Source organism: Hibiscus syriacus, unplaced genomic scaffold (genome assembly GCF_006381635.1).
Source record: "Hibiscus syriacus cultivar Baekdansim isolate YM2019G1 unplaced genomic scaffold, ASM638163v2 tig00004457_pilon, whole genome shotgun sequence".
NCBI lineage: Eukaryota > Viridiplantae > Streptophyta > Magnoliopsida > Malvales > Malvaceae > Hibiscus > Hibiscus syriacus.
Window position 1 is genome coordinate 180,327 of NW_024062017.1, and position 56,324 is coordinate 236,650.

A 56,324-nucleotide genomic window follows, 5' to 3' on the forward strand; every position below is an offset into this window, starting at 1 on the left:
TGTTTTAGGTATATTTTTCCACATTCTAATAATGTACAGACAATTTGCATTCTGCACCATTTCTGGACTAAAAGGCTGTTCTTTTTGTAGTGAAACATTAGCAGACACCAAATGTTCATTTGCTTTGTGTCTTTTTAGAAGTTTTCAACGTCTTATTAAAAAAGAATGCTTCTTCCTTTATTCAAATACAATTATGAGGAAACAAAAAAGAAATAAATCCAATGATCAATCAAGAAACTTTTCCCCCTCTTTTCAACCCTTTTGCCTCCTCAAAGCTCCAATCCCTCCTCATCCCCGAGCTCCTCGCCAACCTCGGCTCGCTCTTGACGTTAGCTTCGAACCCCATCGCGCCATAAGTTGTATTATTGAATGTATGAAACCGGCGAGGACCCTTCTTTATCTTCTTCGGAGGAATCCCGGTGTTTCTCATCATCGTTCCAATTTGCTCATAAACTGGGGGACTCAGGTTCCCCGACAAACTCCTACTTATCTGAACACAACAAAACTTACTAATGCAATTTTCCTTACCGAAATCGATGTCGGCGTTCGAATTCGTTCTTTGCAAGATAGGGCAAGTCCAGCAATCGAGACTCATGGCCTTTTTGTCACTTCAAAAGAAGCTTGTTTTTGAGGAGGGGATTGAAAAAGAAAAGGAAAACTAAAGGAAGAAGAAGAGATGTTTAGCGGATTGGTGTTTGCACATAAAGAAGCTTCTGGTTTGGGATTTATGTTTATGTTCCCGCAAGCACAGGCACACCAATCCTATGTTTGGTAATAGAAAAAACACATTTTGAGTCCACAAACAAGTCATTGATGTCCCAAAAATCAAGTTTTGTAATCACTAATATGACCATTCCCTGTCATTTAGGCAAAGCCAGTACGATAAATTTAGCATTCAGTTTTATACCTGTCATTACATTGATTTCGGACAACAGCTTGGATGAACCTGAACTTGAACTCGATCCCAAACGCGAACTCTTCTTATAACTTGCATCTGCCAAAAGCATGATGTATGGCTTGTTAGCAGAAGCATCAAGCACGTGTTTTCGATTCTTGCATATTCGAGCTCATGCAAAGAAATTGCATTTTATTATACGTATAGATTTTAATGATTTTTTATTCATTTTCTTTTTTATATTATCTATTTTCTGCTATATAACTATCCTTTTTCAGTTAATTATATAAAAATAGTTTGACCTATTGGAATTAGTCTTTTTAACATAATTTGATTAATATTTAGTCTAGTTATTTTTAAAGGATGATGGCCCAGTTGGCTAGCACGTAGGTCTCATAGCTTTGTTGAGTGACCTTGGTCCTTCAGGTCGAGACTTATTAATTTAATTTTTTCTCTTTGTATATAAGTCTAATTATAGTTTTAATCCTTCAAATGTGATGAAATTTAGTTTTTAATCTTTTTGGCTTTCATTACTTGTATAAAATATATTATCAAGAGAAAGAAAATAGTAAGAAGGGGAGGTGGCGCAGTTGGCTAGTGCGTTGGTCCCATAGCTTGGTTGAGTTATCCCAAGGTTGAGGGAACGAGCCTCTCTCACCTTATGCCTTTTGGTCTAATTGTAGTTTTATTCCTTCAATTTATGTGAAATTTAGGATTTAATCTTTTCGGCTTCCATTACTCATAGGTTAGTATACAAATTATTAACATAGCTTGGTTGAGTAGAGCATAGGTCTCATAGCTTGGTTGAGTTATCCTAAGGTCGAGAGTTCAAGCCTCTCCGACTCCATGTTTGTTGATTTGATTGTAGTTTTACTCTTTCAACTATTGTGAAATTTAGGATTTATCTTCAAGGGGTGGTGGCGCAGTTGGCTAGTGCGTAGGTCTCATAGCTTGATGGTGTTATCCTGAGGTTAAGAGTTCAAGCCTCTTTCACCCCATTTTTTTGGGGTCTAATTGTAATTTTAGTCCTTCAACTATTGTGAAATTTAAGATTTAATATTTTCAACTTCCATTGGTTATAGGTTGGTATAGAAATTATTAACAGAAATAAATAGACACAAGGGCGAGTATCAACCGAGAAATTTTAACAAAACCAGTAACTGCATCAACGACAGATCTGGTTACTGTGTCTGCTGCAATGGCGGTTGAGAAGGTCGGTCGTCGATTAAAAAAACGGCATCAAAATCATCGAAAAAGGGAATAGTGACAGCATCAATAACGTCTTTCGGATCGGAAAACATGCAACGAAAACTATGAGCAAACTGGAGATGATTTAGATCGGAGTGGAAGGTTAAAAACGAGTTCCGTTTGGTAGGAGTCAACATTAGCTCAAGCTGTAGCCTAAGTTTCTTTGAGGGATAAGTTACAGAGCATGATGAGTTCGAGTCTCATAAATGTAAAACATAATAGAGATAGAATAATTTTATCCTCTGTTTAAGATTTTGGTTGTATTTAATTTTAGATATAATCGAGTTTATGTGATTATCGAATGTAAAATGACACTGCACCGCTCTCTTTACCACAATATCACTCAAACCTTAATCTTGTTTCTCATTTTTCTTATTCATTTCATGCCATTCAATTTGGCAAACTTTTAGATGTTAAAGAAATATTTGCACACTTTTAGCTGTCTTTGATTTTTAAAGATGTTGGACGTCTATGCCCTAGTCGAAGCTCTAGATCAAGCTCTTCAATGGATGTTTCCTCGCAGTTGTTGCTTCTGCTAATGTAATTCTTTTCTCGATTTACACTATTGTCAGCCGATATCTTTGTTGAAGGCGAAGGACTATTAGCTGTTGGAGGCGGTGCCGGAATGTTTATTGATGTTACCATCGAGTTGAAAGAGGTATATGGTGAAATGGACCATGCATTCATAGGTGGAGAAGAAATGAACACCCCATTAGGGTTATGGAATTGTTGCCATTCGTGGCGAATTCTTGAGTCGGTATAAACAGAGTAGACGAGGAATTAATTGTGGTAGATGATGAGTTCGGGCCACCAGGCTGTATAGATTGTACAGTCTGCTGGAGTCGAGCTTTGTCACGGCGTGAACATTCATGTGACCGCCAAGGGCTTGAGCCGAACGAAATTCCCTTCGGCAAAAACTGCAGGTATAAGACCTTGGTGGCCAAGTAGTCCCCATGGCATTACCCGTGTCCTCGGCAAAGGCCTCAACTTCCCAGGAATCATCGTCCGGTTCATGTGGTCGCGCCTTAGGGTACCACATCCACAAGCCGGTGGTTGAGTTCATGTCGGCCTGGTGGTGATGTTGGTTCTGGTTTTGTTGAGATTGGACTAACTTTTGAAGTTGGGTCAACGAGAGAAGGCTGAGCTCTGCAGCCATGGTTGTAGAAGCATGTAAGATAATGGGAGACAAGGAGAATGAAATATTGGTGGGGAAAATGGTGTTAAATATAGGGGGAAAATGGGGGATGAGGTTTGGGAATGTAGAGACAAAATGAAACCCTTAATTAAAAAACAATATGAGTTTCAGTTTTGTACCGTCCACTTGGATGTATCTTGTTGCATTAGAACAATTTAAGTCAATTTCACCATGGAAGCTTATCTTTATAACCATTAATTAAAAAACAATATGAGTTTCAGTCTTGTTTCCCCTTGCGGCAGAAAGCTGTCTAAAAACAAATTGAAGAACATAGATATTAAAGACAGAAACAGTCCCCTTTCACAGATAGCTGTTGTCGTCAATATCGACTTGAACAAGAATCACTCGAATATCTTACATTATTTTTTATTTCCCCAACCATTGTTTGCATCGTCTTGTTTCCTCATTGCCATCAGATACCATGTACATAGCTGATTTTTTATTTTATGAATATTACAGTTATCACGTCCACGTTACTATAATCATAATGAATTAGTGTAATGTATAAATGAAATTACAACTTATAATTGTAATCGATATATATATATATATATATAAGATTATAATCAATCACAATAATTTACAAACAAATGAATTAATACTTGAAATGTTTTCTGATAGAATATACATATAATGAGATCAGAACCTGAACTGAAAATAAGTTAATTTTTAGGGTTTGTCTGTTTCATGCCAAATGTTCTATTAAAAATATTTGTTTCAGTGTTTGACAAGAAACATGAATTAAAATTAATTACAAGTCAAAAGAAAAATCACGTATGTTGCTCAACCCCTTATACGTGTGTGTGTTGGGGGGGATTGTAGTCTCTAAACAAAACAGGGATCAAGGGATCAGGTGGTGAATCAAAAACAGTAAAGATGGTATCTTGCTCAACAGTGAGTTTTGCCATAAGATCCGCAGCTGAATTTGCCTCACGTCGGATAAGTTGGAAATCAACACTCCATGCCCTGTTGCAGAGGATAGCAATAGATCTGACCAGGTTGTGAGGACTTGCTGGAGAAGGAGGAGAGACCATCTTGTAAACGTCGGCATTATCCATTTGCACAACAACTCTCTCGAAGCCATTAGACCAAGCCAAATTCAAACCTTCCAAGACACCCCAAAGCTCCGCTTGAAGGATAGATGAATGTCCCAGCTGTTTATTTAAAGCCGAGAGAAAATTTGCCTCATAATCACGAAGAAGCCCCCCCGCCGAACCTGCATTTGTTAAGAGAAAAACGGCTCCATCCGTATTGATTCAAATTTCTCCACGGGCTGGGGGAGACCATTTGACAAACTCCTCTGTTGAGTTAGGGTTATTTCCAGAGGTGTCAATAGGAGCTGCATAGAATTTAGCCCAGGTTTTGCTGATATGAAACAAGGACGGGAAATCCATGCTAGCACCTTGGAATAGCAAAACAATACGTCTTTTCCAATTTTGCCAGACAATTGAAGCGAGAAAGATGTTCCAGGGACAATCGACGCTAGCAATATACTTCGATGATTTTAAGTTAGCTTTGAACCAAGCCACATGAGGGAGGTCAAAAAAGTCATTGCAGGGGAGAAGATGGGTGAGCGAGGACCACAAGTCACGTACCAGATTGCAATCTCGGAGTATATGAAGAGTGGTTTCAGTCGAGGTGCCGCAGGCAGAACAAACAGGGTTCTGGTTCAAACCACGACAGCATCTATTATGGTTCGTGAGAATCCCATCTTTCACAGCGAGCCACAGGAAGCCACGCTCTCTCTCCGGGACAGCCAGTCTCCAAATGAGTTTCCAACGCTGATCATTATCATCCCAAAGGGGAGAAGAGAGGAGTTGATAAGCACTTCTAGTTGAGAAACTTCTCTTGGCGCCATCTATCCAATAGCAGCAATCACACCCAAGCGATCTGTTATTGTTAATAATAGAGATGTGTAAATTCGTGTCCAATACAAGATAATTGGGCAAGGCAAGATCAACAATAATATTTTATAGATGTTTCTAAGTATTTAGAGATAGAACAAGAGTCGCGCGGATCGTGGTCAATTTTGATTTGAAGGCGAGAACTTGATCAAGGTATATACCATTAAATGACAAAGTAGTGCACAAACTTAGGCTCCATGTTACCATTTACTTTGAATATTCATATGAGAATTTTAGATTAAAGCTTGGAGTACTTGACTTTATTGTATTTAATTGTATGTATATATATATGCACTGAATATAACATTAATAAATTATATTAGATGACCCTTTTTCTTATATGTAATGGGATAAGAGGGAGGTAGGATAGTAGACTGTCCCCAACGTCAGGTTGAGAGCAACTTCTATGGGAGACCTCCAAATTATGAATTGCCTTCCGTGGGACTCAATCCCACGACCACAAGATTAAAAGTCTTGTGCTCTACCAACTGAGCTAGATGGTATATCATATGTATTACATTGCTGTCAAAAAATAATAATGAATATTGTTGTTACATGTTATTATTATCAAGTTCAGTCAAATAGATTCTAATAAAAACAAATACATTGAATTTTCTATAACATAGTTAAGTAAATTCCTTTTTTAAAAAAGTCACATAAATTGAATAAATATAATGATGATTGATGAAGTTGAAGCCCATAATTTTCGGGAAGGTTGCGGCATTCTTAATATACAATTAAAAAAGACGTTATCAGTTTTATTATTATTTAAATAATAAAATCGGTAAAAAGTTATCTAAAACATTATTGTTTTACGTAAAACATCAATGTTTTTTTAATATTTTTAGTAAAGTGCCCAACAATAACAAAATCGGTAGAAAAAATAACAAAACGATAGAAGTATTAATGTTTATGATAGATTTTTACCGATTTTTTTATTTAAATAATAATAAAACCGATAACACATTTTTTTAGCCGTATATTAAAGTTATCACATGTGATCATTTCCCACAATTTTCGGCTTCGGCAGGTAAGAAAGTTTCCAATGGATGAAATCTGTAAATTATGATTAGATAACAACTCAATAATAAAAAAGATTAAAATTACATATATAATTACAAAATGAAAATGAAGTTAGAAAGTCGACACGGTAATGCGAAAGAAATACAATCTAATATAAGGTTAAAAAAATACGTTATTAAAATTATTAATATTTTTTATAGAACATAATCTAAAATGTTATTCTTTCTACCAGAAATATTAATATCGAACGTTGCCTAAGATGTTAATATAAAAAATATTTATTTTAAATAATAAAATTAACATTTCTGTTAAAAAAATAATATTTTATCAAAAATATTAAAAAATATTAACATTTTTAGTTACGTTATTAATCTTATATTAAACTTACTATCCTAATGATACGACCTTCCACAAGAAAGACAAGTACAAAAGACTGTGGCTTTGGACACCACACGTTTTCATACTTAACTCACTGAGTCGGCAAGTGGCAGAACCCCTGCCTCAAATTCAACTCATTTGAATCTATACCTTTGAATGGAGTAAGGTCAATCTTGGTGTCCTAATTACATCCTCACAACTGATATTCATCCATTCCCATTACTGTTTAATCTTATAATTAAGGCAATTATCATCAAATCAACAAGCAATTAAGATGGGCGATAAAATTAGAAGGTTTCCACCATTGGTTTATTGTTTCAAAATTTTTAAATAAGACTTCAATTTTTTAGATTTATTTAAATATATATATATATCAAATATTTTAACTTTACTTACATTCTCTTTATTCAAATAAAACTATACGAGTTATAAAAATTATCATACATATCCAACTGAGCTGGACGGGACACGTGTGATATTAAAATAAGAAAGACAAACGTTATTATTAGTCTCAACTTAATTTTTAATCAAAATTAATATTGTAATAAATCCAATTAGTACTTGTTCAGACAACCATTAGAATTGGATATAGTTAGCAATTGATTAGGCTTTCATTTTTCAAGGCTGGCATAGGCATGAACAGTTGCACCTAAGAGGCGAAGACAAAGTTTAATAATATTTAATGATTGAATTAATCAATTATTAGCATGATTATAATGTATATTAAACCCAAATCAACAAGTCGTATTAGATTTCAGGTCATATTGAATGGATAAACTGATCTCAATAATTATGAGGTTGTTGTTATCTCTTAAAATTTCGAATCAAACACGATATCTATAAAAATATATGAACGTTTATCATCAAATAATTATAAATATTTCGTGCATATATTGCCTTGTGCGTATGAAAGGAATAAAAAAAGATTTAGGGTCATCTTTTCTTCATTCATTATTAATGACTCTTAGTATAAATAGAGAAGTCTAACCAATCGCCGCATTTATTTTGTCCTCATATAGGACAAATCTAATAATTAATCTTAGTTAAGAATAGATTCAGCTTTTAATATTAATATTTTTTTCTTGAATTAATTATTTTTAATTAAATTTAATCATCGAGACTTTTAGTTAAATTATAATGATTTTAACAGAAATGATTATCAAACCGTTTAATTTACCTAAAATAAACATTTTTAAAGTATATGTACCATAGTGAATGATTTGCTAAAGATTAGGGGTCATTTGTGGAGTTGTCTCTTTTATTTGTAAAGAGGGTTAGGTACAGTCAATAGTGCAGGCAACTTCATGAAATAAATAGTAATATAAAATCCAAATTTCTCCAAGTCAATCCAAAGCAAAGGAGCAGTGACGGCTAAGGAGGGCCATCCAAAGTGGGCCGTGTGGGGAGGAGGAGGCTACAAGAATGGGTCCCACGCGCCGCTCCACTTGTGCCACTTGCCCCAATGAAATTTCCTCTATTTCCTCCATGAATTATGACATCACTCTCTACTTAAACAGAACATTTTATTTAACAATCATGAATTAAGTAATCTCATCGTTTTAAGAGCGTAATTGATCATTTTAAAGATCTCGAGTACAAATACGTCATTTATAATAGTGATTAAATGTTTATTATTAAATAATGAATAGTTTTACAAATATATATTATCTTCTAATTAGTAATTACATACACTAATAAAAAGTATTTCATTTAATAAACTATTATTAATCTATTTAAAATTATTATAAATGAAATAATAAAAGAATATTATTAATTACCATTTGCTCAAGAAAACGACAAGCCTTGGCTCCCACTTGCTGGCTTGCTGCCACCTTGCCTACAACCATCCCATGAAAGGACAAAATTTATTTATTAAATATTTATATTCCGTATATTAATATAGGGTAAACTATACTTTTACTATCCCAAATATCACTTTTATTCTATTTTGATCACTCAATTATATTTTTTAAATCATATATAATATTACGTTTTTGTTTCATTTTAGTCACTCATCATTAAGAAGTTAACATAACTATTGACATGACATTTTAAAAAAAAATCAATGATGTCGTAATATTATCTTATAGTGACACACTTATAATGACACGTTAGCATCACTATTAATTTTTTAATGGGAGGCCAAAATGAAACCAAAACATAGCATTAGGTATATTTTTAAAATAAAAATAATTAAATAACCAAAACAGACTAAAAATTATAATTGAAGTACTAAACTTGTAATTTACTCATTAATATATTATCAGTAGATTATATAACAACATATCATTTAAAATATTATAATCATTTATATATAAAAAAAGGATATAATGTTAAAATTAACCTTCAATATTCATTGAATAGTTATTTTATCCCTCGTTATGTGTTTTAAGCATATTAAATCTTAATGCTTTAATTTTTTTATTAAAATTATCCATGTTAGATGAAAATTATTAATTAATTAGTAGTAAATGAAAGTTATTGATGTGATATTTAGCATAATATGTGTTACATCATCAAATGTGATTATATAGCATGTTGAGACAAAAATAAGATTTTATGTTAAGAAACGAACTTATAAAACTTTATGAGAAGAAATATATATTATCAATAGGAATATAAAGAAAAATATTTAATTTAAAATTTTCCAGGGAGCAACCGCCTCCATCTTCCCAATAGTCCATCCCTAATAAAACGTGTCACATCACCTAAGATTATAACATAACACATGACATATCAACAATTAAGCACATGTAAAAAATGATACATCAATAACATCTATTGATAGTTAATCCACTAGCAAATTTCATCTAACAGTGATAATTTAGATCAAAACTTAAAACATTAAAATTAAAATGATCATTTAAATAAACATTAAGAGTTAATTTTAATATTTTATCAACAAAAATAACATTCTTTACTTAAATCCTTATTAACCTCAAATATTTATTCAAATCCAAATAATTTTGTTAGTTTGTTTCCTATTAGAAAATCCGAATTGGTGTATGAAATAAATGATTTAGGTGTTAAAGAAATTGTTATTGTCTTTTGAGACTTCAAGTTTAAATACTATGAATATTAGAGGCGTGAATGTTCAATATTAAATAATTGAAAATTACCTTTAAACATATATTATATCTTGGTTGTACTTAAACCAAAGTATTATAATAAAATCACAAATCCGAACCGAACCAAACCAAACACGCTCCAAAGGAAGAGAGTGGGATTGGCATCCACCACCTTTCTCTTCTGCAAAATATATTAAAAAAAAATTATCGTTCAACTAGTTGCACCTTGTTCATATTATTTAAACCTTTAGGGAGTAAAATGATTGAGCTTTTTTAGACTTTGTCCCCTCTTCGCCCCTTGTTTCTTTCCCATTTCGTTGCAGATCAATCGTTCTCCTCCTCCTCTTCTTCTTCGTCTTTGTTTTTAATTTCTTTCAATAAATAAAACTCATTTTCTCCTTGATATTATATATTCAAACGCCATTTTAACTCTTTTCCCCCCTTTTTTTACTGTTAATTCCCTTGGATGCTCGCATGGCCGGTCCCGATTTCGGCACAGCTTCTCGCTACGTTCCACACCATCTTCAAAGACCGGATATTCATCACAATCACCAACTCGAACACGAAGACCACGATGTTTCAAACAACCGCGGTGGCGGTGCTGACGGTGGTTCAGGCCAAGCCCAGGACTTTGTCAACGGTGCTCACTCGGATGACCTTGTTCTAGCCCGTAGGCCGAGGGGTCGTCCACCGGGTTCCAAGAACAAGCCGAAGCCGCCGGTTATCGTCACTCGGGAGAGTGCAAACACGCTCCGAGCTCACATTCTGGAAGTTTCGAGTGGATGCGATATTTTGGACTGCGTTGCGAGCTACGCTCGGAGGAGGCAAAGAGGGATATGTATATTGAGTGGGACAGGTACGGTGACCAACGTGAGCATCAGGCAACCGGCTGCGGCTGGTGCTGTTGTTACCCTTAATGGAAGTTTCGAGATTTTATCGCTTTCGGGTTCGTTTTTGCCGCCGCCGGCTCCTCCGGGAGCCACCAGTTTGACGATCTTTCTGGCCGGCGGACAAGGGCAGGTTGTTGGGGGAAGCGTGGTTGGGGAACTGATGGCGGCTGGACCGGTTATGCTCATAGCATCATCGTTTACGAATGTGACCTATGAGAGACTACCTTTGGAAGAGGATGATATGAAAGACGGCGGTGACGTAGATGACGGTGGGAATAACATGTTTTCCGGGGCCGGAGCCGGTCCGGGTGGGTTGCCTTTCTTCAATATGCCTCCTAATGCCCATTTACCCATTGAAGCATGGCAAGGAAACTAGGTGGTACATTGACCAATGCTTTGTTTTAGGTTTTTTCTCTTTTAATTTCTTCTTTGTTTTTCGGATTTTTAAAACTTATTCTCCATAAGAAATGTTCTGATGAAGCATGAAATAATATTTGTCTAATCTCCTAATTTTTATTTTCCGTTATTTTATTATACATATAAATATTTATTTACCCAATCATTAAATTTATCAATATATATTCATATTTTATTATTATATTTAGATCAATACATATACAATTCATGTTTCTCGTTTACAACGTTTCCTCTCATTGAATAAACAAAAGCAAAAATTATTGAGATTATTTCATTTTTTTTAATGTCTTATCATTCTTTATTATTAATTTCATTTGTTTATTTTGACTCATTTAACAATTTTAAAATGATATAAAATTAAAAAAATTTAGGTAATGTGAATAGATTCTATCTTTTATATATAAAAGGGTCAATTCTTACCTTAGATAAATATTTCATTTGTTTAATTTCGCCGAGGGTTAAACCTTGTTGGGAAGAAGGTCTTTGTTTCATGATTTCTTCTTGTTCTTCCTTAAATAAAGATTATAAAAAGTCATGAGTTCTTCCATGGTTGATTTTTTTTAAAAGCAAAATTGGTAAAAATTCCATTTTACCTTTGCCTTCTGCAACATCCGGGGATGATCATGGAGAAAAATGGTAGCCCATGCAGCGGCTCGACCTGAACTTTCACGACCCGCGATAAAGAACAAAAGTAGTATAATAGCAACACGTTCATCATCCAATTCTTCACCATTTGGATCATCGACTTCCCTAATAAAATCAATCAGTCCTCGTTTCGAGTTCGGGTCATCATGTTTCCTCTCTTTAAGCATACCTCGAATCTCTTTCATCTGCATCTCCCTTGCCTTGACCGCTCTATTATATGCAAAACCGGGGATGTTGATCGGCATGCAAAACAATCCACTGAATACGTCTGTATAATACTTCTCCATCGTCGCGATAATAGTGTTGTCGGTATCAGAACCGGGAAAGATGGCCATCATGACTTTGAATGTGATCCTGTTCACCTCAGGAAAGAAAAGGATCGGCTTGTTCATCTTACTCCATTCTTCCAATGCACCGATTACAATCTCTTCGATGCTTCCTATGTACGATGACAGTGATTCTTGTTGATTAAGACCCACTGTTGTTGTTAGCCTGCGGAACCACTTGTTAACCGAGCTCGAAATGCAGTCTAACGATGTTACATTGAGACTAGATTTGAAAGAGGGTAACCCAATTGGAATTTCTAGTCGTCTGTCAACACTTTCCTGCATAGCTCTGGACTTCAAACTATGATGCTTGGTTTCCATAAGAAATTGGTCTTGTAAATGCCTGTTTCACCGTACCTGGGTTGGTTTCAAAATGTTAAACAAACATTTATAAATTATGTAGCTGTGATCTAAACAAGTATTATAGATGATAATCACCTTTGTTTGAGATTGTTGATGAAGGATTCTGGGTTTTGGGATTGGAAAGCTCTTAGGAAAGACCACATGTTCATCAATGGCCATCCCATATCGCCTGGAGGGAGAGAGCTCAGCTTCTGCTGCTGCTGCTTCAGATTTCCAAATGAGAAAACACATAAAGCTCTAATGATGATTGCGAGAATCAACCATGGCAAATCCAAATCCATTTCTTCAATTCTCTACGTATGGTTTCAGTAATTTGAGCTCAAATTACTAGTGGGAAACTGCCCTCAATCATCTTCAAAACTCTTCTTAAATGCAGTTGTTAGGCCGATTTTTTATTAATTAATTTTTTTTGTCTTAAACTTATCTGATTTATTAATTAATTTTTTAAGATAATCTTTCTAGCCCAATTTACTATTCACAACATCAATATTTAAACTCTTAATTTTCCTGAAGGGATAAAATGGGCAAAACTTTCGAGATAATGTTATGAAAGAAATTAATTCACGAGATAATGTACTTCCCAGATTAATTGCTCAAATATGGTGAAATTCACAGTGTATACGTGGCCAGCTTCCCGGCGAACTCACAGAGAGAATGAACGTGTTGCATGGCACATGCACGTCCCAATACATAGGTCGCCATGCTCTTCGGGCGACCTTGTAGGTCGCCATGCTCTCCGGGCGACCTACTCTTGCTCGCTCGCTCGGCTGCCCTCGCATAGTTCGCTCGGCTGCCCTCGCATAGCTCGGTCGGATGGCCTCGGATGCTCTCGTATATCTCGGTCGGATGGCCTCGGATGCTCTCGTATATCTTGACCGGATGGCCTCGGATGCCTAGCGTGTTGGGACGTGCATGGCACATGCAATCTCTCGTAGCTCGCCAAGAAGACATGGCGACCTAGTAGGTCGCCCGGAAGGCATGGCGACCTACGGCCAACACTGTAGATTTCACCCTATTTGAGCAATTAATCTTGGGAGTGCATTATCTCGTGAATTAATTTCTTCCAGAACATTATCTCGAAAGTTTTGCCGATAAAATGTTTCCTTCCACTAAATCAATTGATTGTTGCTTTAAATGGATTTTTTATCAATAAAAATAATTTAAATTTAAATTTTATTAAATACTAAAATATAATTAAAACTTATTATTAATTTAAGGAGGATTATATTATATCTAAGGAAAATAGAGATCTTACGTTCGAGTATATCAGTTCTGAGACATGTTCTACTTCCTTCTTCAAATGACACAAAATCCCATACTTTATGATTTAAATTTCTAACAACATTTAAAATTAGATTTTAATAAGCTAACGACAGAGGATAATGTTACAGTTGTTACTTTATGATTTTACTCGCATTTCATCTTCAAGGAAGGAATTATTTAAAGTAGGGGCAATAACGGATTAAGAAACTAAAAAAAAATAAGAATTTAAAATTTTAATACTATTTCTTAAAAAAAATAATAAGAATTATATAGTATATATAATTATGTTGTTTGATAGTAATAAATCTTAATTTTTGTTGAACATTTTGTATTAGTTAAAACTGAGTACCATTACCAAACATACTTAAATCAAAATTTAGGTGTTGTGCTGGATTTATGTTTTGTCTTCTCAAGTTGGCGAGCTTGGCTTTAGGGTGGGGGATTCAATTAACTTCACCTTTAAATGTAGCCACATTTAGACTTTTCCAGCTTCATATTTATTACGGTAAGAATTTAGGTTTCTGGATTTAGGGTGTGGTCTAAAATGTCATATTGTTCCGATTTAGTACCGAGGATGATGGATTTATGATTTTATATTAGGAATGAACTTATAAAATTTTAGAAAATGAATTTATAAAATTTAAAAAGATGAAAAAAATTATTAATAAAAATTAAATTATATAAAAATTTAAAATTTTCAGAAAAAATAATCTGTTTTAGCTCGGCTCATACCATGCCTTACCCCGATGTCTACCTTCTCCTATGTGTCGCTGCTTCCTCTTACCTTGTTCTTAAAATAACCCAAAAAAAAAAACTATATAATAGTTTTACCTACTTTCATTACTAAAAAATTTAAGGATAAAGTATACAAATAGTCCATCGGCTATAGAACAATGATTTGTTAAGTCTCAACTATTAAAAGTTACAAAATAGTCCGTCGATTATAATGTATTGCAAAATGGCCACCTGGCTATTTATATGTTTCAAACTTGTATTTTTTCCGTTAAAAAATTTGATGACAGCCTGAGATATACGTTAACATGTTGATTGAGATAAGATAGTCGTTTAAGATTTTGGGATCATATTTTATCATATCACAATCAACAGATTATCGTCAGTTCAAAATGTCATTAATTTTCTAACAAAGAAGGACGGGTTTAGAATATATTAATAATCGGGTGATCATTTTATAACTTTTAATAGTTGAAGACTTAAAATTAATGGACCATTTCGTATCTTTTTAATAGTCGGCTATGTCAAAAACTCTAAACTAGAAAATTCACTATAATATCAAAATTGCAAGAGAAGTTGTAATGACACCTAAGGTTTAATGAATAATTTTAATCTCATTTATTTATTTATAAGCAGGCCCGACTCAATGCATGTTACAGATGGATCTTAATCGACAGCATGTTTGAGGGAGCTCTCACCCTGGTCCCCACCAAATTGATCCAGCTCAGCCATCATTGTTTTCATTGTTTTTTTACGCTCTCAAGGATACGACAGTGATCTGGTCGCGGTCCCATGCTCCCGGCCATGCTTCCAATCCCATCCGCTTGATTCCGACCCTCCGCTTTGGATAAGCGGGTGCGGCTCATTCTGGAGATCCACGTAAGCAATTCTTTACCCATCATTTATTTTTGTCCCCTTAAAACAATAAAAGGGTGAAGTACATATATGGTCCCTCGACTATAATATTTTACTTTTTTTGAGTCCATTAACTATTAAAAATTTCAGAATGATTCCCTAACTATAGAGTGTTATTTTGTTGAGTCTCCTTACTATTAACAGTGACAAAATGATCATCTGACTATTTATATATTCTAAACTCGTCATGTTTTTGTTAAAATTTTAACAATTGTCTATGTTGGACGTTAACTTATTGACTGAGATATGATAAAATCATTTTTAATGATATCTACTAACATCATCACTGCTTTTAAACCTAGCTCGACAATATAATATTTCATGCGCCATTTTATCTCAAATAAGAGAAGCTTTAATAAGATTAGCCGGAATTAGTGATGATGGAAAAGTGTGTCGAAATGTTGAATCACTAGTAAATGTTGAACTTTCTAGTTTTAAATTTATTTTAAGTTTAGTTATATGACATGAAATTTTGTTTAGAATTAATTTGGTTAGTAAGAAATTACAATCCAAAGATATGCTTCTTGATGTTGAGGTTAAAACCTTAGAGGGGTTAATTAATTACTTTGAAGAATATAGGAAATTGGGTTTGACAATTCTATTAATGAAGCTAAAGAAATAGCATATAATATTAGGGTTGAACCTCAATTTCCTAAAAAATGTATTTATCATAGAAAAAACAATTTGATGAAATTTCAAATACCGAAAGAGAACAACAATCTTATCAAAAGCATTTCGAAAGTATTACTTTATTATTCTTGTAGATATGACTCTTGTTCAATTGAAAAGTAGATTTGAACAAATACAACATTTCGAGTCTATATTTGGTTTTTTGTTTGATGGTTCAAAGTTAATTTCATCACTTGATGACTAACTAAAAAAATGTTGTTTAAATCTCGAGTCCAATTTGACAAATGGTGAAGAATTTGATATTGATGGAAAATATTTATTTATGGAGTTATAAATTTTGCAGAAAATGTTGCCGGATGAAGCACACAAAGGTGAAAGTCCATGGACATCTATTCAAATAATGGAGTTTGCAAGAAGAATAGATATGTTCCCTAATGTGTTGATAGCATATAAAATTTTGTTGACGGTATCGGTTACGGTTGCTTCCGCTGAAAGAAGTTTTTCAAAATTGAAGCTCTTGAAATCCTATCTTCGAAACACGATGACTCAAGATAGATTAAACGGATTAGCAATTCTAAGCATCGAAAGTCAATTTTTACAAAGTCTTGATTATCGTAAAATAATAGAGGTTTTGCTTCAAAAATGCACGAAGACATCATTTTAGGTGATATTTGTAGTCTTGTAGGTTTTGGTTTGTATTAGTATTGATATTGTTTGACTATGATTTCTATTACATTTTTGTTTTAAAAAAATTGTTTATGTTTTGTCTATTATACGGTATAAGTATAGGGACATAAATTATTATCTCGCCCAGGACATTAAAATTCATTGGACCGACCCTGTTTATAAGTCTAATTACTTAATGGGAAGACAATAGTAGATTACAAAAAGTTTTCTTCAATATGAATCCTTACTTTCAATAATAATAATAATAAACAAAAAAAACTAATATGATTTTGGGTCACAAATTTTAAATAACTTTAGCTTAACACGAATCTTAAAATTTCAATCTAAAAAAAATAGATTTTCCACATCTTCCATAAAATCCTTTAAAAAAAAAACAATTCGATTCGTAAATTAGAGTTGTCGTTCCTTTCATTTCCGGTTTCAACCATCAGATTCAGGGATTCAAATTACGGTCGCGGTCGCGTTTTCAGTCATGTCATATTTACCGCAATTGCGGCCATAACGGGTATACCAGAAGGCAGCGCTACCGCTATTGCGGTCGCAGACCGCTATTTAAAACCCTGATCAGATGAATGAGTTGAGTAACATTGAATATAAAGCATTTGATGCAGATTTTATGGGATTTGTCCATCCGGTTTCATAATATAGACTCTGGTTAAGATGACACATAACATCTGCATCGGTTTAAATTGGATGGACAATCTCATAAGATCAATTTGAAAAAGAATCTGCATCCATTGCTTCGTATTTAATATTTTTCCGGTTAATTCTTTGATGTGATGGTTGAAACTGAAAATGAAAGGAACGACAACTCTAAATTACTCATCAAATTTATTTTCTCACCATCTCGTTTGTTCAAACAGATAAAGTTTACATTTCTTTCAACTCTTGAAAACAATCACTCAATTCCCCAAGTCACCATGACCGGGAGTTTGAGGGTAATAAACCCGATAACTAGGCGGAAGCGTGACGCCCATAGTAGCACAAAACCTTTTAACTCGGTTGCCAAACTCAGGTGTGAACCTTCCATGATTAAACATCCAATTCTTGCACTTGTAATCCAGGCCCCGAATCGCTTCGCAGCACTGGAACCCCATATTTATCTTCTTATTAACCACAGAAGCATAAAGATCATGCACGCATCCATCTGCTTTGTTGAATATTTCACCCCAACACACCATTGGGTCCGGCAAGTATCTCTCTTCCCATCCCATAACCGAGAAAACAGGGCTGATGGCTATGGCCAATGACATTGCCATGAAGACCAAAAGGTGCTGTTGAAAATAACCCATTGCTTAGGAACAAGATCTGCTTGTTTTCTTCGGAATATCTTGCTGGGAATTTATACGACTTCTTGAATGATAAAAACAGCTTTCGATAACGGCGGTATGTTACAAAATTTGTCAGTAAATGAGTTTCCGGTAAGGTGAAAGCCTAACGGAATTTCGTATTGATAGAAGTTCTCACTTTTTAAAGTTGATTTATTAAGCGTTTCCGAATAATGTTTTAATTGAATTGATAAAGTAATAATAATGTTGCGTCTATAGGGTGCATGTGCACTGTCAATAGTTAAAAAAAAATATAAATAAATATTCCTATATATTAAAACAGATATAATTTAATGTTATCTAAGTTCGAGATAAAATGTTCTTAATATATGTATATCAAATTATGAACACATACATAATCATACAATTATCATGTGAATATCTTAAATACAACCATATTTAGACGTTCCCAACTTCATATTTATTCCTTCGTGGGCTGCTTCCTCTTACCTTATTGTACTTAATAGAAGAAAAAAACCCACATAATTACTTGAGAATACAATGCAAATTACTGTGCTTTCAATGATGTTCGGCTTCCCTTCACCACCAAATATGGCAAAAAATAAATTTATATATATATATGAACCTTTTATTAGTTTTTTGGGTAATCTATATCAAATACCACTCATCTTTAAGTTCGGGTTCGAAAATGCCATCGACTTTCAATTTTGCAATTTTAGCACAGACGTTTATGTTTCACTGCAATTTTGCCACTCCGCCGTTAATCCGTTAACGGGATAGTAAGTTCTTAAGAGAGGACAATGAGGAAGATAATGAGGGTGACGGTGGTAGTGATGAACATTTATAATAGTTTTATTAAGGTTATACCAAGTTCTTAAGTTAGTTTGGTGGTTGGGTATTTAGATTTGGATTATAAAGGTCTACGGTTCGAATATCATGAAAAACATATTTTTCATGAACAAAACGACGTCATTTTGATGAGGGTGCCATGCATCGTCGTCACGGAAAAAAGATGCAATGTCATCGTCCCGTTAACAGATTAACGGCGGAGTGGCAAAATTGCAGTGAAACATAAACGCCCGTGCAAAAATTGACAAAATTAAAACGTCGATGGCATTTTCGAGCCCGAGCTTAAAGATGAGTGATTTTTGACATAGATTACTTTAGTTTTTTTTTTTATGAATGAAGATAGTGTAGATTGATAGTATTTAGATTTGGATATTCTTATTAATACATTGCAAATTGAATGTGAATTAGAATATTAACACTTTGGTCTGAATTTACTTTAATAGGAACAACGAATTTGAATATTTAATGAATTTAGATATTTATCGAATAATTTATGTAATATGATATTGATGTGTAATGACTATCCCGATGAACTCTGTCATGTTGGGTTTATCCAAGAAGTAATAGTTTTGATGTCCAATTGATAATGTTATAAGATAAACGACAAGTAAATGATCGAAAAATAGATAAGAAATAAATATAAAAAATATATATTTATGCCAAGAAAATTTTCTATTTATAGACTTAATTACTTGATGAAAAGAAAATTTTATATTACAAAGAGTCTCCTTCGCTATAAATCCATACTTTCAATCAAAAACTAATACAAGAAAGATAATCACGCCAAAATAAAATCCAAGTAATACTCCACCTTAGACTTAGTCGTCATATCGACATCATTATATAAGGGACAATGCTTATTGTTAAACATTTTTCTAAAATGTAGAGTCAATTTCTGTTCTAAAGGGTGTCAAAATATTTATGAAAGGGGTGTCATTTTTTCCCTTTTATATTATATATGTATATAATTTATATGGGAAAAATGGTTTTTTTTTTAACTTTTGGGGTGTCAATTGGCATCCCTCATCACACACTGACTCCGCCAGTGAACCTATTCAATGATCAAAACAATAAAATGAGGGTGGAGTTTACCAAAACATTTCATCAATTCACCAAACCGAATATATTATTATTCATGTTGAAGTTAAATTTATTTTATTCCTCTTCGCCTCCTACAAATGAACTCATCTTGTTTGTTCAAACAGATAAAGTTCACATTTTTCGACTCTGTTTCAATCCCTCAAGTCACCGTGACCTGGAGTTTGAGGGTAATAAATCCGATAACTAGGCGGAAGCGTAACACCCAAAGTAGCACAAAACTTTTTAACTCGGTTACCAAACTCAGGTGTGAATCTTCCATGATTAAAAATCCAATTCTTGCACTTGTAATCCAGACCCTGAATCGCTTCGCAGCACTCGGACCCCATATTTATCTTCTTATTAACCACAGACGCATAAAGATCATGCTCGCATCCATCTGCCTTGTTGATTTCACCCCAACACACCCTCGGGTCCGGCAAGTATCTTTCTTCCCATCCCAGCACCGAGAAAGCAGGTTTGATGGCTATGGCGAATGCCATGGCCATGAAGACCAAAAGGTGCTGTTGAAAACAACCCATTGCAGAGGAACAAGAACTGGTTGGTTTCTTTGGAATGGATTGATGGCGGCTTCTTAAATGTTAAAAAAGAGGTTTCAGTAACGGTGTTATGTAACAAATTCTGTCAGGTTCGAGTAAATGAGTTTAAGGTAAGGGTGAGAGGAGTTTCGTATTGATGGAAAATTTTCATTTTTAGAGTTAATTTATTAAGCGTTTTCAAACTATGAATGATGTTGTCTTTTTATTAATTTTGTAACATACCACCATTACTGAAAGCTTTTTTTAACATTCAAGAACTCGTATAAATTCCCAGCAAGACATTCCGAAGAAACCAAGCAGATCTTGTTCCTTAGCAATGGGTTATTTTCAACAGCACCTTTTGGTCTTCATGGCAATGTCATTCGCCATAGCCATCAGCCCTGTTTTCTCGGTTCTGGGATGGGAAGAGAGATACTTGCCGGACCCGAAGGTGTGTTGGGGTGAAATATTCAACAAAGCAGATGGATGCGTGCATGATCTTTACGCTTCTGTGGTTAATAAGAAGATAAATATGAGATTCAGTGCTGCGAAGCGATTCAGGGATTGGATTACAAGTGCAAGAATTGGATGTTTAATCACGGAAGATTCACACCTGAGTTTGGAAACCGAGTTCAAAGGTTTTGTGCTACTTTGGGCGTCGCGCTTCCGCCTAGTTATCGGATTTATTACCCTCAAAATCCCGGTCATGGTGACTTGGGGGATTGAGTGATTGTTTTCGAGAGTTGAAAAAAATGTAGACTTTTCTGTTTGAACAAACAAGATGACTTCATTTGTAGGAGCCAAAGAGGAATAAATTAAATTTAACTTTAAACATGAATAATAATATATTAGGTTTGCCGAATTGATGAAATGTTTTGGTAAACACCACCATCAACTTATTGTTTTTCTATTATTTTGATCATTTTTTTTATAAAAATGTCACTTTTCATCAGTAATTCATATGTCATTTTTTAAATTTTAGGCGATTGTTTAGAGAGTTTGGGGGCAATTAACCCAAGTAGGTAGTTTTTTTTTCACTTAATTATAAAAGTCTCTTTTTTTCATCTAATTAATCAATTTTCCCTGGGCTGAAAATGGACATTTGGTACTCAAAAGTTGAACAACTCTAAAGCCCGAGTGGACTCAGGCCGGTACTGGGCTCTATCTCTTTTGACAGCACAACTGATTGGAAGTACAAATTTTTGTTTCCTTCGGCTTATCAGCGAGTTTTCTGATTTGTTGAAGAAAATGGCAACAAGAGGAAGAGGAGGCCGAGCTGGGACAAATAGCAGAGAAGGAACAGCAAAATCAACAGTGACTGAACAGATTTCGTAGGCCGTACAATCCACCTCTAATCTCCTCCATCTCATGCAACAGTCTTCTCCTTCTCGGGTACTACCATAGCTTATCAAAGAAAACATTTTTATTCTGTTTCTGATTGTAAATTTTAAGAGCCCAATCAAATTATCTTTGCCCAATGACACACACACACACAAGAAGAAGAAAAAAAGAAACTTTTGGTTTTGGACACACAAGAAGAAGAAAAAAAGAAACTTTTGGTTTTGGTTTCATGGTTTGAGTTGTGAGCTTAGGGATGACTCTTAGTTGTAGATGGAACATGAAAGTTCTTATTTTTGGGTTGGGTTTTGTTAGATTGATGCTTTACGAATTATGATTTTGATGTATTATGTTTGCAGACAAAATCTGATCTTGATTTGTTAGTTGTTTATATATGTGTGTGTGTGTGTGAGGGCGCGCGCAAAAATGTTGCAAACTCAGTTAAGAACTCTTGAAACGGTTGCTTAAATGTGATTGTTGATGTGCCTGTGCCGATGGATTATATCTTTCGACTTTGTTTGCATTGTAATATGTTTGATTACTTTTTTTCTACAGACACAATTGATGAAGCTTCCCAAAAATCTTTTGGCCAAAGCTCCTACAATAAAAAATACAGGGCAGGTGTGCGATTCCTCCATATCGGAGTAAAGATATATAGTTGTATGCATAATATCGATTGAAAATTTTGTTATTTGATCTCGATCTTCCCTGTTTCGTCGAATGCAGATGTTAGAGCTGATGCCTAGGGCTATTTCATCACTTAATGCCCATATTGACAACGGATTACAAAGGTTGAAATCATGTGCATCAAGGCTATTTAAAGTTATTCCATTTTAGCACGGCATATATGGTATAGTGTATCATTAACGTAGACAATATAACATATAAGAAGGTTGTTTAAGATGTGTTGCAGTTGTAGATTTCAGGTCCCGGAATTGATCACGTTTATAGAAGTTCTGTAGTTTGATTTAGAAGTGACAAACTTTCAGAAAAATGTATAGATGTTTCACAAAACAGTATCTAAATCCTAATTATTGAAGTAGACATTTGTTAATGCTGCTTGACGAAGAAGCCATTTATTTAGTTTGGTAGGTAGGGCCATATATCTAAACCAATTATACCGTAAATTCATTCTAGTTTTCGCATTTTGCAGTGTTCCACATCTGAAAACGGTAATACAGTTACTTGAAAATATGGAAAGCTACCAGCTGAATTCTCTGTCTCGAGCACAAGGGGTATGGCCTCTCTCTCTCTCATGCATACTGGTATATAACATGTTTTTCTCTCTTGAATCCAATTTTTTCCCCAGGAACCTCAGCAGCAGGCAAATCAACAGCCCGAGAATGGTTCACCACCCTAAGTTCATAGCTGAGAAAGATTCTAATCTGTAACTTCTCTCAACCAAGTTAGAGCAGTATACAATTATTCCGGAGAACATGTTCTGTGTACATCAAATGTCGTAATATTTATCAATTTGCTGTCCGTGTACATTGAATGATAGAAAATAGTTCTTATATCTGTTTTGGTCTTTCTCCCAAAGATTGGAAACACATTTCTTTCCGGTTATATGAGGTGCTTCGTCATTTTTTCCGGTTATTTTGACCATTTTTTCTCTTTTGAAACTGGGTTTTCTTGATGGCTGCATAAACAAGTTATGATACTCTCTCGTTCTTGTTTTCGATCTTGGCTTTGTTAAATAAAATATGCTGAATTTTCTTTAAAAAAATTTCATATGAAAAATGTAACTCATAAACAAAGGCATGCACATTATGGCACAACAATAACTGCTGCCTATTAAGAAAAAGAGCCTCAAGCAGAGCCATCAAGATGTTTGTTTTCTTGGTAACTCTTTGATTCTTAAGGTTGATTACCCGGTTTACGCTAAAGCTCCAAGTCTCCATTTTCATCAAAGAAAATCTCAGGATGGACGGAAGCTGTTCTAGCATTGAGAGCCCTTTGCAACTTCCGATGTCCAAGACTTCAACTTCGACTAAAAACATTGAACTGACTGGTCGATGATCCGAGAGTCTTATTTCTGCCCGTCGGTAGCAAAGTAGTTTGATGCCTATTCCAGACCAGAGTATACGATCACACCTACCAAGGTATGAGTACACATGAACTTTCTGAGTTATCAGTTAACACATTGCCAAGTATATATGGTTTTCAGAAACATTCTTCTGAAACTTGTAAATTAGGTCTCGTCCTAAGTTACAGTATTGGCTTGCGAATGCTGGACACCGGTATGTGTCCAACACGAGGATGTTCTGTGTTTCACTTTTTTCTAGGCTTTGTCATGCATGTGAAGGGTTCTTGGAGTGTTATATCTCCATACCCATGTTCAGATATATGTCAGTTGGCAGGGATACCTTAAGAAACTTGTGCTTACCATGCTGGAGATCTCTTCTTCTCCCCTTCTTTAGGGATCACACCGACATATCTATCAGAATCTATTTCATTCTTGTAGGTAGGAGGAAAATCGATGAGCCCTTCTTTCCATCCATCGAAAACGTGCCCACTACGCAGTTCTTTATGAAGCTGTGGCACAGAGTAGTTCTTCCCATCGCTTTTGAGCAACTAGCTTTCTCACCTTAGCATCCGGCATGTTGAGACGATAGTTCAAATCCCCAAACCAAAATATCTGACTGTTTACAGAGGTTGCCATCGACGTACATTCATGGTTCAGGTTGAATATATTGATTATATAATGATAAGAAAAATCATTGACGTTTTACTTATGAGATGGGGTTGTTTGTGATTCATCTGTATCGGCGACAGTTGAGAAACTGGTTCGTCGTATGATTTCGTACACATTGGAGTTGCGTCTCTGTTCAGCTCCATCTTTGTGACCAGATGTCAAATGCGAACACACAGAGCACAGCCTGGATTGGAAAAGATTCATGCTAACAGAAACAGATCCCTGCAAAAGCAAGTACATAAGGCATTCACTGATAATGAAGCCAACTTCATATTGCAACAGATCAAAATATAGAGGCATAGCTTTCAGGATGGTGGAACCGGGCGACCGTTTAACCGATTCAACTTTCGGTACTTTTGGTTCAGTTTTTTCAACCATGGGTACCAATGACATCCGAAAAGCATAATCCACAGAACAGGGGAAAAGTGATTACCTTGTTTCCCCAGAAACAGATCCCTGCAAAAGCAAGTACATAAGGCATTCACTGATAATGAAGCCAACTTCATATTGCAACAGATCAAAATATAGAGGCATAGCTTTCAGGATGGTGGAACCGGGCGACCGTTTAACCGATTCAACTTTCGGTACTTTTGGTTCAGTTTTTTCAACCATGGGTACCAATGACATCCGAAAAGCATAATCCACAGAACAGGGGAAAAGTGATTACCTTGTTTCCCAAGTAGCCCATAAGACCAACACCAACAGGAGAAACTTTCAAATTGCTAACATGTTTCCTCAGCCTCTTTCGCACCCACACAGACATGTAGATTCCAACCATCTGCTTGTTCACTATCCACACGTACTTCGACATCGACATCGCCCTATCGTTGCCTTCTTCCTCTACTGCTGCTTCCATGAAACTATCATCAGATATCTCAGAGAAAAATGAACTTGTTGGTTTTCATCTTCAGAGAAAAAACGAACTTGTTGATTTTCATCTTCAGGCCACACTATCCCGGTTTCACAATCAAAACCATATATTCTCTTCTGCTGTAAATTTTTGCCAACTTCATTAGCAGTCTCCAAATACTCCAATGGCAGGCCAGGTATCTCATCTACAGATACATCTGTTACCGAACAAGGAGAAGGTGGGGCACTATAGCATCTATGCTTTCTTACAGGCTCTGAAGCTTTGTTCAGAGTTCTTCGAATGATTGCCTCCCATTTAGGAATCGGCCTGTTATCCTCGGCTCCCAGTATATTTCCGGCATTCAAAGTCCTCGGCTCTCAGTACATTTCCGGCATTCAAAGGGACTACCTCCTGGAAGCTGCGGATATAAGATTAGAGTCAGATATAAATGTGTTATACACAGGTATAAGATCAGTCAGGGAACGGAAACACCGACCCAATAATGTAAATATCTGCTGGCTCTTCGGTGCAAAGCCAGTCATTGATCTGAAGATCATCACATGGAAGTCTTCCAGCAACATTCCAAGTGCCTATTGTCACCCTATCGGCAACCATGATATGTTTCAATAAGAAATTAGAAACAGCTGCACCTCAGAAGGCTTGCACTTTTTATGCATAAGCATAAGCATATTGCAGGCAAACCTCACATCCTTTGTTTTCATGTACTGTACGTGCAGAGTTTCTGATTTCCCCTCCGGTGTCTTAACCGATGACCCGTAAACAGTGAATCTGAATGACAAATCATCGAAATCAGATAACAAACACAAACTTAAATTAAACCACAGATGAAGACAGCAAATATACCAGAAATTTGGCTGCTGCAATCTTGGTTTGCAAAGGGCTATGGTTCTGTTCCTCATCACCATGCAATATTGAATCTTTAATGGTGAAAGCTAGTGGAAATTGCAGAAAAAGGAAAAGAGTGTAAGGAAACAAGTGTTGTTGAATATGATATGATCATTTGTTTTATATATACCTCATCTTCACTCTCAGTTTCGGTTTCAACCTCGTCTTCGCTAAAATCGTACACCTTCGGCTTTATGTTCAACCATTTCTTCATCACGATGGATGACCAAAAGGCCTGAAATTCGAAAACAAATTGACCAAGTTTAGCATTAAAGCATGGCAGTTTAGATACAATCAAGAGAGGAAACAAAACTTGCCTCAGAATGCTTTCCCCTCCTAGTCTTCATAGTCTCTTGTATCAAAACCTGGGAAATAAGGCTTTAACAACTTGGAAAGTGTCACAAACACTGATGTCGACAGGAAACTGTAAGTGTCACAAAGAAAACGACAAAGCACAAAGGAAAATGGTTTATGAAATATATATATATAATACATTTTAGCTGTGGTATAACATGCTAAAATGTATCATAAAAAGGAAAGCAATTGATTATGCTTGAAAATATATAATATTAGATATATGAATATTGAACTGTAAACCTAAGGGGACCACTACGCACTATGTGTGAAGGAACTTTTCGATAATAGCCATGCAAAAATAAGAACAATAATTAAACAGGAAAGAAAGGACAAAGAGACTAATATTGTTGTTTCTTTATTTTATTTTATTCTTAATTTATTTCACATTTTGATGAAAAAAGACGTGAAACATTAATATGTTAATTACATAAATAATTTAAAAGGAGTTATGATTAAAGGTTTCAGTGTTAAGTGATTCCATTAAATCTTATTGCTGGAAAAATGTTAAGCCAGCTCAACTTCTGATCAAATGCTGTATTCCAAGGTAATTAAATGTTAATATAAACTTTAGAATCTTCGAAATCTCGAGTTATAAATGTCAAATTAAAATCACGAACAACTAAATTCGAGTCCAAGTAAACAAGAATATTATTGTTGTACAAAGATGCCACTGCCAACTTCAAAGTATCAAGGCTTTCTTTCTCCTCCATTGCTTTCTTTCTCCTTTCCATGGTGAAAATCACAAGATCATAAGCAGATGGAACATACATATATTCATATTAGCTTGCAAGCATATGAACTGCACTTATATATACCTCATTAAAATCTACCATTCCTAAGCATCCCATCACTCGCAAAGCATATCGATGACTCGTTCGATACTTATCTTGCAATATATATATATATATTGAGAACATGGCTCGGGATTCAACTCATTGACAGAACTTGAATATATCAGTCAAATTTTACACAAAATGGTTATGCATTTTAAAACGTGTTCTATAAAGAAATCAATGAGTGGGGAACACATAAATTAAGACTGTCATCTGAAAAATCACTCGACCGATGATGCAATAGCGCCATCGGAAGACAAACCAACTGGATGATTATCACATAATGGCGCAACGGCTGCTTTCTTCTGCTGGCTGAGGGGCTGCCTGCTGGTACCTGTTTGAATCCAAAGGGTTGTATGTGAACTCGGCCGTATCCAGCCCGTACTGATATACATCCAGTGAAAAACAATGTTAGAGAAACAAATTAGGAACAAGCTTAAGAGAAAAATGATGAGACAAAGGGATATAATAAGGAGAACAAAATGCAGGAATTGAATAGAACGGAAGGTGGTGTTCGGGTATCTATCATATCAGAGTGCACTACTACAGACAATACAATCGATGTTTAATGGATTACTTGATTCAATGTCTAGATTTGAACCTCGGAAAATCAAGGTAAGATGTAAGAATTGGTCTAATAAAAGATTTACCACAAGATAGCATATGTTTATATCAAAGAAAAGGAATTTCTGGAAAAGAAATCACCTTTTCCCTCATACGTGCACTCCAAGCATCATTTCTGCCGGGCCGTTGATCAAGACCGCCAGCAACAGGTACACCTGTAACCAGAACAGGTTGCCTGTTCATCAAAGGCTGTCTGATTTGTTGCCTTGGTGCAATGAACTCACCATCACTGTCATAATCAGCGGGTACATTGGCGGTCCTAACCATAAGGGCTAACAAGAAAATAAGAACCTGCAAGTTGAAGTTGATTGCGACCACAAATCAGATAAAGCCCAGAGAAACTATACTAGTCCAGATGTTATGCTAACAGAGAAATCAGTGTCGGTTTTTAGTTGATTCAAGGCCTTATTTAAATGCACAAGTAGTACCAACCAGGGCCGGCTCTGAGCCCAGGCGGAAAGTACGACCGCCTAGGGCCCAAGTATGGAGGAGGTCCATTTTTAAAAATAATAATTTTTAAATTTTAATAATTAAAAAAATATTTGTATATAATTTATCGAATAATTATATAAGTAATATAATAATAAAAATGGATAAACCATTATTCTTATTTTATTCAATTACTCATATCTCCACCATTCTTATAATCCCACTCAAACGGTTATCTAAACCACTAAAATTAAAAAATAAAAATAAATATATCATCTTTGAACCATATCTCTGAACCTTTTTAATTTTTAAACAAAAGCAATCTTTACCCAATACCATCCCTTTGACCAACCAATCATCTCCCTCTTTTATTTTACCTAAGCCCCACGCCTATATCTTAAAGCCAACTAAATTTATTCTGAAAACTCAATTTCTCATTCCACTTTAACCTTTTATTTAATTAAACCCCTATATTTCCTCTTTTCCTAAACCGTGTGTCCAATTAAAAAACCAATACCTTGTTTTTTTTCGCCAACCAGTCGACACTTCTATCTTTCTCATCTTTTTGTTTGTTCCAAACCCACAGTTGTTTCCTTAAACTTCCCTCATTGCTCGATTCTTCAGTCACACCAAGATTATACCATTCGTCGCATACTGTCATTGTCGAACCTCATCATAAACGCTCATATTCAAAAAATATCAGATTGCCAGACTTTAAGGTTACATATTATTCTTCTTCTTTTTATTTTGTTCGAATATATGTATTTTTTTCTGATCGGTTACAAATATACTTTTTGATGTTTTTATTTTGGTGTTCATCTTATAACTATTAATATTTATGTCAACAGTGTCAATTATTAAATTGGGAATTGGTGATTTTATCTTACTCCAATGGGTTACAATTCTAATTGAAGAATCCAAGTGCAATTGTTCTTTTCTTATACTTGTTTATTAGAATTTAGAATTGGTTTGCGTTTGACTCTTTTAATTTTGATGAGATGTTGCCTAAAGAAAATTTGTCTGGAAGTGAAAAAAGAAAAAAAAAAGAAACGAGAGAAGGAGTTAAAGAAGTCACAAAAAGGTTCTCTAGATAAATTTGTGTTTAAAAAGGATGATTCTCATGAAACTTTGAATCAATCAACTGAAAATTTGCATATTAAAAATCCTGTAAATTCTGAAAATGTGAATGATGAAGTGAATGATCCAATTGACTTTAATGATGTGTCAATTGATGAAAATGTTAAAAATTTAGGCATTGGTGAAGAAACACTGCCTTATTTGAATCTATATGATCCTATAAATTGGAAGAATCTTGACAATAATGCGAGAGATATATTAGTTGAAAAAGGGCCCATAAGAGAAATGGATCTTGAATTTTCTGTTGATAAATATTATAGACATTTCTCATATGAATGTTATTCTAGAAAGTTAAGCAATAGTGAGACTAGTGATAGAAAATGGTTAGTTTATTCCAAAAATGTTGACAAAGTATATTGTTTTTGTTGCAAGTTGTTCAAATCGATTAGTAATGTAAGTTTGTTAGCAAATGATGGCTTAAGTGATTGGAAACATATTAGCCAAAGGCTTAAACAACATGAAAATAGTGTTGAACATATGACTAGTCTGAATACTTGGAATGAATTGGGAGTAAGATTGGATAAAAATCAAACAATCGATAAAAATTTGCAAAAAGAGATTAGGAAAGAGAAAGAGCGTTGGAGACAAGTGTTACAAAGAATATTCTCAGTTGTGAAATGTCTTGCTAAACATAATATTGCATTTCGAGGATCCAATGAAAAACTATATGAAGATAACAATGGTAATTTTTTAGGATTGATTGAAATGATTGCAGAGTTTGATGTGATTATGCAAGATCATGTTAGACGTATTCAGGATCGTGAAATTCATTATCATTATCTTGGACATAAAATTCAAAATGAGTTCATTTACCTTTTGTCTCAAAGTGTGAGAAATTCTATCATTAATATCATTAAAGAGGCTAAATACTTTTCCATAATTCTTGATTGTACGCTTGATGTGAGCTATCAAGAACAAATGACCCTCATAGTTCGATGTGTTAATATATTAAATAACAAAGTTAAAATTGAGGAGTTCTTTTTGGAGTTTCTAAAAGTGGATGATACATCTGGATTATGACTCTTTAATGAACTACAAAATGTTTTGAAGTCTCTTGATCTTAATGTTGATGATGTGAGGGGACAAGGTTATGATAACGGTTCTAATATGAAAGGACAAAACCAAGGTGTTCAAAAAAGATTTCTTGAAATTAATCCAAAAGCATTATACATGCCTTGTGCTTGTCATAGTCTAAATCTCACTCTTGGTGATATGGCACATTCTTGTGTTAAGGCTATTTCTTTTTTTTGGAGTTGTTCAACGCATATATGCATTGTTTTCGGGTTCTACAAAGAGATAGAAAATTTTACTTGATAATGTTCCTGGATTAACTGTGAAATATTTATCAAATACTTGATGAGAGAGTCGAATTAAAAGTGTCAAAGCTATTAGATTTCAATATCCCCAAATAAGATTGACTTTGTGTGAATTATATGAATCTTGTGAAAATGACGCAAAGTCAAAAAGTGAAGCTGAAAGTTTGGTGAATGCACTCTCAAGTTTTGAGTTTTTGTTTGGTGTTGTGATTTGGTATGACATTTTATTTGTTGTTAATATGGTAAGCAAGAAATTACAATCTAAGTCTATGTGCATTGATACTACCATAAGGCAATTAGAAGGTGTGATGTCCTCCTTTGAAAAATATAGATATGAAGGCTTTACAACTAGTATGAATGTAGCTAAAAGTCTTGGCACTTGAAATGGATGTGGAACCTATCTTTCCCACAAAGCGTCGTGTGATTAAGAAGAAATTTTTTGGAGAGAATAATGAGGATAACAAAGTTGAATCGCCTGAAGAGTCATTTAGAGTCAATTATTTTTTGGTTGTGGTAGATATGGCTATTACGTCTTTGAAGAATAGATTTGAGCAATTGAAGACATTTGAAAGTATTTTTGGATTTTTATATGATTCAAATAAGTTAAAGTTATTAGATGATAATGAGTTGAAAGAATGTTGTGCTCATTTTCATTCTACCTTTTCTCATGGCAATTCATCGGATGTTGACTTAGATGATCTTTTCTCTGAATTGAAAGTCTTACAAATGACTTTGCCGATAGAATTGTTATCCGCCACTGAAATTCTTAAGTTTGTCAAATCTGCAGATTGTTATCCAAATGTTTCAATTGCTTATAGGATTTTATTAACTGTGCCTGTGACCGTAGCTTCAGCCGAAAGAAGTTTCTCAAAGCTTAAATTAATAAAAACGTACTTGAGGTCATCAATGTCACAATAAAAGTTGAATGGTTTAGCAACATTAGCTATTGAGAAGGAGATGATAGGAAACATTGATGTTGATGTTATTATCAATGACTTTGCATCTCAAAATGCTAGAAGAAACTGTTTCTTATGAGAATTTGTGTACGTAATAGAATCTGCTCGTATAATTTTTAATGAAAAATTTTGTTTGACGTTTACCGAAATTTATTCTTGAATTTTAAGTTATTTTTTAAGGGCCTTTATTTCTTATTTTGTCTAGGGCCCTTAAATGTCAAGACCGGCCATGATACCAACAAAAGTCACTTTAGTTCATTTTAATGCAATAAATATCAGAAACCATCCATTGATGTCTGTATCATTATCATCCAACAGAAAAACAAAGTCACGAAACACATCATCATCCTTTTTCATGATCTAAATTCTAAACTACTATGTGAAGCAATTTGTCAACTAACTTTTACCTCAGTCAACCATAACCCAACAGTTTTCTACATATGGAAGTCTCCTAAAAGTTATCTAGAACTAAAAACGATGTCATATGCAATCATCTTAACCGTAATCCATACTGAAGATAAACGAACATCCTACATTCCCAAATAATGATAGTTGAAGAAGACTCACTTCCCTTTAGTACGGTTAATTTAATGGTTTTCAACTTTAAGCCTTGATTATGGAATTTAAATAAGATTATCTCTTTTTCCGTACGCTGGATTTATTTGCAGTAGATAGAAATCCAAGGCTAAATCTTATCAAAGCCCTGGACTACTATGTGCATTGTTATCACAAACAACCATATGTCCGAAAGGTAAATGACGCTACAAAAAAAATACAAAATTACAAGGGCTGAGAATAAAGAATACAATACTAAATGATTAGGATTCGAAGGGGAAATCCTTGTCTTAGAAAGCAGCTTCATTTGTTTAAACTCTATCAGTCTATCAGATTGTTTCTCGGTTTTTGCATATGGACGAACATAATAGTTCATGAATGTGCCGTAATATTTAAGTCCTCAGGATTAGGATCACAATCACGTTAAGCTTACCTCTAAGATAATAATACCAAGAGCTACCCATCTGGCGATACTCCAGTTTTCTTTCAGAAAATGATATATCATATCAAAGTATCCTGTTTTATCAGCAGGGAGTTCCTAAAGAAATTAGCACTAGTTAGATAGCCAATCACACTAACTTCAATTAAATAGACGGGGAAAGGACCAAAAAAGTACGCAAAAGTTACATGTTTCCAGCTTTTGTCGAAGACTGAAAGCTGCACATCCCAGCTCCACCAAGATCAACAGAAACACCAACTGAATACTAGGTTGCCTTAAGTAAACCAATCATTGTGACAGAGAAGAAAAATGACTTGGATAAAAAAAAATTATGAACTACTTGATTACAATATTGTTTGGATGTTACATGATATCTATGTCCTAATTACCACTGTCGATAACATCAAACAGATAATTAGGATACACAGTACAAACAGCATAAATTCCGCGTTGCAGCTCCAATACAACCGCAACAAGATATAACAAAGAGAACCACACCTACTCCAATAAATAAGTATATAAACCTACAAAACAGAAATTGGAAAGTTAAAACACAGAAGAACATGCAGAAACTTCATATAGACTTGTAAGTGGAATGGAAATTGGACATTTAAACTCAAATATGCATTTTAATTCCTATTGAAATTCATATGTTCACTAACAAGTAAAATGTACGTGAAAACATGATACGTGAAAACATTTTTAATTCAACTAATGTAAGCATCACTAAACTAATAAAGAAATAAGTAACAACACCAACATTCAAACCACAATAAATTGACAAAAACTAATACCATTCTTTTGGAAGATGATGAAAAATATCAGATGACACCGAAACAGCCATGAGCATGGGCCGACCAAGTTCTATCGAATTCTGATCACTGCCCACAGGCGACAAAAGCGAGGCAACATCAGCAGCTCTTTTGAACTCAACAAACAAATAAATCCCATATCCAACCATCTACCATCTCAGGGTTTCAAGACCGTGAGAATCAGCTTGGAGGAAAGGTTGCAGTTCGTCGGGGGGGCTCTTCCAGAAGATGCAATCCCTCCTCTTTTCGAGCGCCATTTTTGCCAGACGGTCAACACACCGGTTACCTTCTCTCAAGGTATGCCTTATCTCCGTAACCCAACCTTCCTTCATTTCTACGCAATCCTTAACGATAACTGTCATCTGACTGTTATCAATTTCATCTTTATTCAACGCGTCAATGATCCATTTTGCGTCGGCCTCGATAATGAGTTTTGCCACCTCCAAGCTTTTTGCTAGAAACATTCCCTGCCGTATTCCCCATATTTCAGCCATCGCACACGTGGTTTTGCCGATGATCATAAAGAAACCACGGATCCATTTTTCGTCCCTAATCAAACCGCCAGCCGTCGCCATTCCCGAGTTCGCTTTGCAAGTTGAGTATCCAGCTTCCTCTTGGTGATCGTCTCCACTTCACCCATCTGGGTCCCTGGTAATTCTCGTTATCTTTCTGTTTCTGGCTTTACCGCTTTAGAAATATCATTCGATAAATTATTGATGTAATGTATGATCTGCCTTGGGTTTGTGTTGCTATTCCTGAAGACTATGTCGTTCCTTTCTTTCCAGAGACTCCATATAGTTGAGGAGAAGCAAGCTCCCCAACTTAACCCTTCTTCGTCCATAATCCCTGATTTACGGTTCCAATTTAGCCAATCTTTACTCTCTTATGGTTAATCTAGCACCGTATAATTTCGCTTTCAATTCATTCATCCCAAACCTTTTTTGTTGTACCGCAATTTCTCAGAATGTGTTCTATAGATTCAGGCGTTTCCTGACAGGTTTTACAACTTGGGTCTCGAGTCATATTCTTCCTGTAACGGATCTCATTCGTATTCAGCTTGTTTAACATAACCAGATAAAGTTTCTGATTTGTCTGTTGTATTCACTTTCCAGATTTTTTGTTCTGAGCATAAACTGTGCTTTTGTTAGCTATAGCTCTGAAGGTTGATTTTACTGAAAATTCGCCATCTTTAGAAAGACCCCAGTGTACCCTATCATCTCCACATTCAGAATCTCTTAGGGATAGAGGTATAGCTTTGATCAGATTTATGGTGCCGCTGGAGACAACTTTTTGAAGTTCTTGGATGTTCCTCGAGCGATCTTCCTCAATGAAGTTTGCAACTTTATCCTCATTGTTGATGATTCTCTCAGGATATTTTTCCTAACATCATCCACCCACCAATCGTCCCAGAATTTTGTCTGCTCTCCCGAACAAATATGGTGTTTGCATCCTTTCTTGATTATATCTCTAGTGTGAAGAATCCCCTCCAAGTCGAAGAACAATTGCCTTGGCTGCCTACTTCCATGAAATTTGCATGTTTGAGATATTTCTCTTTGAAAAGTCTACACTAAAGGGCATCCCAATTCTTTAGCATTCTCCAACCGTTTTTTGCCATCAACGCAAGATTCATATCTTTTGTTTTTCTTAATCCGAGACCTCCTGCTGATTTCGGTTTTCAAACTGTATCCCAACTTACTAGATGGTTATGCGCGTAATCTGTCCCGCCTCCCCAATGGAAGTTTCTGTTCAAACTGTCTAGTCTGTTACACATCGAGATGGGAAGCATAGTAATTTGTCAAGTTGAAGTATCAAATTGAGATAGAAAATTTTAGGTACAAATTTAAGAAAAGTTGATAAATTTAGGTACCAATTTGTATCATAAACCTAAAAACCAGGATTAATTGCACAAAAAGCTCCTAAAGCTTAGGTGAAATTTTAAATTGGGTCTTTACATTTGAAACATTTTGATCTAATCCTCACATTAAAATATTATTTAAATCAAGTCCTACGTTTAAAGCCTAGGAAAATGGTATTTTTGTAGGGTTGTAGGGTTTCAGCCATGGTTTTGGTAGTAAATGCAGATGTTAATGCAAGCCTTAGTGGTAATTGCGCATCAGTGAAACTTGCTGTCCTCTGGTCACTGATCCCTTTCTGCTAAGTTTGCAGGAACAAGAGTTCCCGGTTAAAGGCCTCTAATTAACTTGAAGCAAAGTATAGTTCGATTCCAAAAAGCCCATTAAGGTTTGCCTAAATAACTTGTATTATTAATGCTGATGGGATTAATTCATTGATCGAGAGAGAGGATGAGGACGATCGTTTTTTAAAATTAATTTTATTTTATATTTTAGATATTTCTTTTATTCTTTATTTATAGTTAATTTTTGTCTCTTGAAATTTTATATGTTTATCACTTTTTAAAATGTTATAAATACGTCTTTTAACATAAAATTACATGTCTATTCTTTGATTATTCTTTCTTGATTAGTAAATATTGTGAGCCTCCTTGTGTTGCCTGTACTTAGAGATAGATGTAGAATTTTATATCAAAAAGAATAATATATTTAAAATTTTATAAGATGTAAAATTAATTTATTAATAATATATATATATATATATAATAATTTAAAAAATTTACGTGGTGTTACTTATTGCGGGTGATTAGATTAATTTTCCCCAATTGTCTACAGAATTCTCAGGAGCACGTAATGCAGCAAATTAATTCCTTTGGAGGGATGCCTAAGTATGGTTATTGGGTGAGTCGATCACAAGTAGATTAACATTCGATTCATTGTTCGTTAAGAAAATATATTATTTGACTCGACTCATTACTCGTTAAATTCATCAGAATTTTATTTTTAAATTATATGTAAAATCTAATAAATTAATATTTTATTATTGTTTATTGAAAATTAATAAATTTATATTAAGTAATAATTTATAATTTAACATCTTTTTTATTATCTATTAGTAAATTAATAAATAATTTTTTAAAATGCAATAATTTTTTAATGTAATTATTAAAAAAAAATAAGAAAATTTTCATGAATTTATCGAATCGAGTAGGATCTTACTCGACTCAATTTTTAAGGTCTTGAGTTCAAATCGAGTCATCTCAAATTAAATTTTAATCGAATCAAATTTAAACAACTCAAAAACTGTCCGGCCATATTGCTGTGTCACCTTAAACAACAACATGCAGGTATTTTGGGAACACACGTGGGACTAAACGGTTGCTCCACGTGTAAAGCATCTGTCTGGATTGCCTTGTGGGTTGAGCTAGGAATGGAACCAGATCTTTTACAGCCGCCATAAGTCATTTGCTATTATCCACGTGTCGACACGTAAAGCAGCCAACAAACCCAATATTTTCCATCACGTGTCGCTCTATCGCTGCTGCGTTAATTGTTTTTTAGTAACTCCGAAAATATCTACTGAATAAGAAGAGGAAAGTAGAATATAGTTGGCAACAAAACGAGAAAGAATCAAATTCGAAAGACAATAATTTCACGAGAATTAGGTTAGCCCACTGCTTCCAATCAACTAAATCTAAAGATTCAAGGAATCAAAGAACAATATGTAACAAAATTTCTGTGATGGGAATAAAAACTGGTTATTTTGACGGGCGAATAACATAAATAAATTTAAAAGTGTAAGATGCTCTTTTGTTTTTCTTTTTTCTCTTTAATATATTTTGATGGATCAAAATGCAAAAATGAATCAATATCAATTTCAGACCTCAAATCGAATATTATTACGTGCCTATAAACTAAAAAAAAAATCTTAAAAAATCATGAGATGAACATGAATAATATTACCTTAATTCCATAAAGAATTAAAAGAAAAACTTTAATATTTTAAATGTAAAAAAGGAGCATTGCAGCACTAAGCTGACAAAAATATGAAATATTCTTTTGAATTTTTTATTTAATTTTTTAATATGAATCGGCTACTATACTTGCAAAATGTGGAATGAACCGGCCTAATCAATGTTGCAAAAAGTTATTACAGTGTCATTAAGATGTAATTAATTAAATACTTGTGATTAGAATTTTTTTTTTTGAAAAGGGTTTACTTTGTATTAAGGGTCGAAATATACAAAGTATGTCATTATCAAAGGTCTCGTTAAAAAACCTCCTTAAACCTACTTGAAGGAAAAAGAATACGCTTTGGAGTGAACAAGGTCAAAAACATGAATCGTCAACAATAACAGAATCTTACAACCGACCATGGGGGAAAAAATAACAAATGTACAATACACAAAGAAAACCCCTACAGCAACAACCGGACACCACTGCAACTTCCACTCAACCAGATTGGCCAAAAATGAGCCTCAGAATACCATCGCTTACAACTAAATTGACCAGCAACAGAAATTGCAAATTCATAGCAGAAAATTCCCCACCCACGCATCCACCCGAAAGCTACATGCTCACACAGAACAATCCCCAACGCAAGAAAGCCAGCACCCATCAATACATCACCTAAACTATAACATAATAAAACCTCCTCTAGCATCTCACAGACGAGAGTTAAAAACAAAGGCAGAAACACCATGTTAAAAAAAAAACCCTGATGCAAAAACACCCTCAGCCTCATAGCCAGCTATCTAATTTAGTGAAAGATGACACCTAAACTAGAGTCTGCATAGAAACGAGATGGATTTTACATACGCCATGGAGGAGGGATGTTAACGCAAAACTGAATTCCATACAAATTTTCTATCACAGAGTGCAGTTGTGGTGCCTCAACATTCACACCATTGATACCAGTAACGCCATTTTGGACCATCTCTTCACAGCCATTAAACGAATATAAAGGACCCTGGGCATCGAACAAAATCCTGGACGTAAGGAAACTTCACTGGCCACAGATGATGAATCCAAATTCCTATCTGCAACAGAACGGCATGATATATCTGATCTACTGCGAAAGATTTGCCCTCAAATCTAGATTTGTTACTACTAAGCTATATGTTCCAAATCAACCCAAAGAACCCGATTCGCCATAAAAACATATTTTTCCTTCTAACATTCTGAGTAAACCAGATTTGAATAAGTTCATTAATATTTATAGGAAACGCAATTTTGACTTCCCATACCTTGCACCATCTTTGCCATACATGCCACGAAACATCGTAATGAAACAACAAATGACTTTGATCTTCTATAAAGCAATTACAAAAAATGCAAAGGTGGTTAGCATTGCAGTCAATACCTCGCTTAACCAACTCAGAAACTACTGGTATTCTTTGATGCATAGCTTTCCACACGAAAGCAGAAACTTTAAGTGGAGCATACTTACACCATACTCGATTCCAACCAAGATCTACCACTTTACCATCTGAATTCAATCTAGAGCAATAAACCTTCGTATTATAAATACCATCGGACGTTCCTGACCACTTTAATCTGTCCGACCCTGGACTAGAACCAACAGCTATTTCCAATACTAACAAGAACTCTCTCCAAACCGCCAATCCCCAAACAAATAAATTTCTTGTGATTAGAATCTAATCTTTTTCCACTTTATGATTCATGATTCGTCCCATGTGAGGCCCTTTGTTTCATCAATAATTCAGGACAAATATTTAAATTTAATTTTGATAGATATTAAAAAATTATATATCATTTAAAATGGGTGGGTCCTGAATGCAATCTCAGCCGACAATTCGATGAAACAAAACAAGATCGTGTCGTAGGAGATAGCTGCTCATGGCACCCTTAAAATTGAAATAATATTGAAAGATTTTTGTCGTGTTATGAGGTGCCACGTGAAAGGATGTGGTGCGGTGGTGAGAAGCACTGAGATACACGTGTAGAGTAGAGAAAGCACAGGCAGGTAAGGCCAGTGGTGGGATGACCTAGATTTTCGGGGCGGCGGCAACAGCTCTGGTTGGGGAAACAATAACCTCGGAAAAAGCTCCGAGGTTTTAAAGTAATAACCACGTCACGCATTCATCCATACCCCTTCTACTTCTCTTCTTTAATAATATTTTATTATTTTCAAATATATGAGTAATATTCTGGTTAAAGTACACAAATGGCCCCTCCACTATAGTACACTATTTTATTGAGTCTTCAAATAATTAAAATTTATAAAATGGTCACTCAATTATAATACACTATTTTGTTAAGTAATCTAACTATTAAAAGTAATAAAACAATCACTTGATTATTTATATGTTTCAAATTCGTATTTTTCTATTAAAAAATTGACGACCATCTGAGTTAGACGTTAACCTATTGATTTGGTATGATAAAATTCGATCCAAGAATCCTTGGACTATATTTTGTAGATCGACTCTCCATTTACAATATATTATAGAGCTAGTGTTTGAAACATTATGCCATCAAGTAAGTTATTGAAAGCAACAACAACACTAATAATCATCGTTAAAATATTTAATCTTGTTGATAGGAACAAGTTAGCTATCGATCATTGACGATTCATTTCTTTTAATCTAATTAGAGAATAGTAATCGAGGAAAGAATAATCTTTAATCAATGTTTGAAAGAAAGAGAAAGTATATTATCATAATGAAAAAAAAAGAGAATTAATCGATTATAGGCCATCCATCCATATTTCTAGGCTCAAATAAGGTTTTTATAATGAATTTTAATGTGTGTCGGTAAATTTATAAGGTGACCTCAATATTTTAAAGAGATTATTTTTTTAAGATTCATGAATTCGTACAATTATATTTATATATAAACACGTTATTTATGATTAATTTTTTTAAATATATATTATTTTATAAATACTATTAAAAAATACGTGTGTAAGTCGTAGGATTATGAAAATGGAGCATGAGATGGCATCATCAATGATTAGAAACAACAGAAAGAGTGGTCTCAGTCGATGGTTTAGGGAGGAGGTGGGGCCCCGGTTTAAGTTAAAGAGCAAGGAAAACGACAAAAGAATAATAAGAGACCAAAACAATGAGCAAAGCCAAGGCGAGTGACGTAAAGTGAAACGCCAAAGGAGCAATCTTAACCGTTCGATTTCCCCTCCTTTTTTATTGAAAAAAAAAACAAAGGGTTCAAATACCAAATAGAGTTTGGAAGGGTTCTTTCGGGAGGGGAGTTTCTGATGAGTCGTACTTGCATTTTTGGCGCGTGGGTTATACATCCTACTGTAATGGTTTTATTTTTATAAAGGGAAAGAAAAATAATGATTAAATAGTACCTTTTGGAAATTAAAGACATTTTTTTCGGACTTTGCAGAAAGTGGAGCAAGACGATTTTTTTTGATTTTTTTGAAGGAATTTTTTTATTGACTTTAATAATTATATTCAAACGATATATATATTTATACTAATTTAATGATAATAATAATTACATTTATGCAAGTTAATTCATAGATTTGGTGTACTATAATTAATACTAAATAATGTTTCTTCTATCTCAATTAAAATGTTCTAAATTCTTTTTTATTGAAATTTATAAACTTTTAATTTAAAATATTTACATATTAACTAACAATATTTTATTAAAACTATCACATTGAGATATTCTATAATAAAGTGTTTGAATTTTGTTTATAATGATTTAAAAAATTAGAATTTACAAAATAAAAAAATGAAACAGTAGTTATTAACTGCTAAATGTTTTAATTATAAATTTAAAAATGGTAATTGCTCATTTTTAGTACAACTACTAGTACGGGTTTTTGGAGAGACCTACTAAAATATACGATGGTTGTTTTATGTTAACGCGCTAATTCACGAGCGTGGGATTTTCCCTCTGTTGTTAAACTTTAGAATATGACACTGGAATTTGTGGGGCTTTGTTGTTTTTTTAATGATTTATTATTATTAGTCCCCGAAAACGAGACTTGTGCTTTCCTTCTTTTTCCGCCCCACTTCTTTGCCATAATCTCGAAATTGCCATTGACTTCCAAATATTTCACCATTTAATAAATAGAAGAAAAAAATTGAAAATTTTAATACATTACTTTTAAAAGTTAGAATCACAATCACATTTAAAAAAAACTTATTTGACTAGACGGTAATATTTGTATAAAATTAAAATAATTTTATATTATATAACAAGATCCTATCTCAATTAAATAATTAAACTTAATTTAATATGTATCAAAACTATTTTTTAAAGCAATAAACTAAATACCCCAAACCAACTTGATTTTTAGAAAAATATGAAATCCGAATAAAGGGCAAAGATGTCAATGAAGAACGATAAATTATTTGGGATTACACAGATGTAGGTATTTCGAGCCAATAGATTAAATAGCACTGATTCTTTAAAACCTGCAGTTATTTTTTTATTTAAGAGTTAATTGCTCAAGATATACCCAAACTATGATTCTTATTTTAAATCGATTCCTATACTTTTGAGTATTTTGATTTCATCTATAAATTATGATCATCATTTTAAATTAATCTCCAAATTTTTTAATATTTCAAATATATCCTTAAAATATGACCTTTATTCTAAATTAATTTCTAAACTTTTGAACACTCTAATAATATCCCCATAATCATTTAAAAGTTTAAGGATGAAATTTGAATATAATATTCAAAAGTTTAAGAATTAGCATAGAATCGAGACTAGTCTAGAATAAGAGATAATTTGGGAATGAAATCTGAATATTAAATATATATGAATATGTTTAAAATGAAGGTCATAGTTTAGGGACTATGAGTGCAATTAAATCTTAATTTAATTGTTTATTTTTCTCAAACATAGAACAAAGCTTTGAGCTTTCCCCCACTAGGCCACTATAAAATCAAACCCCCACCCCATTTTTCTTCACCCGCTCATCTTCCTCGTCTTTCCCTCTCTCTTTCCCTTTAAAGAACCCTAAAAAATCATACCTTTTTTCCCCAGGAAAAAATTCAGAAAAATGGACTCATCTGGTCGTTCAAGGAGACGTTGTTTCATCGAAGAAGATCAAGGCTTGGCTTCTCTTGCAGTAATGGAGGCTCGGTATTCAGGCACCCATTACCAAACCCATAACCAACACGGGTTTCTTCAAAGACTTCTTTGTTACTCAAGGAGAACTAGTTTCAGGAATCTATCAACATATTCTTCTTCATGTTCATCTCCAAGGCCTGCTAGGTTTGAAGATTACAATCAACCCCATTTCTTGGATGCTTGTTTTCTTTGCAAGAAGCCACTTGGGGGTAACAAAGACATCTTCATGTACAGGTTAATATTTATATTTTAAAAAAGAGTAATTTTCTCGAAAGATATGATGAATCTTTCATTAGTTTGGAACCAAATATTGGGTTTTTGGGGTTTAAAATTGTTGTTGATTTGTGTTATTTTTTTGTTGCAGAGGGGATATGCCCTTTTGCAGTGAAGAGTGTAGACAAGAACAGATAGACATTGATGAAGCTAAGGAGAAAAGCAATAACCTTTCATCCTCAATGAAAGCTTTGAGGAAGAAGGATCAAAGGAAAGCTACAACTTCTCCGACAAAAGCTCAGAACTACCCGTTCCGACCGGGAACTGTTGCAGCTGCCTAAATAATCATCTCACAAAGGAAATAAAAAAGAGCAGGAAAAAAAACATATATCTACCCTCGTATAAACTCTTGAAAAGAAAACGCAAAAGAACGAAGGACATGGAGATCCATGAAGGAACAAAGCCAAGGAGAGAGAGGAAGAACAAGAAAGCTTGTTTGGGGTTTCTTTTTTTTTCCTGGGGTTTTTTGAATCACAAACATACATGATGATGCTGAGATTTAACTGTGATTGTGAGATAGTCTTTTAGATCTACCCCATGATATGGCTCTCCTTTTTTGGTGTAATTTGATTTTTGTTTAATCCCCTTATTGTTAAACAAATGCCAATGAATCAGTTTGAAGAAAGTTCTTATGGCCTCTTCATGGGCTATTTTTGTACTAATTTTCTTTTGTTGAAAGAGGAATGAACATGAATGGAACTTCCTGGAAAAGCTGTGTTCTTTTGTTGTTGTTTTCCCCACAATTAAAGCTTTATTTTGTTATTTCAACTTTCTTAGTCAATTCATTTAGGCTTTAGGTTTCTTTGTCAAGTCCAGAGAAAGGTAAAGTCGGAATTTTAGGTGGAAAAAGGTAGGTTTTTTCTTCTCCATGGTGATAAAAGGCAGGCGATTGTGGCTCGTACAGGGTCCTTGCCAGTGCGACAAGTAGGCCAGCTCCCACTAGGGAAACAATGGCTATTTTGCAAGTTTAAGTCTTTCATCATAATCATCATCATCATCATCAATTCTCCATTGTTTGGTATAAGCACTTTTAATATATATTTTATATTTTGAAGAAAAAAATCGTTTTATCTCGCCATCTACTACAAAATTACAGTATTTAGTTCTCTTAAATGCAAATTCAATTTGGTGAACCATTAGGTTTAGGTTTAGGTTTAGGCTTAGGCTTATCCTTTTGTGAGGTCCAAAGCTTGTGGAAGGCACAGATAGGGAGAATATTTAGGACTATGAATGTAGTCCAAATGCTATGTCTGGATTCCCATGGATTTGAATTAGGGGCCCAAAACATAATGGAAATCTATTGTGCCTATTGAAACAAGGGCAAATGAAGCGATGAACTCTTTCATCAACATGATTCTCACCTGAGCATGGAAGTTGTTCACCCCAAGGATTAGTTCAGAAAGTAAAGATGGCAACAATGACTGCCGAAGTAGAACTTGCCAGAGAAATGCTCTGGAGAGGCATGATGCTGATATGCACAGGTTTTGGCAACAAGTAGATTAGATTCTGGCAATGGATTGAGTGCATTTACAAATTTAAGAATGAACAAAAGGTTGTTTGAAGGCGATAACCGGCATCATTTTGTTGAGTTTGTGAAAAACATGTCCGAAGGAGGTCGGAAAATTTCGGAGTCTGATTCCCAAGGGACAAACATTTATATTGGGTTTATCAGAGATGAGAATGTGGAGAAAAGAAGAGACTGCTCTAGTACACACAGTCCACATACAACAGTAAATAATTTAGTCCATATGCACAACAATTGCTTTGTTAGAAATTGTCACCCATAGTAGAAAGGTTTGATAAAATGAACCAAATATATCAAAACATTACAAAAATTGTCTAGAGAGAACCCACAAGACATGAAATACAGTCGGAGAGGTCTCCGAGGAGCATTCTGAACCCCGTTTCTGATATACCTCCTTAAAGTTGTGCCAAGTCCCAAGCCTTGAGAAAAGTTGTTCAGTCACAGCTCCTTGGCCCCGAGGATTCAATATAGCTGAATTTGCCATAATCCAGAACAAAGTTTGTTGTTAAGAAAATCATCTAGATATTCGGTTTAAATCGATGCATCCAAATTAAAAAGTAATGCCACTAACAACTCTTGGAGTTCAACTTCACTATCAAAGACATCCAGCAATTGCTAGATAAAAGATGCAGTAAGTTGGAGATTCAACTGAGACAGGAGCAGGACAGCAAATTTCAAAGTTAAAGAAGCCAATCAAACCACCTTATGCACATTGTTGCAAAAAGGAAATGAAACCAGAAGTTCCCCATTAACATTTAATAGCTAGAACAAAGTACCAAAGTGCTAAAGGACTATTTTAAGCAGTTAATATATAAAAGTAATAATATATGCGTCATAATCCGGAACTGAAAGATGTAGTTGGTTTTTTACATATATTCTCCAACTCTTCGCTTTTTTTAAGTAACAGATCCACTTTCAGACATCAGTAAGAAGATATGACTCTCTGAAAACATGGAAAAGCACACAGATAAAATTGGACCGATATCGGACACATACCCGAGTCCAAGTAACATCTGTTTTAATAGAAGCAGAAGTTATAATAGCTCCTACCTTCATGGCATTTCCCTTCAATCTTAGACATAACGCCATAAACTGGGGAAAAACTGGCCAGTTTACTCAAAACTCGATTCTCTCTCGATTTTGCTAAATAGGTCATCCCGACTTTTCCTAGGTACTAACCTAACCCTTCTTAATAGGGTGCCTTCGTAATTCTTAGCATTGGGACCTTTTAATGCCTTCTCTCTTAATAAGAAGCAACACAAAGAGTGACAACCAACATTGTCTTATAAATCTCTATCGCCATTGCTAAAGCAGTTAAAACCATGGCAATCTGATACTCTGAGAAATAAGGATTCTTTTTATCATGAGAAGCAGACACTGTAAATTCCTAGGAAAGTATCCAATTTTCCTCAAACCAAAGACCTGTTTACAAATAAGAATTAACAGAGAAATAATAAGTTGTCCATTAATTTGTCTATTTCATCACTCAAAATTGGAAATTTACTTATTCTGATAACTGATTATATCACATTTGAAAGAAATCCTCAAAATCAGAGAACTAGAAGGAAAAAAAAGTACCGATCAAGAGTGCGGAGGAGATGACGAAGAAGAGGAGTTTGAATTATCACGGCGAAGACTTTCGATCAAGTCTCCAAGTTCTTTACGAGCTGATTCTCTGCCGAACATGAATCCGTACCTGAATCATTGATTTTGAAAACAAAAAAAGGGAATAAAATCAAACTTTGAAAGATGGAGATTCTACAGCAAGTGAAAAAAAAGTGGTGGAGCTAATAGTTACCAGCAAGAAACGGCGGTGGCAACCATGTGAATGAGAGTGAACGATTTTTCCATGTTTTTTCCCGGTAACTAAAGCGTGAAAGAAAGTGAAGTAGGTCGCCGATTGGGTTTTATGATTTTATGGCCACTGCCATAACTGGGCTTACGAAAGTTCTCATGGCCCATGATTTGTTAATTTGTTGTAGGTTGGTTTGGATCAATAACCGATTAACTTGACCCAGTCTTTTCAAGTTTCTATAAATCCCGAACCAGAAAACCCTAACTCCTCGTTGTTGCTTCCTCTCGAAGAACCGCTCCTCACCTTCCGAACCAGACAGACACAGATCCTCCCAACACTACCGCAATGGTATTCTCTTCTTTCCCGATTTGAAAGCATATATGTTTTTTCAATAATTTATTTGCGTGTTTGTTTTCCGAGAAAATGTTATCCTCAAAATCGTTCAATTGTGTAACAGCAACGTTGAAGCAAGACATTCTTTCATTCTATTGCTTTGAAATAAGATATAATTCTATTGTATAGCTAAATATCAATTGTTTTATAGAAATGTTGAAGCAAAAGGAACTGAGATTGGGAGATTGACAATCATATTACAATTTCGAGGTTAAAAAGTTGATGGGTTATTCATAAATTCGCCTTGGTGTCAATTTTTGTTGCTTATTCCTGATCTGTAGCTACTAATTTCTTCATTTATGTTGAATTAAAATCCAAAAGCTAAAATGCTAGAGTAATAAATAGACCTCTCCTGGGTATGATTCATTGATTTGTTCATGATGTTTCTCAGTGTGATTCATTAACTCTTGCTTTTGTTTTCGGTGCAGACGAAGAGAACAAAGAAGGCCGGAATTGTTGGAAAATATGGTAGGTGCTTCATTGATTTTTGAAGTGTTGCTTTGTAGTATTTTTCTTAAACAAAATTTGCCCATGGAATGATTCAAAACTGTATGAAAGATCGGTATTCGATAACCATTTGAACGTTGGACATTGTTAGCTTTCTGATTTCTGTCTAAACTCCTTGAAGTTTTTCACCATTGCAGCTTTGCACAAGAAATGATTCTGAATAGAATTTTATTCTAGCGTTTTGATTACTGAAGTTCCACTTCTGACTCCTTGGTATGTTTTTGCCTCATAATGAAGGTACTCGTTATGGTGCCAGTTTGAGGAAGCAAATAAAGAAGATGGAGGTCAGTCAACACAGCAAGTACTTCTGTGAGTTCTGTGGAAAGGTACGACGCTTCGGTTATCTGCATGATCCTATTTCCGAGTAGCAATGCTTAGGTTCATGTCTTTGCTTGTCTTTCTGTATGCTTGTTTATATATATTATTTGCATCTATTTGTTCCAACAATCTCTGCTGCTACAGTATGCAGTGAAGAGAAAGGCCGTCGGAATCTGGGGCTGCAAGGATTGCGGGAAAGTTAAAGCTGGTGGTGCTTATACTATGAAGTAAGTATATCTACAGTATGCATACATACCTCTTCTCATTTCAATATCATTTATTTCTCTGTCCATGTAATTAACAATGTACTTGGCTTGTTATTTTACAGCACCGCCAGTGCTGTTACGGTGAGGAGTACTATTAGGAGGCTGAGGGAGCAAACTGAGAGCTGAGCTACCACCGACGTATCTACTTCGGTATGATGTTATTTTTCTTGTTTTGGCTGCAACCAAATTGAGAGACATTATTGAAAGTAATGTGTTATGTACGGGTGGTTCTGCGGTGCGGCGCCTAAAAAACGGCTAATATACGGCGTGACCGGTTAAACAAGTGACCGGTTAAAATTTAGACCGGTTATGTTATATTATTTAACCGGAAATATTATAAAGTACAATAACATACTAGGTAGCGCTTATATAATGTAATAGATAGCGCTTATATTTACCTATTTTATAAGTAAACCGGTATATTTATACCGATAGCATTGCAAATTTACCTATTACATTATATTATATTGAAAGTGTCCATACTTTTTATAAAAAGGATCGATACTTTAACAGTGTTTCATGTGAATGCACCTACAATATTAATTTAATAATTTCATTTGCACAAAAAATTATTTGATTATTTTGATATTTTATAAAATAATATTTAGAATTTTTAATTTAATAATAATATATATCGCAACGTAAAAAATAAATCATTAGACGCCTATAATTACTAAATTAATATCTTAAAACTCACTCAAAAGATAACCTTAAATTAATGTTTTCCACAGTGAAAAAAGTATGGACACTTTTATAAAAAGGATAGACACTTTACAATATAACCACTACCTATTACATTATATAAACGATACCTATTACATTATATAAGGGCTACCTATTACATCATATGTTTACCTATTATATTGAAAGTGTTCATACTTTTTATAAAAAGGATCGATACTTTTTTTAAAACTTATGTAATTTATGTTTCAATTTTTTTAACAGTGTTTCATGTTTTCCACCTACAATATTGATTTAATAATTTCATTTGCAGAAAAAATAAATCATTAGACGCCTATAATTACTAAATTAATATCTTAAAACTCACTCAAAAATTAATATCTTAAGAACACTTGAAGAAGCAAGAGAACAACTATCCAAGCAATCAAAAACGAGAAAATCCCAACATGATAACAACTGAACATATCATATCAATGTTCAAACTCAAGTTGTAGATTTTGATTTCTTTTTGCTTGGCATCATATGAGATTTGGATTTTGATTTCCTTTTGCTTGGCACCATATGAGTTTTGGATTTTGATGAGCATCGGAAGTATTTCAGACTTATGATTTGGGTGGTACTCAACTTATGATTTTAGTTGCTATTTGTTACATTTCTTGTATACCACCCAGATCATATGCCCGAAACGTTTCTGACGCTTTAAAGTTGACCAAAAAATAAAATGGTCGGGATTTCCCTCGCGTTTATACGTTGGAAAAAAAACAATGGAAATTAGGAATAATCAATGATAACATGCATATTGGCTTGGGCTAATATTTATAGTGGAGCCGAAATATATATTGAAATTCAAACTCAAATTGAAATTTAAATTCAAACTCCAATTACATATGAAATGAATTTGAAATGCAGTGTTAAATTGAACATGAAAATTGCATAATTGATTCATACTGTTCAAGTAACATGCTTTATGAACCATCAAGCTAAAAGACAATATTGATTGAGTTCAAAGCTGAGTTGTGAGTTGATGGAGTTGTCACACTTGTCACATGGTTGGAATAAAGTGCTCACATGCGAGATAGATTGTTTTGTTATACATAACCCATCTCAACGAAATTAATCCAAATAATGTACCCATAACAATGTTCAATTAATGTACCCACAACAATGTTTAATTGATTTGTTGTTTAATTTTCAATTTGAATTATTTAATTTAATAATTTCATTTACACAAAAAATTATTTAATTGTTTTGATATTTTATAAAATAATATTTAGAATTTTTAATTTAATAATAATATATATCGCAACGTAAAAAATAAATCATTAGACGCCTATAATTACTAAATTAATATCTTAAAACTCACTCAAAAGATAACCTTAAATTAATGTTTTCCACAGTTAAAAAAGTATGGACACTTTTATAAAAAGGATAGACACTTTACAATATAACCACTACCTATTACATTATATAAACGATACCTATTACATTATATAAGGGCTACCTATTACATCATATGTTTACCTATTATATTGAAAGTGTCCATACTTTTTATAAAAAGGATCGATACTTTTTTTAAAACTTATGTAATTTATGTTTCAATTTTTTAACATTGTTTCATGTTTTCCACCTACAATATTGATTTAATAATTTCATTTGCACAAAAAATTATTTGATTGTTTTTATATTTTATAAAATATTATTTAGAATTTTAATTTAATAATAATATATACCGTAACGTAAAAAATAAATCATTAGACGCCTATAATTACTAAATTAATATCTTAAAACTCACTCAAAAGATAACCTTAAATTAATGTTTTCCACATTGAAAAAAGTATGGACACTTTTATAAAAGGATAGACACTTTACAATATAACCACTACCTATTACATTATATAAACGATACATATTTCATTATATAAGGGCTACCTATTACATCATATGTTTACCTATTATATTGAAAGTGTCCATACTTTTTATAAAAAGGATCGATACTTTTTTTAAAACTTATGTAATTTATGTTTCAATTTTTTTAACAGTGTTTCATGTTTTCCACCTACAATATTGATTTAATAATTTCATTTGCAGAAAAAATTATTTGATTGTTTTTATATTTTATAAAATATTATTTAGAATTTTTAATTTAATAATAATATATACCGTAACGTAAAAAATAAATCATTAGACGCCTATAATTACTAAATTAATATCTTAAAACTCACTCAAAAATTAATATTAAATTAATGTTTTCCACAGTGAAAAAAGTATGGACACTTTTATAAAAAGGATAGAAACTTTACAATATAACCACTACCTATTACATTATATAAACGATACCTATTACATTATATAAGGGCTACCTATTACATCATATGTTTACCTATTATATTGAAAGTGTCCATACTTTTTATAAAAAGGATCGATACTTTTTTTAAAACTTATGTAATTTATGTTTCAATTTTTTTAACAGTGTTTCATGTTTTCCACCTACAATATTGATTTAATAATTTCATTTGCAGAAAAAATTATTTGATTGTTTTTATATTTTATAAAATATTATTTAGAATTTTTAATTTAATAATAATATATACCGTAACGTAAAAAATAAATCATTAGACGCTTATAATTACTAAATTAATATCTTAAAACTCACTCAAAAATTAATATTAAATTAATGTTTTCCACAGTGAAAAAAGTATGGACACTTTTATAAAAAGGATAGAAACTTTACAATATAACCACTACCTATTACATTATATAAACGATACCTATTACATTATATAAGGGCTACCTATTACATCATATGTTTACCTATTATATTGAAAGTGTCCATACTTTTTATAAAAAGGATCGATACTTTTTTTAAAACTTATGTAATTTATGTTTCAATTTTTTAACAGTGTACTGCGAATTTAAAATGATAATATACTTGTAGTTATTGTACATACCTAAATATGTACTGCGAATTTAATGTTGTACCCACCCTTTAACTACCACTACCAATGCCACATCCTATTGAAAGCAGCACGACAGAAACATGTTCAAAATGAACCTTCGTTTATATATCCATCAACTCCTGGAGCACTGAACTTGCACAACAAAATTTTTGCCATGGATAATACTGATGTAGACAATGTTAAGCCAACCGAGGAATGCCATGAAGTACATAATGTTGATGAATCTGACAGATTGGTTGGTCAGCTCTTCTGTTCACGTGATCAAGCTTGGCACTTTTACAAGGGATTCGCACGGGAACATGGGTTTAGTGCACGTAAGGGAACAACACGGCTTGACGTGGAAGGGAATGTGAAGACACAAGAATTTTGTTGTTCCAAAGAAGGGTTTCGAGTATCAAAAGTCAATACTGTTGATCGTCAACGTGCTCATACGCCAGTCACAAGAACAGGATGTAAGGCTAGAGTCGTAGTTACAGCAACAAATACAAACGATCAGTGGGTTATAAGTAAGTCTGATCAGAAACATAATCATGCATTGTGCACATCTGCTATGACACCATTTATGCGTTCTAATCGAGCTGTAAGTAAGGCTGATATCGATGAGGCAACAACATTGAAAGAGGTCGGTGTTGGCACGTCACAAGTAATGAACTATTTAACGCAGCAGGCAGGGGGCTATCATAATGTTGGATTTACACATAAAGACCTCTACAATGCACTTCAAAGAGGTAAAGCAAAGGAAATCGTCGATGGGGATGTGAATGCGCTTATTGCCTACTTTGATTATAAGAAACATGATGATCCCGGGTTTTTTACTCGGTAGACGAATCGGGGGCATTGTATAATCTTATTTGGTCGGATTCTACATCGAGATCGGATTACACATGCTTCGGTGATGTAATTGCGTTCGACACAACGTACAAAGATAATTTGTATGGTCGACCAATTATGCCTATTGTTGGTGTCAATCATCACCATAACACAATTGTGTTTGCCACTGCCATAATCGCTGACGAAACGTCTCAATCTTTCGAGTGGGTGCTACAGAATTTTTTAGAAGCCATGATGAATAAATCACCTATTTCTGTTGTAACCGATGGGGATAGGGCAATGCAGAGGGCTATCAAATCTGTTATCCCTCATGCTAAGCACAGATTATGTTCTTGGCATCTTTCTCGCAATGCACAAGCTAACATTGGTGACCCAAAGTTTACAGCAGCATTCTCAAAATGCATGGCTTCCTGGTGGACAACCAAGGAATTTGATATTCAATGGCGTTCGATTGTTTCAGAATTCAACGTCCAAAAGCATCCATGGGTGATTGAGAAGGGAAATACACGACACTTATGGGCACAAGCATATCTAACCGGTCATTTCTTTGCCAATATTCGGTCAACACAAAGGTGCGAGTCTATGAATGCTTCACTAGCTATTGCACTGAAACACAAGAAGACATATTTAGATGTTGTTCGTGCAATTGAAGATGGAATTAGTAGAATGCGTATGAACGAGTTGAAAGCGGATTACTTAAGTTCCCATACCAAGCCCTTCCAGATCACAAAACTGGTCGACCTTGAAAGCCATGCCGCTGCGATTTTTACCCGCGAATCTTTTCGTGTGTTCCAAGATGAACTTATACGGGAGACATTGTACCGGATTGAGGCAGAGATTAAGTCCTTATCAGATGAATGTCAACATTATATTTTGTCAAAGTACGCAGAAAAAAATAGGAAATTTGAAATTAGTTTTGATTCTCGTACGAAAACTCTAATTTGCTCCTGCAAAAAATTCGAGACCGTTGGACTTCCGTGTCGCCATCAACTTCACATTTTGAAGCAATTGGACTACACATATTTGCCCGGGACTTTGATTCAAAGTAGGTGGACTAATGATGCGAAGGCTTCTGCACCCAGCTATGTTGATTTGAATGTGTCTCCAGAAGTGATGCAAATGGCAAGGTTCGCTGCTCTACGTTCAACGTCAAGTAGGTTATGCTACATTGCATCAAAGACAGACGAGTCTTTCAAAACCGCAAGAGATGAGATGAAAAAACTAATAGAAGAATTAGAAAACTCGTTTGGTTTGAATCATTCAGTCAACCAGAGCATTGTAGTAAACAATGTTCGTGACCCTCAACGAAAACAACGCAAGCGAAAGAAGTGCCGAAGAACAAGGTCGAGAAGAAAATTAGGCGATGTGGGTACTGCAACGGTGAGGGGCATAACAAACTAACATGTCCTCAAGTCAAGCTTAGTTTGAGTACAAGCACACAGCCTACATCAACTGATTTTTTCGAAGACGGAATGGAATGACAACGATCTCCATATATATATCGTAAGTATCAACATCACTCCTATTGTATGTACATATAAATATTTTGAATGAAGCAAGAAAAACCGCGTTACTTCAAATTACCGACACTTTTTTAAATGGTATCGACACATTTTTATTCCAATCTGGACATAAAGTACCGACACAATATTATAAAGTGTCGATATAGGTTGTAGACCTATTCGCTCATAAAACCGGTATATTTATACCGGTTATATTACAAAATTATCTATTACATTATAATTATGGGTTGCGATGTGTAAAATGTCGACACTTTTTTAAATCGTATCGACACATTTTTATTCCAATCTGGACATAAAGTACCGACACAATATTATAAAGTGTCGATATAGGTTGTAGACCTATTCGCTCATAAAACCGGTATATTTATACCGGTTATATTACAAAATTATCTATTACATTATAATTATGGGTTGCGATGTGTAAAATGTCGACACTTTTTTAAATCGTATCGACACATTTTTCTTCCAATATGGACATAAAGTACCGACACACTATTAAAAAGTGTCGATATAGGTTGTAGACCTATTCGCGCATAAGACCGGTATATTTATACCGGTTATATTGCAAATTTACCTATTTTATTATAATATGTTGAAAGTGTCCATACTTTTTATAAAAAGGATCGATACTTTTTTTAAAGATATGTAATTTATGTTTCAATATTTTTTAAGTATGTTTCATGTTTTCCACCTACAATATTAATTTAATAATTTCATTTGCACAAAAAATTAGTTGATTGTTTTGATATTTTATAAAATAATATTAAGAATTTTAATTTAATAATAATATATACCGTAACGTAAAAAATTAATCATTAGACGCCTATAATTACTAAATTAATATCTTAAAACTCACTCAAAAGATAACCTTAAATTAATGTTTTCCACTGTGAAAAAAGTATAGACACTTTTATAAAAAGGATAGATACTTTACAATATATTAAAAAAGTATAGACACTCAAATGTATATGTACACATAGAAGCAAATATGGAATAATTAATGAAAATATACATACAATATAATCACACCAAAATATAAATACACAAGAATGTTCAAATAATGTACCGACAAACAAAATTAATTCGATGAAAAAGGGTTGTTTCTAACGAAGTCCGGAACATTAGAGGCCTTCAACAAATTTTCCAAATACTCTCGTATGTTTCCGCCTTTTTCTGAGGACATACATAAATAATTTCAATTATCAAACTAATGAGGTGCAATTTTACTAACAATAAATTAAATTCGCATAAGCATGAATAATTTGTGTCATACCTAGAGCTTTGTCGTTCGAATGGGAAGCAACGTCAAAGGTATGTGGACATATGTAATTGTATTTCTATATAAACACATAAGTTGTTAAAATAATCAATGTCTGAACACCTGTTCAACTAGAAAAACATATTGCATAAATGCAACTTACCGGATTATAAATCATTTTTTCCGCTGAATCATCGACCAAAAGTGTATTTAGCTCGTTAAAATCTGGACACGCGTTCCAAACATCATTGAGATCTTTACAGTAGGTAACAGAATCGTATGTTTTGCATTTTTTTTGATCCTGTTCACAAACAGTCGAACATAAACATGTAGGAATCATAGACAACGAGAAGTCAGCAAACTGTAATGACATTCATCTTACCCACACGAATAGAAAATGCTCGGAAAATACAGGTAGTTTCTCAAGTACACAGTCGACGTTATGCCTGAGATTGTAATCAAGTTTGAATGTTAACATTCAAATGTATATTAACGATTTTGACTACAGTAATTCAATTGCCTCAACATGTTCTAACCTCATCTTTGAAGACCAAAGGGCAACAACAAAATTGTCGACACAAAATTGCATAAATTCAAATAATCCTCTTCTGAGGACAACATCTACAACATGAAGAAAATGAGATTAAAGTTCTACGCTTATATGTTAAAATAATGGATACAAAAGAATAGAATTAAAACCTGCCGGCAGTCTTGGGATGTAGGCAAGGACACCATTGAGATCAAAATTAAAAGTTTTCTTGAAGGCGGCGTTGCAGACACGATATACTTGTTTGGATCATCATCTTCATCATCATCATCATCATCGTCATCATCTTCATCGCCAGCTTCATCGTCATCATCATCATCATCGTCATCTTCATCGTCAGCTTCATCTTCTGCGACCGCTTGGTTGTCCACATCTGTTAAAAGATAATAAATAAAGTTCAGAACGTGTAAATGTTAAGAACATAGATAATGAATTACCTAACTCGTTTGATGTCGTTGACGTAATTCGTTACGCAACATGGAGACTTCACGTTGCAATGATGAAATATCGGATCACATTCCACTCACAAGGGAATCAATATGCTCCCGAAAATTGACCATGTATTCCATCACGGTCTTAATTGTGACATCCTCTGCAACTGGAGCTTCTTCCATCATTGCGTCTCCACTTGGTTGCTCTTCTTCATGGCCAACGGGGTCCATTTCCTCCCTCTCTTGATCTAATCCGACCTCCTTAACACGCTTCCAACCGAGTTTTTCAACAAAATCATATCCCGTTTTTTTAATAAATACCATGTCAATCTTGCGGGTTAATCGAACAGGGGCGTCATGCGAAAATCAACTTCCTTCTTCTTCAACAGATGGGTGATGACACATCCATATGGTAGTGTAGTTGAAATTGTTGCTCCCTTTGTGACCATATATACAATTGTATTAAATATGAGTTTTGCAATGTTTGGAGCCGTTTTGGATTTATA

General features: G+C 34.1%; 6 protein-coding genes, 1 long non-coding RNA gene and 4 pseudogenes across 7 annotated transcripts; 4 read left to right on the forward strand and 7 right to left on the reverse strand.

Moving 5' to 3' along the window:
- Positions 1-229: 229 nt before the first annotated feature.
- On the reverse strand, positions 230-595 carry LOC120194339. Its single transcript, XM_039196667.1, has one exon. The coding sequence runs from the start codon at positions 593-595 to the stop codon at positions 230-232; it is 366 nt and encodes a 121-aa protein (XP_039052598.1).
- A 1,983-nt stretch (positions 596-2,578) lies between these two features.
- LOC120194348 lies at positions 2,579-3,336 on the reverse strand (annotated as a pseudogene).
- A 6,645-nt stretch (positions 3,337-9,981) lies between these two features.
- On the forward strand, positions 9,982-10,977 carry LOC120194586 (AT-hook motif nuclear-localized protein 23-like). Its single transcript, XM_039196853.1, has one exon. It carries the CDS (start codon positions 10,186-10,188, stop codon positions 10,975-10,977), a length of 792 nt encoding a protein of 263 aa, XP_039052784.1. The 5' UTR covers positions 9,982-10,185.
- A 75-nt stretch (positions 10,978-11,052) lies between these two features.
- Positions 11,053-12,633, reverse strand: LOC120194368 (beta-amyrin 11-oxidase-like). The gene is made up of 4 exons (XM_039196690.1): positions 12,428-12,633; positions 11,612-12,332; positions 11,439-11,528; positions 11,053-11,073 (listed from the first exon to the last, which is right to left on the reverse strand). The coding sequence occupies exons 1-4, from the start codon at positions 12,631-12,633 to the stop codon at positions 11,053-11,055; spliced, it is 1,038 nt and encodes a 345-aa protein (XP_039052621.1).
- An 8,920-nt stretch (positions 12,634-21,553) lies between these two features.
- On the forward strand, positions 21,554-23,225 carry LOC120194596 (annotated as a pseudogene).
- A 208-nt stretch (positions 23,226-23,433) lies between these two features.
- Positions 23,434-27,249, reverse strand: LOC120194379 (annotated as a pseudogene).
- Positions 27,250-27,502: 253 nt separating this feature from the next.
- On the reverse strand, positions 27,503-33,729 carry LOC120194311 (annotated as a pseudogene).
- Positions 33,730-34,155, reverse strand: LOC120194390. The gene has a single exon (XM_039196705.1). It carries the CDS (start codon positions 34,153-34,155, stop codon positions 33,730-33,732), a length of 426 nt encoding a protein of 141 aa, XP_039052636.1.
- Positions 34,156-42,350: 8,195 nt separating this feature from the next.
- LOC120194606 (FCS-Like Zinc finger 2-like) lies at positions 42,351-43,098 on the forward strand. Its single transcript, XM_039196869.1, has 2 exons — positions 42,351-42,747; positions 42,878-43,098. Exons 1-2 carry the CDS (start codon positions 42,443-42,445, stop codon positions 43,065-43,067), a joined length of 495 nt encoding a protein of 164 aa, XP_039052800.1. The 5' UTR covers positions 42,351-42,442; the 3' UTR covers positions 43,068-43,098.
- Positions 43,099-44,563: 1,465 nt separating this feature from the next.
- On the reverse strand, positions 44,564-46,170 carry LOC120194625. The gene is made up of 3 exons (XR_005522986.1): positions 46,110-46,170; positions 45,890-46,007; positions 44,564-44,782 (listed from the first exon to the last, which is right to left on the reverse strand). It is a non-coding gene; the product is annotated as an uncharacterized LOC120194625 (long non-coding RNA).
- A 165-nt stretch (positions 46,171-46,335) lies between these two features.
- LOC120194616 (60S ribosomal protein L37a-1) lies at positions 46,336-47,785 on the forward strand. The gene is made up of 5 exons (XM_039196879.1): positions 46,336-46,454; positions 46,928-46,967; positions 47,244-47,332; positions 47,469-47,551; positions 47,653-47,785. The coding sequence occupies exons 1-5, from the start codon at positions 46,452-46,454 to the stop codon at positions 47,714-47,716; spliced, it is 279 nt and encodes a 92-aa protein (XP_039052810.1). The 5' UTR covers positions 46,336-46,451; the 3' UTR covers positions 47,717-47,785.
- The last annotated feature ends 8,539 nt before the right edge of the window (positions 47,786-56,324 follow it).

Excerpts from the sequence above, each read along its gene's own strand:
- LOC120194616 (XM_039196879.1), top strand. Across the intron at positions 47,333-47,468 it reads TCTGTGAGTTCTGTGGAAAG|TATGCAGTGAAGAGAAAGGC; the intron begins GTACGACGCTTC and ends CTGCTGCTACAG. Across the intron at positions 47,552-47,652 it reads GGTGGTGCTTATACTATGAA|CACCGCCAGTGCTGTTACGG; the intron begins GTAAGTATATCT and ends GTTATTTTACAG.
- LOC120194606 (XM_039196869.1), top strand. The coding sequence starts at position 42,443 with ATGGACTCATCTGGTCGTTCAAGGAGACGTTGTTTCATCGAAGAAGAT. Across the intron at positions 42,748-42,877 it reads AAAGACATCTTCATGTACAG|AGGGGATATGCCCTTTTGCA; the intron begins GTTAATATTTAT and ends TTTTTGTTGCAG.
- LOC120194339 (XM_039196667.1), bottom strand. The coding sequence starts at position 595 with ATGAGTCTCGATTGCTGGACTTGCCCTATCTTGCAAAGAACGAATTCG.
- LOC120194586 (XM_039196853.1), top strand. The coding sequence starts at position 10,186 with ATGGCCGGTCCCGATTTCGGCACAGCTTCTCGCTACGTTCCACACCAT.
- LOC120194368 (XM_039196690.1), bottom strand. The coding sequence starts at position 12,633 with ATGGATTTGGATTTGCCATGGTTGATTCTCGCAATCATCATTAGAGCT. Across the intron at positions 11,529-11,611 it reads GGATGTTGCAGAAGGCAAAG|GAAGAACAAGAAGAAATCAT; the intron begins GTAAAATGGAAT and ends TCTTTATTTAAG. Across the intron at positions 11,074-11,438 it reads AAATGAAATATTTATCTAAG|AACATTTCTTATGGAGAATA; the intron begins GTAAGAATTGAC and ends ATGCTTCATCAG.
- LOC120194390 (XM_039196705.1), bottom strand. The coding sequence starts at position 34,155 with ATGGCGACGGCTGGCGGTTTGATTAGGGACGAAAAATGGATCCGTGGT.